At 46.9% G+C, this 71606-nt stretch overlaps 3 protein-coding genes across 5 annotated transcripts; all 3 read right to left on the bottom strand.

The window, feature by feature from the left end:
- Window positions 1-39064: 39064 nt before the first annotated feature.
- On the bottom strand, window positions 39065-40166 carry LOC109746472 (uncharacterized). Its single transcript, XM_020305597.3, has 2 exons — window positions 39873-40166; window positions 39065-39785 (listed from the first exon to the last, which is right to left on the bottom strand). The coding sequence occupies exons 1-2, from the start codon at window positions 40041-40043 to the stop codon at window positions 39228-39230; spliced, it is 729 nt and encodes a 242-aa protein (XP_020161186.1). The 5' UTR covers window positions 40044-40166; the 3' UTR covers window positions 39065-39227.
- A 653-nt stretch (window positions 40167-40819) lies between these two features.
- LOC109746473 (nuclear pore complex protein NUP214) lies at window positions 40820-58437 on the bottom strand. 2 transcript variants are annotated; one of them, XM_073507961.1, is made up of 27 exons: window positions 57980-58437; window positions 57671-57888; window positions 57123-57282; window positions 56424-56570; window positions 55596-55720; window positions 54261-54370; window positions 53841-53983; window positions 53600-53762; window positions 53297-53469; window positions 52404-53170; window positions 51773-51925; window positions 51610-51667; window positions 50594-50727; window positions 50398-50522; window positions 49639-49957; window positions 49205-49412; window positions 47129-49102; window positions 45047-45093; window positions 44760-44849; window positions 44489-44573; window positions 43989-44062; window positions 42545-42776; window positions 42375-42451; window positions 42223-42280; window positions 42039-42126; window positions 41888-41957; window positions 40820-41532 (listed from the first exon to the last, which is right to left on the bottom strand). In XM_073507961.1, exons 1-27 carry the CDS (start codon window positions 58188-58190, stop codon window positions 41035-41037), a joined length of 6507 nt encoding a protein of 2168 aa, XP_073364062.1. In that variant the 5' UTR covers window positions 58191-58437; the 3' UTR covers window positions 40820-41034. The 2 variants fall into 2 exon arrangements, with proteins under 2 accessions (XP_073364062.1, XP_020161187.1); XM_020305598.4 differs by lacking the exons at window positions 40820-41532; window positions 41888-41957; window positions 42039-42126; ... (4 more) ...; window positions 44489-44573; window positions 44760-44849 and having other exon boundaries at window positions 45003-45497.
- A 3700-nt stretch (window positions 58438-62137) lies between these two features.
- On the bottom strand, window positions 62138-64855 carry LOC109746468 (probable pectinesterase 53). Of its 2 annotated transcripts, XM_020305593.4 has the most exons (5): window positions 64354-64851; window positions 63806-63998; window positions 63524-63730; window positions 62801-63036; window positions 62138-62705 (listed from the first exon to the last, which is right to left on the bottom strand). In XM_020305593.4, exons 1-5 carry the CDS (start codon window positions 64719-64721, stop codon window positions 62558-62560), a joined length of 1152 nt encoding a protein of 383 aa, XP_020161182.1. In that variant the 5' UTR covers window positions 64722-64851; the 3' UTR covers window positions 62138-62557. The 2 variants fall into 2 exon arrangements, with proteins under 2 accessions (XP_020161182.1, XP_020161181.1); XM_020305592.4 differs by having other exon boundaries at window positions 63524-63998; window positions 64354-64855.
- Between the last annotated feature and the right edge of the window lie 6751 nt (window positions 64856-71606).

Genomic DNA, 71606 nt, shown 5'->3' with positions numbered 1-71606 from the left:
GCAAACCCAAGCTCTTTGAGGATCCACCCAAGCAAACCAGAGGCAACGCAACCTGAGCGCGCGTAAGATTTGTTGAGGTCAGCCATGTTAGCACCTTGAGGTTGGTATGGAAGCATAAAATTTTCCAATCCACATTGCATTGGCCACCTGAGACGTAGTCGATCCATGCCAATAGGAAATCCCTCTAGATATTGGTGATACCAACGTTGGCTTCCGGGGGCACGTCAAGTGCGGTCATATGATAAATGGCCAGGGAAGATAGGACAAATTTGAGCAGCGTCGATCGCTCCACTACGTTGATGTTCCTACCTCGCCAGGGGGGCTTGTTGGCCACTTTGTCCATCAAATATTGAAAATTAGACTTTTTTAGATTGTGGGTTGAGAGGGGAAGAGGTAGCGCAAGGGAAAACCAGAACGGATAGCGAGAAAACCATGCATAATATCATCCAAGTCGAGGTCGTGACAATGGATGGGACTGATAATGCTTTTTTAGGATTTGCATCCAGCCCCATGACAACCCACCCCCCCCCCCCCGAAATTTGCCAAAATAACAGACCATTTCTCAGTATCCTCTTTGATGGGGCGACGAAGATAGATGCGTCGTTGGTGTAAAAAGCAATGCATGGTGGTGACATGACCCCACAATCGACGGAGAAGGCCATGGTATGTGGCTTTGGCAAGCAATTGTTGCACACATTGATGGCGGTGACAAAGAGCAAAGGGCATAGGACATCCCCTTGCCGCAAGCCCCTCTCTAGCTTAATGGGAGAACTTGGAATACCATTCAGCAAGACGCGCGAGGAGGAGGTGGCCCAGAGGGCCACAACCCAGTTTCTGAATCTAGACGAGAAGCCATGGTGTTGCAACAAATCCAATAAATAGTCCCATCGGATTGAGTCAAAGGACTTCTTACCGTCAAGCTTGAGCAGCAAGGATGGCGTGTTGGCTTAGTGCAAGCGTCGCGCAAAGCCACAGACAAACATGAAGTTTTCGTGAATGCTTCTTGTCTTGATGAATGCGGTCTGAGACCGGAAGACCAACTCATTCATGAACGGTTGTTGGTGAATTGCCATGATCTTGGCAATAATTTTGGCAAAGGCATGAATGAGATTAATGGGGCGGAAGTCCGAGATATCCTCCGCATCGTCCTTCTCAGGAAGCAACACAATATTTGCCGGGTTCAACTAATGGAGATAAGCGGTGTGGAGACTCGAAAAGAAGTTAATGGCACTCATGTTGTAGACCTTGATGATCTCCCAACATGACTTGAAGAAAGCACTAGTGAATCCGTCGGGGCTCGTGGCCTTGTCGCTCGGGAGCTGAGAGATAGCACCAAGCACCTCGGCCTCAATAAAATTGTCTCCAGCCTGGAGAGATGGCATTCATTGAAATCGAGGGCCCGGTTGAAATCTCGGATCTCTCTCGGCCCCTTATGTAAAATTTCCTTGAAGTGATTGTGAGCCACACGGTTTTTTCTTCATGAGAAGTGACTCACCCAGGGGCAACCTTGAGCCTATGTATGTTTCTTTTCCTTTGGGTTCTTTGGGAACCTTAATTGTGCTAACTGACTGATTAAGTGGTCTTGGGGCATGGCTTTCTTTGGGAAAATAATACACTATACCCCTGAGTTTGTATTACATTCTCATTGGTGAACCAATAATCTTTATTAAGAAGACTCCTCAGCCAGCTAATCTAGAGAAAGAAAGAGGAGATAGGCGAAGACCATGTAACGTTGTTGTTGTATAGAGAAAAGAATGTCCTTAATTGTGTTTTGTGGGTGCCCTCATGCTTAGTTCACTACTGACAGAACCCTTACACATCAGCTTTGCTTTTTGTTGGGCAAAAGGCCACCATTATTAAAGGTTAATCAACTAGCGAGGTTTGGACAAGTGCATTGCACCTTCGACATCTGTACGGTGTATGCCCTGAAAAATAGCCGTGAATCAATGGATGATCAACTTGGGCAAATTATCTATTTCTCGTCATTAGCAGTACACGATGAGATATCGAGTATACACCTGACGCAACAATTTAGTCCAAAGTAATGAGCTGACAGAGAAAAGTGTTTAATATATTTTTAATACTACCACTCGAATCTGATTTTCTTCAGGGCTAATATTAAAATTTGATACTCTCTGAACATTGTATAGAGGCTGCACCAATTAACTCGGATCGGAGGGAGTATTGTTTTTAAGAAAAGTGTTTAAGAAAATCAGAGTCTCCGATATCATGTTGAATTGTATGTACATAACATGCAGATGGCAACTATTTTGAATAGTAGCGTAATCCTCAAGTGTTGAATTTGATACCCTCTCGTCTCTCCGGTATCATGTTGATTTTGAGAATGGATATCATGTTGAATTGTACTCAGTTTGCCGAGAAACTTGAGCTAAAGCAAAAGGTTGGGTACATATTTAAACACGAAAAATCCAACTAACAAAATACACCTACGCCCATACCCAATCATTCGGTTCACTATACGTAGTAACACAAAATAGAATCAATTAGTAGCGAGCTAGATAGACCTTCACTGTACGTGGAGCACACTGTCCCAACCACTCGATCTCGTGATCGAGCCACCTCTGTTTTTTAGTCCCTGTCAGCTACTAGTATTTTTTTCTTAAATAATGGATGTCAGCTACTAGTAAAACAAACCGGGAGCAAACAACACTCTTCCACAACGAAATTAACAACAAGGTTGTTTGCAGCTTTAGGCATCACTGCATCAGTAGTGGACTTTCCACCAACTTACACGGCCGAAATGGCATCGCCAAGAGGCATATGCACGCACGCTTTGTACACTTTTGGCTTCATGTCGGGGGTAAGCTAATTCTTTAAGCCGTCACTTGCAACTTTATGACGTGTAATGATGTTTAGTTTAGAACATTCGAGCATAGATTGATGCTCTCGTACTAGCTATTACCACTAGGCTAAGTAATTTGTTGTCTAATTTAGGAATTAATTTGCATAGCCATTAGGAAATGACCGAAGCCACTAACTCATCGAGCAGCTAGCTAGCTAGCTAGCCACCCATCTCGTGCATCATCACGACAATGCAACTAGATGCAAGGACGCAATATATAATATATTGCCCATATATATAATACACATAAGTACATTTGTTTTCGCTGACGATGCTGAGCAATGAACGATGTTCCCAGAGATTTATCGAAAAAGAATTCCCACATGTACCATCATCATCGGTACCATATCATATTATAATTTATATCTCGTCTCATCTTTGCACCTTGTGTTCGGAGGACGACGTGTATGAAGACAAGGAGAGACGTCGCCGGGATCAGGTGAAAAGGCCGGAGCAAGGCGCGGACACGGCACGAGGCGGTGTCGCGGCATGCATGCACGCACCGGTGGGTTGCCCCGGCCCGGCGTCGTCCTCGTGGTCGTGGGATCAAATCAACAAGTGGGCAGCGCGCCGCGCCCGGCCGGAAAACTCCCCTGCTCACCGGGGCACCGTCTGCGCCCCAAAAGGCATGCAAACCGGCGACCAACCCCCCCGTGTCATGTCTCGACCCGGAGAATTTATTTACTAACGAGGGGGGCAGAGGAGGAAGAGACAAGATGCCAGAGGGGCTGCCTGTTCCCCACAGGCACATCTATATAAAAGTATTTTAAAGATGACGATGATGATCATCGGAATATACATGACAAAACGTAGAATTCGGTTGCTTTGCTTGGTAGTACGTACATACATACACACCTAGCTAGAGCGTAAGTACATACGCATTCTAGGCATGCAGCTCTTGGATATGGATAGCGTACGTACTTGCCAAACCGGTCGCGGTCAGCAAATGCTGCTTGGCCTAATCCGCGTTGCGCCCATGCATAGAGTACGCCCTCTTTTTGTTGCTTCACTACGAAGGATAGAGCTTTAGGTGGCAGGATTGCAGGTCTTGGAACTCGGACTTGGGAGGGAGTACGAAGGTGTGTCGGCTCGAATCATCATCGATCAGTACTACTTTACTACTACCAGTGTTGTGCACGGTGTGAACCGGATGAGCTGCTCAACGGATTGGTACAGCGACAGTCCGTACAGACAGCGCGCGCGCGCGCTCGCTCGGGGCTGTGGCAAAGATTTTCCCGCGCGCGCATGCACGCATCACGTACGCATCCACCGCTGCTAGATCACTTCGATCGCCATCAGCAGAAGCCAGGTGAAACGAACGAACGGGCCGGCCCAGCAGCTCGATTCCGTTACGCTGTCACTGGTTCCATCCAGTTCATCACCGCATGTGCCGTGTTGCATAACCGTCGGCGTGGCGCTGTGGCTGACCAGCCGACCTGTCGTCCTGCGCCCTCTCCTCAGCTGATCGATCGATCACCTCGAAACACTGGTTACTAGTATTACACTACGCTCACAGTTACACGCTTGGAGTCCATGGGGAACAAAAGCTGCGGTGGAGATCTAGAAGCAGGGAAAGCGGTCGAGAGGGAAGGTTTGGTTGGGGTTGGCGAGGATAAGACCGCTGGCTGGCTGGCTGGTCTCTAGCAACTAGCCTAGCTTGGCTAGGAAAAGGATGGTGGAAGCCCAGCGGCAATGAACGATCAAGAAGCATGGATGGTGTCGACCGGCCGGCCGCGGGGTCCGCCATGGCCATGCAATGCCAATGCATGCATGCATGCACCGCCAGCCTCCTCTCCTCCAGGTATCTAGCTAGCCGGGCTAGATAGCCCTTGGGGTGTCTCCGGACCGAGGAACACGCCGTGGTCCACCGCGACGTACTACCACCAGTAGCATGGATTAATCCGGGCGAGCACCGATGGCCCGTGCGTGGAGAATCTTTCATTCTTTTTTTATTTCTCCTAGCTTTTATTTGGCACTCGCGCACGAGTCGATATATATAATTCGGGCGTACGTTCATCAGTGTTGCTGCCGTTCATACGTCTTTCTGTTTTTGGCTGCAGTTTTTCCTATGGTCTTCTACTACTTGTGGTCTGTACTTTATACTCAACAAACTTAAGGCAATTCGAGGTGGTGTTGATGTAGAAAAAGTGCGGCGATGCACGTGTTGGTGTCGGACAGTGCGGCTCAGCTATCTCTGGCGCCACGTGTTTCCGTTTCACTCTCGTGATTTGGTCAAAGCTCCGCGAGTGGAACAGTCAACTGTCAACTTTGGAGAGGAGGGGTTTAAACGGCGCACGTCTATATGGACTGCTTATTGCGAGACAGGCGGCTGTCTCTGCGTAGCGCGAGCCTAAGGCCTTGTACGATGCAACGTGTTTAAGTGATGTTTAGAGAAATAAATAAGTGTTCTTTTTTGCAGCAGTGCTTATTTGTAGAATATAGACATTTAATTAGACGACTCTTGTGTAGAAATAAACATTGTGCTTCAGAAAAATCGGTTTATTTTTTAAACACCTCGCTAAGCATCTAGCATTGTGCAATTCCTAATAGGTCAAGCCCAGCTAACGCCAACAACTTCTACAGTATGTATCTATGTTCTTCCTTCGTTTCTAAATATAAGCCTTTTTAGAAATTTCAATACGGACTACATACGAATGTATATAGGCATATTTCAGAGTGTAGGGTCACTCATTTTGCTCCGTACATAGTCCATATGGAAATCTCTAAAAGGGCTTATATTTAGGAACGGAGGGAGTATGTATTTTTCCGGTTTTGTTTCCTACTTTTTCTTTCCCTTTATATTTTTTTAAATGCCTAAATATGTTTTTTAAGTTTCTTTCTTCTTAATATTTCTGAAATGAAACATATTTTGCTTAAATTTTCAAAAGGTTCGTCATGCATTTTAAAAATGGTCATGCAGCGTACAAACTTTGCTCGCTAATTTTCAGAAAATGTTCGTACTATTTGAAAAATGTTCGTGACATCTACAAAAATGTTGGCACGTTTAAAAAAAATCTTCACAGCATTTAAAGACCACTAAAATTTCCATCACAATCAGCAAGAGATCAATCTGTCTCTCACTATGAGAGATATAGGGGAGCTTCTTTTCTCGCTTCAAGTGAGAAGAAAGAAGCGCTCTCCTATGGTGCCTCCGTAATGGGCCGGCCCAGCACGAAGGACACTGTCTTATTTTTTATTACTTTGTCTCAAAAAAAATATTCTTTATAGCTTCCATTTATATTTCTAAACTAGAAAATATTTTATATTTTAAATTTCATCCATACATTCAAAAAATATTCATGTCGTTTTAAAAAATGTTCTTGAAATACTTGAAAAAAAATTATACCATTGAAACAATCTTCACAACACTTCAAAAATATTCACATGTTTCAAATAATTGCTTGTGCCATTTTAAATAATGTTTATACAATGTATATTTTTTATATAATTCATAAAAAAAATGTTCATCGTGTATTTGAAAAACCGTCAGCACGTATTTGAAAATATATGAAAAATGTTCAATGTGTATAAAACAAATATTCCATATGTATATGAAAGATGTAGAGTGTGTACTGAAAAAATAAGACATGTATTGAAAACAACCCGGTAAAGAAACACTGAAGAGCAAAAATCAGAAGAAAATGATAAAAACTAATATAGACTTTTAAAACCGGTCCGAACTGGTCATAGAAGTTTCCTAAACCTGGTCCCCCAGGAACCCATATTGGGTCGGCCCATTCGGCGATCGCCTATAGCGAGACGGTACTCCATCTCGCAGTAGGCGAGATATAGCTTTCACGGTTAAAGCGCACAGCTTGGGGCCAAGCCGACGTTGTCCAAGTCTACTGATACCCGTCTTTGGCCCGAGGCCGTGTGCTGGATGTGAACTGAATGAAACGGTGGCTTCCTACGAAGCTCATGTAATGCAAATCAATTTTGAACTGTCACGTGCTCAATTAACCTTTCCTAGTATCTTGGTCCCCAGAAGTATATAGTTGCAGGATCCTAGAGCTAAGGGCGTGTTTGGTCGCTTGCATACCCTCCAGTTAGGCCCTGGGTATACAATTTTGATTTTTTTTAAATTATTATTATTATTTTAATAAATCTGAAAAATATATAATCTAATTCAAAAAAATCAGAAGTATGGCCCCGTCGGCCGTCCTTAGGCCGAAGAGGTAGTCTTCGGTCAACCTTAGGCTGAAGAGGCCTTTTCTGCTTTGTTTTGACCGAAGAGAGGACGGGCTGGGCCGAAGAGCTGTATTCGGCCGTGTGTACACCGAAGAGGTGGTCTTCGGCTTCGTCTAGGCCGAAGAGTACCCGGTAAACATCGTGGCCTCCAGAAATCAGCTAGGATTTACTTTTAAAAAGTCATTGGTTGGCTTAGTTTACGTGCTAAAGCAAAAATAGAGTGCTGCTCCGTGTTGTCACCATCAACTTTTGAAGAATTATCTGCCCTAACCGGAACAATAAAAATAGGTGTCAGTGCTAAAGCATGTGCGGCTGGTCCGTTTTGTTCAATATCGTGATTATTTAGTAAAGATAGAATAGACTAGGGTTTGTTTTAGCTTGTCTTGTACTTCAAGATGATCGAGCAATAGATTGTCGTTGGGTCGCCCCAACGGCCCGCGGTCCACCGTCGCCCTGAGACTGTCCGCTTCAAGCCATCCTCGTGGCTGCACCGACCCTCCGTTGCCGATGCGTCACCCCATCGAGGCATAGCGAGCATGGCAGGCGATCCCTACCGCCGTCCTGAGGTTTTCCCCGATGTCATCCCAACCCATGCGTTTCCTGTTTGGTTGCATGTGAGCACTCTTGAGCCTGCATAGCACAAAACTTAAAGCACCGCTCAGCCAAGCCCACGGGGAACAATCAAATCAGCCATTTTCACTCAGCCACGAGCTCTTAGCATGCAAGGAGGGGAAAGGCGGCCTAGAGCTCGTGCAAGAGGGGAGATGGCGCGATCTCGCGCTCATCCTTGAAACAATGGTGGGAAAAATTGGGTCACCTCCCGTCGATTCCCTCGCCCTATTTAGCCCTCTCCGGCTCCCGCCCGAGCTCTCGCCACCATCTTTCCCCCCTTCAAGCTCTCCATCCCGGGATGCTTCTTCACCAACGAGTAGATAAGCAGCAGCATCTTCTTCGGTCAACGATGGTGATCCTTCTTCCTTCTCTTCTCCAATTTGTTCCCTTCCTCCTCCTTGCTCCTTTGATCGATGTAACTTCGATCACTCTCTACTCTTTGGACCTTAGATCTGTGAGCATGTAGTAGAGTAAATCTGTAGGTAGTATGGTAGGTTATGTAACTATTGCTCCATGATGTTGTGTAAGGATGTGGCACATCAGATGTTAGTGGTGCCATGGTAGGTTTTGCTTGCCGACATTGATGATTGTCATGTCGTTGTGGTAGATGTACATGTTTTCCATGTCGGTTGCAATGCTACTATGGTAGATGTGGTACTATGTTGAGTTTGTTTATTAGACCATATATAGTATGGAAGTATGCTAGTATGGTTCATGTGGCAGTGTGTTGAGCTTCATGATCAGTCCATGTGTAGTATGCATTATCTTTGTTTAGTGGTCCTGATGTTAACCATTTTAGTACATGACCACAAAATTCCTTAGTCGGGCCATTGTTCTATACGAGAACCAGATCTTTCTCTCTTATTTTGAGGACTCTTAGTTGATGCCTTCTGATTCAGACGTGTTTGAGGGGCATGTGCACCCATCTTTAGTGGTGGTGATGCCTGCGGCAGCTATTAAAGTTGGAAAGGCACAGATGAGGGGTCAATGAAGGGGAACACAACACTACAAAAAAAAGACACATCCGTGACATTTTGGGCCGAACGAAAATTTTTTCTGTCATACTTATGACACTTCTATGACGATAATTGTGACAAAACCCGGTATCATCATAGATGTGGTGGGGTCCTACTTCTATGACAAAAAATAATGATAGAAAATGGGCTTTTTGTTCTGGGCGGGCCGGAGACGCAGCTGCATGACATTCTTTGGGTCGTCCATGACGGAAAAAATCGTGGTAGAAGCGAGGGCGCGGAAAATATCGGGGAGTTCCCGGTTAGGGTGGGTGGTCGGGGGCCGATGCGCGTTTCTCTCGTACACGTACGCGCGTGAGTGCGAGGCGTTGGGCTCTAATTGAACCCGAGCGAGGCGTTGGGCTCTAACTGAACCCGAGCGATTGCACTGCAGGCTACGCGTTACACTGAACCCGAGCGATCGATCGATCCCTTGCTGTTAACTGAACCCGAGTGATTCCTTCGCTACTGCTGCTAACTGAAGCCGATCGATACTGCCTCTGGATGAACAGTGAGTGTTGTTGGGGGGTTTGGATGAACAGTTCCCGGTGGGGGATTGGATGAACAGGACCCCGTGGTGTTGCCGCTGGATGAACAGGACCCCGATCGATCGAGCCGGTTGGGCGTGGATGAATAGGACCCCGTGGAGGGAAGGTTGAACAGTAGCCGGTGGAGGGCTGGTTCAACAGTAGCCGGTGGAGGGCTGGTTGAACAGTAGCCCATGGAGGGGTGGTTGAACAGGACCCCGTGGAGAGGGCTGGTTGAACAGTAGCCGGTGGAGGAGCGCGCGGTGGAGGTTGGATGAACAGGATCCCATGGATGAACAGTCACAGGTGGAGGTTGGAGGAGGTCGACGGTGGATGAACAGTAGCCTATGGAGGCTGGAGGAGGTCGACGGTGAAGATGAATAGTATCCCGTGGAGTCCCGTTTTGCGGTACGCTACACCCCTCCCGATGAACAAGACCCCCGTTTCGACCGTAGCGCTCCAACACAAGTCCGTTTTCTCCGTTTTGCGGTACGCCCCACCCCTCCCGGTCAACAGGAACCCATTTTGACCGTAGGAGGTCCAACAGAAGTCCGTTTCCTCCGTTTTGCGGTACGCCAGACCCCTCTCGATGAACAGGATCCCGTTTCGACCGTGGCCGGTCGAACACAAGGCCATTTCCTCCGTTCTGCGGTACGCCATGCCTCGTTTCCATCGGCTGTTCCATCCAAGCCGGTTGGCTCCCGATGAACACGACGACGCATTCCGTTCCGACCCAGCCGGTTGGCTCCCCATGAACACGACGACGACGCAGTTTCTCCGTTCCGACCCAGCGATGTACACGAGCCCTGGCCGTACGTATGCGCGAGTAGGCGTTCGAGACCCCGCCGGTATCTACGTACGTGGCCATATTTACTTTCTTGCACCCTGGCCGATGTACGTACATGTACATGCTACGTGCGCGCCTCTACTATGACACGTGCGCGCCTCTACTACGACACGTGCCCTTCCTTACACGGCCATGGTTCATCGCTGCAGCCTGCAGACAGACCGATCGTATGTACGTACACGTTCGTGACCAGAATGACAACGCTACGTACGCTTCGACCGGGTGGGGCCCAACTGTCAGGCACTTCCTTGCGTGCGAATATGTAGCTGGTGGGCCCCAGCAGTCAGGGGGCGAATCGTTTTTTTTGCCCGTAATATGGACGCACTTCCTTGCATGCGAAGATGTAGCTGGTGGGTCCCAGCAGTCAAGGGGCGAATCATTTTTTTTGCCCGTAATATCGACGCACTTCCTTGCGTGCGAAGATGTAGCTGGTGGGTCCCAGCAGTCAGGGGGAAACGTTTTTTCATGAAATACGATGGCCCGTCCGGTGGGTCCCTGCTGTCAGGTGGAGGAATAATTATTTTCCGCGTAATAAGGAGGCACTTCCTTGCTGCGGCCGTGGACCCAGCTGTAAGCCTCTCCACGTACAGTACTCTTCTGATGGAAGTCGGTCGTTGACCACATTGACCACGCCGCACCGAGAGCACCAAGGCGGTGGACGACGGCGAGGCCTAGGAAGGGGACGACACGGAGCCGAGGAAGACGCGGCAGTGGATGCCCATGCGGAGAGGAGTACGAGGGTTCACTGGTTCGGCTGCGGTGTAAGGATGCCGTCGTCGCAGGGCCTGGCCAGCGGTGGGAGTTGTAGGGGGAGGTGAGGCCTCCGCGGCAGCACAGCCGGCCATGGGAGGCAGGAGCAGGCGGCATGACCGGCGCTGCTTTGGGCAGCTGAAGCAAGAAGACTAGAGGTTGAAGAATCACAACGGCCGTTGGATGGACATCGTACGGTCACTGCAGCTAGAATCGTTTATATTAACTAAGTTGACAAAGCCTTTGGTACGCGTCAACTTAGTAGGCCGTCAACTTAGTAGGCCCATAGTTCAGCCTCCGAAACGGTGCGCCCTAGATGTTAGGGGGAGGAATCATTTTTTGGGCGGCTGAAGCTAAAATATCCGAGATTGAAGAAGAAGCACGACATCCGTTGGATGGACATCCAACGGACGCTGCTGCTAGAACCGTGTGTTGACTATAAGTTGACCAAGCCTTGCATACGCGTCAACTTAGTTGGCCCACAAGTGTGTGGCAGAGAACTTATAGCCCATTTGCGATTTGTAAGAATGCACCGCCCATTTTTGAATTCTAATGGAGTTTACTACAACCCATTTACAGTTTGTTAAAATTACAGCCCATTTTCTAGCTAAGACAACGATTAATAATTTCAACCAACCGTTCAAAACAGAATTCAATAAAATTTCCCACATTTTGATAGGATCCGAAATATTTTTGTCCCGAAATTTCTAGTCAGATTAAATACAATTTCAATATAAATTTGTATTACGTAAAAATCCAAAGAAACATTGCGCGTGCAACAATTAATGAAATTAAAATTTTCAAAATCTAAAAGTAATATTTTATAAACTAATTACGTGTTTGGTGCATTTTTATACTTACGGCCCAGTTTTTATAATTACATCTCATTTATTATTTCTTAAAGCCCATTTTCTTGTTAAGCCTAATGCATCCCTCCTAGGAAAGATTTGCAGCCCAGCGGCGGAGAATAACAAGTTGCATTGCTGATGTTGAAAAAAAAGGCCTGTGTAGTGCAGTACAACCTTACATGGCTACTCAGCCCACATTCAGCGATGCCGGAAAGGCCCAAACAAGGCTTCTATACAACTTTTTGAAGTCACTGAGCTCAATTAATAACTTAAGAAACAAGTTAGAGTACAGTGGAACCTAATTAAAAGTTGTCACGAGCGAAGAAATAATTCAACGGGTCCCACTTGTGCGTGTGTGTGCATGTGTGTGTGTGTGTGAGAGAGAGAGAGAGAGAGAGAGACCCATTGGTCGATGCTCGTAAATACATCTTTCAGCCATATGCATTGATGATGCTCAGTAAAAACTTATATAGTTGACACAATCATATAGAACATCATAGCACACTGAACTTGCATACAAAAATTTCACGCAGACGGCACAATCAGGGGGGAAGCAGTGGATCGCTACGGGTAGGGCTATGTTGAAACCAACGAACTCGTACATAACAGTTCATCGTCTTTATCAATGACGGGGAAATATCTTGAATGTTGTGCAAAGAAAATAGATAGACAACACAATATATAAGTTCTGCTAGAACATTAAGTTGACGTACAACCCTTTCTAAAAAAAGTTCAGGTAAAAAAATAGAACAGGTCATCTGACAAGATTCAGTTGTTACCTCAAATTCGAGCACATCTAGGCAGCCAGCCCTGCCTCTTCTCCCAAAGAAGCAGTGGCCTCCGCCGCGCGATGGAGTAGGCCCTGTGCCATCCATCATTCCGAGCAACACAGGGAAAGTCTGACGTTGACTCCTATAATGGACGTCGTCGATGGACCCGGGCACCAGCGACGGCAGCAGGACTTCGATTGATGGATTGACCACTTCTTTGACATGCACGAACACTCGATACAGGTACATCCCTAACGTGGTCCACGACAGCCTTGGTGGTGACGAATAGTACAACCCCAGTTCCTGCACCGGTATCTCAACACCAATCACCTTTGGTATGGTGGACGGCTTCTTCATCCATGCCATAACCGTCAGAGCCCAGCTGTCTGGAGGAACAAAAATACTTACGAGCTCACCTCCAAGGTCGTTGATAAATTCATTCATGGACTCGTTGTTCCAAGCACATCGAGGCATGCCGTGGAAGGTAAGCTTTGTTAAAAACTCAAGCTCAGAGGGCACCGAGCCCCATCCTGGGTGCCACCCATCAAAGCTCACCAGCGCGCCATCGCAGAACAAACGCCGGGAAGATTCGAACACACGACTGCAGTCGAAAGTTGTCCGGAACCTGACGAAGAAATCAGCCGGTGGCGGACAGACTTCGACGAGCAAGTCACTTATTTGGATGCCGTGCGCAATGCCAAGAGCTTTGACAAGGTCGTCCGGTGAGACGGGAGGCTGGTCGCCGTTGATGGTTACCATCAGCACTTTGTCGGCAAACTGGTCGTCAAGCGCCGCCATGCCACTGTTGAGCGACAGCACGCAGCGCCCAAAGGCGGGACGGACCTCAGGATCTCCGGCTCGGAGATCCGCGTTGGCCGGCGACATGATAGTGCGCTTGAGTACAGGGAGTACAGGAGGGGGATTTGGGGGAACTGGAGTAGGAATCGAGATTCCAGAGGTGGGGGAGGGGCGGTTGATTGGGGATGAAAAGGTAGCATGAATTTCGAACACGCGCCAATATGCTCTCGGCGCGCAAGCGCACGAAAACACCGGTGGCGCCCACATGTCGGCCTAAGAGTCCCTATTCTTTCTTTTTTTGAAAGCCCGACCTTTGTTTTTTGAGGATCTTTTGAGAGCCCGGCCTGAGAGTCATAATTGACCTATTTGGCATTGCGTTACTACTCGGCCCATATTCAACGACACCTCACTGGCCCAAACAAGTGTACATCATCGAAAAGACACTGAGCTCAAATTATAACTTGAAAAAAGGAGATATACTCTGAACACTGGAGAATGGTGATGCCCTCATTTAGCCCACTAGCAGTTCAAGACAATAAACAGTTCGAAACAACGATATATACAACATTCAAACACTAACTAGTGACTACTACTGACATAAACAACAAGACATGATAGTTCATAAGAAGTCTTGCTACACCACCAAAACGTACCATCTGCAGCGCTCAGACTCTCGTGATCCAGACGAGAATGACATTCTAAATAGAGGCAACTATTACATAGTAAGAGTGACATAGACGAGGATGACCAAATGACAAGGAATATGCATAACAAAAGAGAGAACTACCCATCCAGAACAAGCATCAAAGACAACAAGTCATTCGAAGAGGGATGATCCAACACCATCATAATTTGCAGCCCCGGTTCAACCACCAGTGATCCGGAGACACCAGTACTCCACCCTTTCGACGCAACAGCCCAATTACCTATCAACCTGAAGGCTTAAACCACATCACTACCAGTCGTACTCAACACATCCAAGGATCAAAGTTAATCCAGATGCCTTTGTCATTATCACCTTCTTTTGGCTGCAGGCTGTATCGTTGACAATCAGGGGAGTTTGCTCCCGAACTCCTAGGGCTCGCCATGTAGACACAATTTTCCATAGCAAACAGAGCCTCTCTGCCATCAAGGTTTTTGCCAACGGTGATCTCCTGGTTAATCGGATAATTGAGTCCGAGAAACAGAGAGTATGAACCAAGGCTGTTTACTCGCCTCCAACTCAAAAATCCTACAGACCCCAACAAGCTGGTATCCTGCTCATAGACGTAACAGCCACTGTCCGGATACTCACGTATTTCACGGTGCTTGCATACAGTGGGGTTTTTGCAATATAACTTTTCCAGCTCATGTGTCCGAATGATCATCAGTCTTTTGCCGTCCTCTGATCGAGCGAGGAACCAGTTGTGCTTCCCTATTTTTGGCAAAGGTGGTGTGATTACAAAGGGCAGTAACTGTAGGGACACTGCATCATATCAAAAAGGACAGGCATTGTTAATGTAAGATCAACATTGTTCAGAGTATGAGTAGGATAATGCAAGAAACAACATTGATATGTCCCTGTTGGAACTGGGAGGAAAATATAGGGCAATGTATACTGGGTTCGAAAATATAGAAGTGCCATGCATGGTTATACTCATGTTATCTCACAATCGATTCTTCACAGGAAACTACCATGTCATGCATGTTATGTAATCATGTTCTGTCCTCACAAACAAATTCTTCAAGGAAACTAACAGACCATGCATTGTTATATACTCATGTTTTGTGGGCAAAATTTTTGTGAGCATATTATTCTAGCTATTGATTGCTGAAGGGCGAACATAGGTATGTACACATGGTAAGCATTACAGGATTTCACTACTTCAGAATATAGAGTTCTCCATATGCACATTTACTTCCCTAATGTATGGTTAGATGAAATCAACAGTGTGATGCATGTTTCTACATCATGAAAATGAGGAAACTAACATGGCCATTGATACACACTCATATTTAGTAGTATATAGATTACTATGAAATAAGGAGAATATCAATATCTTCCTAACAGTTTGATTATTCAAGGGTACAAATTGGCTGTAATGACATGGTCACAATCGCATGAATTAACTCATTCCAAATATAGTTGATTTACGGCGTCTCTAATACATTGCCATAGTTCTACTCAAATTCTGCTCAAACAGGGATATGTCAATCATCACAAAAAGTTCAAACAGTGTCATGGCGTCATCATTAACATTAGACGGAAACGACTTACACGCGCCGTCCCAGCAATACGTGGTGCCATCTACTTTGTCGATCGTGTAGATGATGCCATTGTGTTCAATAGCATCAAAGAAGTGTGTATCAGCTTTGACAACGATCCACTGCGAGCTGAGCTATCTCCAGCTAAAGAAGGCATCGGCGGAAAGATAGGCGAGTCCCTTGTCGAACAACGCAATTAGCTTGAAGTCTGTGTAATCCGCATGTCGTGTGGGCACTTGGCATATTACAATCTTCTGCAAAACAAGGTGCATCCAACTGACAACGTAATCTAGATGGCTTGGACCGCGAAGGTAAAACTCTATATCATCCAACGGAGGAAAGATAATCTCATGGGAGGTCTGGAAGTTCACGAGCACCAACTTTTCCCCGTCTTCTCTGACGGCAGCCATCCAGTGGGAGTTCATGCCGACCCAGTACATACCTGCAAGAAGTTTTGGGCGATGGTGATCGGATCGAAGTCGAGGGAAATGATGTACGGCGACCCACTACATACCTGCAAAGAAGTTTCGGCTGATGGAGGTCGGATTGAAGTCGAGGGGCATCATGTACGCCTCTGTATCATGGTAAGCAAATCTCGCAAGACCAGATAGCAGCAAGCAGGGTGTCTTGAAAAGCTTAGGCCTCGCTTCGACGATGGCCGTGTGCATGCCCCTCGAGCATGCAGCCAGCCGCAGGGCGATCAACATATCCATACACGAACAACAGAGGTCGAGGACGTCACTGGGGAGATTGCTCCAATCGCGGCTCATATGGATGCTGCGCGGTTCGCGTTCGGCCATGGTGGAGTTTGGAAGGTGGGGTTTTGGGGGGCTTGATTTACGAGGGAGAAGGCTTTCGGTGCTGGAGCGGCTAGCGAGGGAATAGTGGTACTGGGGGAGGCGAGCGAGGCGAGGGTACGCGGGGGCACAGTGAGATGATGAAGAGTGACCTCAGGATCTCCGGCGAGACAGAGATGGAGATGGAGTGGTGCTAGGGGAGAGGGAGACGAGGCGAGGCATGCTATACAGCAGCGGTGACAGTGACTGCACAGTGCACAAGGTGAGGCTGACTTTGGTAACCCGGACACGCCACCTGGACTGATGTCACCTCAGGCGCAGGGTCTTGTAACTTCACTGTGAGGACCGGATGAATAATAGTATTTTGACCATCAAGTGTACCACAGTTGTACTACTAGTAGTAGTAGGAGTAGTAGGAACATGAGTAGTACTCCGGTGCTAGCATGCCTCTGGGTTCACTTCATCCTCCAGGTATCATCCATATTGCGAGCAGAACCAAATTCTCGTGAATCCGGAAGCGCGAAGAAGGACTTTTATTTTTTGAGGATAACCGCATATTCCTTAACTAGAGAATGTTGTGTCTCCCACGCACGCGCCAATGTCCATCCGAACCAGCTATGAAACATTTTTTATCCGTTTGCATAGGTCCCACCTGTCAGGAGGGGTGCAAAAATAAAAAGGAATCATAAAATGTCTCGCCACGGTGATTCGAAAGAGTGACCTCAACTAGCCAGTGGCACATGTAGCGCTGGAAGGATGGGCACGTACAGGGACAGGCCCCACTCCTCAGTCTACCCATGTAGCCTTTTCGTTTAGTCTACCTAGCCATCTAATCAACTGCCTGCAGGCCACTTCTCCCATTTACTTCTCCATCGGGAACCGATTTTCCTCGGCTTCTTCACTACTCCTTGATCTTCATTTGCATCCAAACCACACTGCATTCACATTGTTTTAACCTCTTCACATCCTCCTGGAGTAATTCCGAAGCCCCTATAAATAATCATCTTCTTCAGTTAGACTAGCCATCTAATCCTAATTCTCCAAACCATAGCCCTCCGGTCCAACGGTTCCAAATGGCGAAAGAGATCGAGATGCTGGTTTTTAGCATCCAACATGCCCTCGTCGAAGGCTCGTTGAGCATAGTTGCCACAGTCACCGACCACCCAAGGGTTGTTCGGAAGTGGATCAACAATGTATCCAACTCCCTCCAAAAGGTGGAGATGAATGTCATCGGTCTCGACGCAGAGTACACGGAGCGTGCCACTGGGAAGATCCAACGCGCTGCCGTCCTTTAGATGTGCCTCGAAGATGATGTTTTGGTGTACCACATCATACACGCGCCCTCCATACCAGGTGAGCTTCATGATTTCTTGTCTCAGGAGGACATATACTTCTGTGGGGCAGCCATCGCAGGGGACAAACAGAAGTTGGAGCCGTACAACCTTGATTTGAAAAGCATCACTGACGTACAAACCAAAATGAAAATTCCTATAGAAGATTGTGATAAACCGACACCATCCCTATTCGACGTAGCAAATTTTGTGCTCGGAACAAATCTTCAGAAGGGTGACGAGACGCTGGCATTAAGGCCGTCTGGATGGGAGAATTATCCCTTGACGTACGAGCAGATAAAATATGCTGCCCTCGATGCCCGTGTGAGTTTCGAGATAGCTGCAAGGTCCAGAGAGCTTGTTGCGAGGCCGTCTCCCACAGAAGAAGAAGAAGAAGAAGAAGAAGAAGAAGAAGAAGAAGAAGGAGAAGAAGAAGGAGAAGAAGAAGGAGAAGAAGAAGGAGAAGAAGAAGGAGAAGAAGAAGGAGAAGGAGAAGAAGGAGAAGAAGAAGAAGAAGAAGAAGAAGAAGATGCTGCACCAGCAGCAGGGCATTATGGATGGATGAACTATTTCCTCTCTTGTAAAAAAAATTATTCCCTCTCTATGTATATTGATATAGATGGACTATTTCGATGGTGTGCATGTCTTTGGAACAAGTAGTAGCGTGGGTCCGCTTGACTATAAGGAACTATTTATCCGCCTAGCTTTCTCTACTACTCCTTCCAGTGATCGGTATGCAATGCATGTGTCCGTAGACATGACAGCTTGTCCATGGAAGTTCAACTATGGCGACCATCACGTTTCATCCACTGCCAATCGCGATTCCCACGACGCCGCTGCAACCCACGGCACCACGTCCCCCGACGTGCGCCTCACCCCTCTCGGCCGCACCGCCCCTCTGCCTTTGTGTGCATGAAATGTGGGCCAACTGAAATGCGGCGAGCATCAAGTTTCTACCATAGCCACACGCGATTCCCACGACGCCGCTCGAACCCATGACACCACACGTCCCCCGACCTGCGGCTCACCCCTCTCGGCCCCACTGCCCCTCTGCCTTCGGGAGCATTACATGTGGACCAGCCACCTATCGGGTCCACATGTTATTGACTCAAAGGCAGGTGTCATAAGGCGCTGAAGCTCAGACCCGAGGGCCCCGAGAGGTAAATGTAACTCCTGCACCAGGCCTTGTGGTGCTACCGCTGCACGAACTCATGGCAAACTCGAGATTTGTTTCTTTACTATACATGCACGCAACGGTTTAATGGACATTGTAATCTCAACATGTGATGGGGAGCTCTAAATTTGAATTTGAAACTTATAAAACAAAAAAATTCAAAACAAATAAACTGGGAGAGGGAGTATACCGTTGGATGTGTCCCATACGAAACAAGTCCCCTGGTTTGTCACCGTGAAGATGCGGTTAGAAAGGAGCACAGTGTCTTCGTACTCGTACTGCAACAAATCGGCTGCAGACAGCATCGTCCACCTTTGACCGCCATGTGCAAGGTTCGTGCTATCTTCTTCAATCTCACCGTGGTTCCATCGTACCAATTCAGGCGGTGACCCGTTGCATGGCTGATCCCAATGCTGGACAAAGGTTTTACGGGAACGGTGTCACCGTTGTAAATGTTGTGCAAATTGATGTTGGTACCCTCCCGTACATATGCAAGCCAATCTCCACTTGCACCGAGCCTAACCTGTGAAACAGTGGGCAGGGGGAGAATTAGGAAATGGACACGGAAGTAGTCTTTAGAATGCATTTACTACGTGATCAAACTCATCTTACCTGCTCATCGGACAAAATCCGAGTGCCCCTCAACGTCGGCATCTCAAGGGGCGTCAACTTGCAACTATGGCCACGCCGCGCTGGAGAGATCCCCATGGAAACATCCTCGTGTGTTGCATAGAACAGCAAGATGCATTTGTATGAATAGTTTATCTTGTGAGAGAAAAGGATGAACGAGGGAAGGCCTTATTTGCAAATGTGGAGAGGGGTGTAGGTTTCTTTTTGCAAAATTGCCATAGTTTTCTTCCTATCCATCAGATATAAATCGGACAGCCTATAAAAAAGCAGAGTTGGTGATGATGGTGTGGCTGCCATCCTGCAATATGGGTCGTCCGATCTATATCTAACGGATAGGAAGGAAACTATGACAATTTACCCGCACTCCTCTCCACATTTGCAGATAAGGCCTTCCTTCGTTCATCCTTTTCTCCCACAAGATCTTGATGTTCCGTGCAACGCACGGGCATCTTGCTAGTATAAGAGGGGTGTGGGTATTTTTTGCAAAATTGCCATAGTTTCCTTCCTATCCGTCAGATATAAATCGGACGGCCTATACTACAGGATGGCAGGCACACCATCAACAACAACTCTGTTTTTTATAAGAGTAGAGTAGAGATAGAGATAGAGACTACTACTACCAATGTGTTGGCCCGTGCGTTGCAATGGGTCCAAAGTAGTAGAATAATACTTGTTCACGGGCTTGAAATATAAACACTCTAGTTTTGATATACATATATCAGTAAAAGTAAATCATGCTTCACTCCAAATATATTCCTCGGGCTGTTTTGATGGTTTGAAGATAACAGGTTTTAAAAAATTTGGAGCTGTTTTTTTTAACATTTTGCAGCGTGGCACGGCATCTGGTGCACCTAATCGTCTGGAAAAAAATTGAGTTTGGGCCGGTGGCACACCCTGCGGCAAGATGCCCGTGTGGCCTTCTTCTATAACTAGCAAGATGCACGTGCATTGCAGGGAACATCAAGATGCATTTTTTTACAAAACACCTGTTGTGATTGACCCTTGCAGGAGTAATCCCATGTGTAAAAAGTAATGATATCTCGAGAATTTTATCAGAAAAATGGTATCTTTGGAACAAGTTTTCTCTACTACTGCTCCTTGCAGTGAGCGGTATGCAATGCATGTGTCAGCAGACATGACAGCTTGTCCATGGAAGTTGAACCACGACGACCATCACGTTTCTTGTTTCTACCACTGCCACACCCACATGCGATTCCCATGACGCCGCTCCAACCCACGGCACGACGTCCCCCGACGTGCGCCTCATCCCTCTCGGCCCCACCGCTCCTCTGCCTTTGTGTGCATGACATGCGGGCCAGCTGAACTGCGGCGACCATCAACTTTCTACCACAGCCACACCCGATTGGACGCGTTTTGCCTGCTCCAATCCGTACTCCCGCACCATCGAATTTTCATTCAGCGGCTGTGACACATTTCGTCCCGGGCATCAATCCTCAATTGGAGTACTTCTGTACTACAGGTAGTACCCGCCGGTGTGGCCATCTACGCCTCGTAACGCCTCGACGCCCAGCTGTGGCACCCTCGCCACGGCCACGCCACCACCGGCCGGTTCATCTCGAACGAGTGAGTCACAAACCATGCCACCACCATGAGAATGACATGTGGGTCAGCCGCATTTAAGGTCTGCATGTCATTGAATCATAGGCCGGTGCACTAAGCCACTGAAGCTCGGTCCCATGGGCCCCGAGAGGGAAATGTAACTCCTGCGGCAGGCCTTGTGGTGCTCCCGCAGTACGAGCTCGTGCCAAACCCGGATGAGATTTGATAACCAACTAGTAAGCTACACGTGCATTGCACGCATGAGATTTGGTAACCAAATCTCTACTCTCTATATCTATATCTATATCTATATCTATACTCTTATAAAAAACAGAGTTGGTGATGATGGTGTGCCTGCCATCCTGCAATATAGGCCGTCCAATTTATATCTGACGGATGGGAAGGAAACTATGGCAATTTTGCAAAAAGATGCCCACACCCCTCTCCACATTTGCAAATAAGGCCTTCTCTTGTTCATCCTTTTATCCCACAACATAAACTACTCATACAAATGCATCTTGATTTTCCGTGCAACGCATGGGCATCTTGCTAGTTATGAATAAATAACACTCTATCAATGAGCCCCATCAAACACCAAATTTCTTGGCTTCCGTGCTACATCTAGATCTTCCCCTCGTTTCTGTTTTCCAACCCAGCGGCGGGCGGGGTGTGGTTTGCCAATGGTCGGTTTGCTCAACGGCGGTCCCACATGAAAGTGAAAATGCTAGGCAACACGCCTTCCCTAGCTATGTGGCGTGCCGGACGGGCCGTGGAGTACTCCCGATTCCCGGGCGTGTGGGGGTGCGACACGAACGCGGCAGGCCTTTTCCTTTTACTGGCAACGTGCCCGTGCGTTGCGATGGATCCAAAGTAGTAGAATAGTAGTACTTGTTCACAAACTTGAAAGAAATCACTCTTGTTTTGATATACTCCTAATATGTTACTTTTCACTCAAAATATATTTCTCAGGCTGTTTTGATGAGGTTGGGGGATGTGGTTGCTTTCAAGATACTAACGGGTTTTCTGCAAATTGGAGCAGAGAAGTGGGCTATTGTTGCAAAAATGCCACAACTTGCCTCACAGTCGTTAGATGCAGATCTAATGGTCAGAAACGACGGATGACAGACACACCACCATCACCAACTGAGTCTTTTATAGGAGTAGGAGTAGAGAAAAATGTATAAATTGTAACATTTGGTTCTGCTCCTTGGCACGATCGATAGATAGAAATAACGATTGGAAACGCTAGGGCAGGGCTATTTCCGCCAGATAAGCAGGGTACGTAATAGCTAGGTTGGCGCATCGTTGATTTGGTCACATGCGGTCCGACATGTTCTAGTGTTTCTAGCAAGATGCCCGTGCGTTGCACGTAGTTGATGGAAAAGGTAAGCACAACTTATAAATTGACGGATGGAGTACTAGTTACAATGATGCATATAATTAAGCAAAGGGATCGCACATGTCGGTATTGACAGGAACAAGAATGCAATAGCACAATAAGAATTAAGGCCACGATGATGCGATCGCAGTGGTGGTTACAGGAGGCAAGAAGAAAGATGCATCCATCAACGTACGACCTCCTCCTCCTCAACTTAGTGCGTCGGGCCACCGACCGGCGGCTAAGGAGCGGCGGCTTTTGTGGCGAGGTCAAGGTGCTTCTCAAAAAAGGCATCCAAGTCTTCCAGCCGGTTGAGGAAGGCCAACATCGTAGCGTCCTCAATGGCCTTGTAGATACCTATGTACACAATTTGCTCGTACATGTGGATGTGTAGGTCGACGAATTCTTGCAGGGCGAGGCGCCCCGCGGCGAGCGCGACCTCCAGGTGGACATTCTTCATGGCGTCGGCGGGCAGTCGCAGGGCCACCAGTGCTTGAAAGAGGTTCTGGCCATGGAGGCCAATTAGGGTGGCAGGCAATGAGGAGCCCAGGCGCGCGGGCTGGAGGAGTACGGCGATGTCGTCCCCGAGCTTCTTGAGGATGGTGAACTTGTTGGTGGTGGCAACGATCATCTGGTCCAACTAAGAGTCGTAGTTGGCGTCGACGGCGGCCATCCACCAGCCGGTCGCGAACACCGTCTGGAGACGATCCTCGGCGCCATGCCGCAGGCCGGCGTCATGGACCATCTGGCACAGCCTCTTTCCGCTCGCGTGCATCGCCGCCATGGGTCTGGAGTGAGCACTTTTGCGCTTAGTGTAGGTGCTTAGGCAAATGCTTAGGTGCGTACGATGTGGTAGATGCATTGGAATGGAGGGGCGCCTTTATATGAGTGCAAACTGCGTTGCATTCACATCGTGCAGCCTCTTTTCCCAGTCCTCCTCCCATTACTTCCCTCATGCATGCACGATGCTAATTGAAGGAGGATGCATCATTGGTCGTTCAACATTTCGGGAATCGCTACCCCTCCCTCGTCTGCATTAAAGCCGTATCAGGAACTGCACCGCCCGCTGTCAAATCGAATAGTACTGCACCGCCCGCTGCACGCCCGGCTGAACACGCCTCCTCGCCTTCATCAAACCCCTCCGTTAAACCCGCATGCAAACCGAGAAACCTACTCTGGCCACACGTCCGTTCATGAGCGGGCCGGAATTAAACGCAACATCGGCCGAGCTCCTCCCGTCCGCCCTCAGTTTAAACTAGGACAGACGCCGGCCAAGCTCCTACCGTCCGCCCTCTATTACGAGGCCAGACAGACATCGGGCAAGAATCGCACCCCTCCGCCGCTCCCACATCTCCTCCTTCACCATTTTCTCCACTCTTCCGATGGCTTCCCAGGAGCCGTTCTCCGGCATACTACCCGACTGGGTGGCCTGCCGAGCCCTCCGGATACGGGCGAGGCCGCTCGGTGCTTCATCAACCTCGCTTGGCCCGACGGAGCCAGTTGCCGCCCCAATCCGGCGTGTGGTTCAGCAACTCGCCGCTCCAGTTCAGCTCGATGAGGAGCGGCAAGTTGCTCCACGCCGGCACGGCGGCGAGCACGCCGGTACGGGCGTCATCGCTGCCGCGTCGTACCGTGCCACCGTGTCTGCGGTGGCCGCGCCTCCCGTGTCTGTGGGCGCGCCTCCCGTGCTTGCGGCAACGCCATGCAGGCAGAGTCAGAAGCCGGGTGTGTGGAGAGCGATGAGTCGGTGGCCAGCTTCTCCGTGTCCACCGCCATCATCGAGGAGAAGTAGAACACGGGAGGCCGCCGCCACTTGGGTCCCAAAGGCCACCGCCGAGGCGACGACTACACATTCAGGTGGTTTCTTTGCTGCTTCGTCTCTTCCGAGGACCTTCGTCGACCCCGCAAGTGTCTGCCGGACATGAGGAAGACAATGGGTTCCGCGGGCGGCCATTTAGATTAGGTACTCCCTCTCCTGCTGGCGGGAAATATTTGTTCTAAGAATGGATAAATTGGATGTGTCTCTAACTAAAATAAGTCTAGATACATCCATTTCTAGGACAAGTATTTCTGGATGGAGGGAGTATTAATTATACCAAGAGAGCCGGATTAGCACCGCTTAGTTCATGTAAATGTAATGAAATCCATCATGTTTATATGAAGATCCGGCTTTTTTATACGAAATCCTGCATGCTTATATGAAAACAGACCGTGTTTGCACGAATTTCATCCGGTTGGTTAGAGTTGTGAAAATGTATGCCGCTGGCGTTTGATGTCGTCCTCCGCGGAAGGAAGCGGGAGGAAATTTGTCGGCTGCCGTTGGAGATGCTCTTATGCTGGAAATAATAGAGTCACATCCAATCCATTTGAGTTCATTGCATGTATGATTCTCCCTCTATAAAAAGTTAATTGCATGTACAATGTACACGTGACTTGCAGGGTGGCTACAGCTTCGTACAGAAAGTTAAAAAGAAACAAGTCCATCCTTAATCTTGTATTCTAAGTAATCTGTGGGTTCCACTGTCAGTACAGTAGCGAAAGAAGTATATATAAAATAAGTAATATATAATATAAAATTTTAAAGTTAAAGTCAGAATTCGAACTCAGGTCATCGCGTTGCGAGCATCCGGCGCTAACCAGCCTAGCACATTTTTGTTGTAGACCATGCTGGAGATATATCTCCATGTCTACTCTTATACTCCATCTGTTCCTAAATATTTGTCTTTTTCAGACTTCAAATGGAGTACCACATACGAATGTGTATGTGTTGGAAATATGCCCTAGAGGCAATAATAAAATGGTTATTATTATATTTCCTTGTTCATGATAATTGTCTATTGTTCATGCTATAATTGTGTTATCCGGAAATCGTAATACATGTGTGAATACATAGACCACAACGTGTCCCTAGTAAGCCTCTAGTTGACTAGCTCGTTGATCAACAGATAGTGATGGTTTCCTGACTATGGACATTGGATGTCATTGATAACGGGATCACATCATTAGGAGAATGATGTGATGGACAAGACCCAATCCTAATCATAGCGCAAAGATCGTGTAGTTCATTTGCTAGAGCTTTTCCAATGTCAAGTATCTTTTCCTTAGACCATGAGATCATGTAACTCCCGGATGCCGTAGGAGTGCTTTGGGTGTACCAAACGTCACAACGTAACTGGGTGACTATAAAGGTACACTACAGGTATCTCTGAAAGTGTCTGTTGGGTTGACACGGATCGAGACTTGGATTTGTCACTCCGTATGACGGAGAGGTATCTCTGGGCCCACTCGGTAATGCATCATCATAATGAGCTCAATGTGACTAAGGAGTTAGCCACGGTATCATGCATTACGGTACGAGTAAAGAGACTTGCCGGTAACGAGATTGAACAAGGTATTGGGATACCGACGATCGAATCTCGGGCAAGTAACATACCGATTGACAAAGGGAATTGCATACGGGATTGATTGAATCCTCGACATCGTGGTTCATCCGATGAGATCATCGTGGAACATGTGGGAGCCAACATGGGTATCCAGATCCCGCTGTTGGTTATTGACCGGAGAGTCGTCTCGGTCATGTCTGCATGTCTCCCGAACCCGTAGGGTCTACACACTTAAGGTTCGGTGACGCTAGGGTTGTAGAGATATTAGTATGCGGTAACCCGAAAGTTGTTCGGAGTCCCGGATGAGATCCCGGACGTCACGAGGAGTTCCGGAATGGTCCGGAGGTGAAGAATTATATATAGGAAGTCCAGTTTCGGCCACCGGGAAAGTTTCGGGGGTTATCGGTATTGTACCGGGACCACCGGAAGGGTCCCAGGGGTCCACCGGGTGGGGCCACCTATCCCGGAGGGCCCCATGGGCTGAAGTGGGAGGGGAACCAGCCCCTGGTGGGCTGGTGCGCCCCCCTGGGCCTCCCCCTGCGCCTAGGGTTGGAAACCCTAGGGGTGGGGGCGCCCCCCACTTGGCTTGGGGGGGAAGCCACCCCTTGGCCGCCGCCCCCCTTGGAGATCTGATCTCCCAGGGCCGGCGCCCCCCCCCCCCCAGGGACCCTATATATAGTGGGGGGAGGGAGGGCAGCAGTACCCTAGCCCCTGGCGCCTCCCTCTCCCTCCCGTGACACCTCTCCCTCCCGCTTGCGCTTGGCGAAGCCCTGCCGGGATCCCGCTACTTCCACCACCACGCCGTCGTGCTGCTGGATCTCCATCAACCTCTCCTTCCCCCTTGCTGTATCAAGAAGGAGGAGACGTCGCTGCTCCGTACGTGTGTTGAACGCGGAGGTGCCGTCCGTTCGGCACTCGGTCATCGGTGATTTGGATCACGGCGAGTACGAATCCATCAACCCCGTTCACTTGAATGCTTCCGCTCGCGATCTACAAGGGTATGTAGATGCACTCCTCTCTCTCGTTGCTAGATGACTCCATAGATAGATCTTGGTGATGCGTAGAAAATTTTAAAATTCTGCTACGATCCCCAACGGTGGCATCATGAGCTAGGTCTATGCGTAGTTTCTATGGACGAGTAGAACACAAAGCAGTTGTGGGCGTAGATGTTGTCAATCTTCTTGCCACTACTAGTCTTATCTTGTTTCGGCGGCATCGTGGGATGAAGCGGCCCGGACCGACCTTACACGTACGCTTACATGAGACAGGTTCCACCGACTGACATGCACTAGTTGCATAAGGTGGCTAGCGGGTGTCTGTCTCTCCCACTTTAGTCGGAACGGATTCGATGAAAAGGGTCCTTATGAAGGGTAAATAGAAATTGGCATATCACGTTGTGGTTTTGGCGTAGGTAAGAAACGTTCTTGCTAAGAAACCTATAGCAGCCACGTAAAAACTTGCAACAACAATTAGAGGACGTCTAACTTGTTTTTGCAGCATATGCCTTGTGATGTGATATGGCCAAAAAGGATGTGATGAATGAAATATATGTGATGTATGAGATTGATCATGTTCTTGTAATAGGAATCACGACTTGCATGTCGATGAGTATGACAACCGGCAGGAGCCTTAGGAGTTGTCTTTATTTATTTTTTGTATGACATGCGTGTCATTGAATAACGCCATGTAAATTACTTTAATTTATTGCTAAACGCGTTAGCCATAGAAGTAGAAGTAATCGTTGGCGTGACAACTTCATGAAGACACGGTGATGGAGATCATGATGATGGAGATCATGGTGTCATGCCGGTGACGAAGATGATCATGGCGCCCCGAAGATGGAGATCAAAGGAGCGAAATGATATTGGCCATATCATGTCACTATTTGATTGCATGTGATGTTTATCATGTTTTACATCTTATTTGCTTAGATCGACGGTAGTAAGTAAGATGATCCCTTATAATAATTTCAAGAAAGTGTTCCCCCTAACTGTGCACCGTTGCGAAGGTTCGTTGTTTCGAAGCACCACGTGATGATCGGGTGTGATAGATTCTAACGTTCGCATACAACGGGTGTTGACGAGCCTAGCATGTACAGACATGGCCTCGGAACACACGCAATACACTTAGGTTGACTTGACGAGCCTAGCATGTACAGACATGGCCTCGGAACACGGAAGACCCAAAGGTCGAGCATGAGTCGTATAGAAGATACGATCAACATGAAGATGTTCACCGATGATGACTAGTCCGTCTCACGTGATGATCGGACACGGCCTAGTTGACTCGGATCATGTTTCACTTAGATGACTAGAGGGATGTCTATCTGAGTGGGAGTTCATTGAATAATTTGATTAGATGAACTTAATTGTCATGAACTTAGTCTAAAATCTTTACAATATGTCTTGTAGATCAAATGGCCCATGTTGCCCTTAACTTCAATGCGTTCCTAGAGAAAACCAAGCTGAAAGATGATGGCAGCAACTATACGGACTGGGTCCGGAACCTGAGGATCATCCTCATAGCTGCCAAGAAAGATTATGTCCTAGAAGCACCGCTAGGTGAAGCACCAATCCCAGAGAACCAAGACGTTAGGAATGCTTGGCAGCAGCGTGCTGATGATTACTCCCTCGTTCAGTGCGGCATGCTTTACAGCTTAGAACCGGGGCTCCAAAAGCGTTTTGAGCAACACGGAGCATATGAGATGTTCGAAGAGCTGAAAATGGTTTTCCAAGCTCATGCCCGGGTTGAGAGATATGAAGTCTCCGACAAGTTCTTCAGTTGTAAGATGGAGGAAAACAGTTCTGTCAGTGAACACATACTCAGAATGTCTGGGTTACACAACCGCTTGACTCAGCTGGGAGTTAATCTCCCGGATGACGCGGTCATTGACAGAATCCTTCAGTCGCTTCCACCGAGCTACAAGAGCTTTGTGATGAACTTCAATATGCAGGGGATGGAAAAGACCATTCCTGAGGTATATTCAATGCTGAAATCAGCGGAGGTGGAGATCAAAAAGGAACATCAAGTGTTGATGGTGAATAAAACCACTAAGTTCAAGAAAGGCAAGGGTAAGAAAAACTTCAAGGACGGCAAGGGAGTTGCCGCGCCCGGTAAGCCAGTTGCCGGGAAGAAGCCAAAGAATGGACCCAAGCCTGAGACTGAGTGCTTTTATTGCAAGGGAAGTGGTCACTGGAAGCGGAACTGCCCCAAATACTTAGCGGACAAGAAGGCCGGCAACACCAAAGGTATATGTGATATACATGTAATTGATGGGTACCTTACCAGTACTCGTAGTAGCTCCTGGGTATTTGATACCGGTACGGTTGCTCATATTTGTAACTCAAAACAGGAGCTGCGGAATAAGCGGAGACTGGCGAAGGACGAGGTGACGATGCGCGTCGGGAATGGTTCCAAGGTCGATGTGATCGCCGTCGGCACGCTACCTCTACATTTACCTACGGGATTAGTTTTAAACCTCAATAGTTGTTATTTAGTGCCAGCTTTGAGCATGAGCATTTTATCGGGATCTCGTTTAATTCGAGATGGCTACTCATTTAAATCCGAGAATAATGGTTGTTCTATTTATATGAGAGATATGTTTTATGGTCATGCCCCGCTGGTCAATGGTTTATTCTTAATGAATCTCGAACGTGATGTTACACATATTCATAGTGTGAATACCAAAAGATGTAAAGTTGATAACGATAGTCCCACATACTTGTGGCACTGCTGTCTTGGTCACATTGGTGTCAAGTGCATGAAGAAGCTCCATGCAGATGGACTTTTGGAGTCTCTTGATTACGAATCATTTGACACGTGCGAACCATGCCTCATGGGTAAGATGACCAAGACTCCGTTCTCCGGAACAATGGAGCGAGCAACCAACTTATTGGAAATCATACATACCGATGTGTGCGGTCCAATGAGTGTTGAGGCTCGCGGTGGCTATCGTTATGTTCTCACTCTCACTGATGACTTGAGTAGATATGGGTATGTCTACCTAATGAAACACAAGTCTGAGACCTTTGAAAAGTTCAAGGAATTTCAGAGTGAGGTTGAGAATCAACGTGACAGGAAAATAAAGTTCTTACGATCAGATCGTGGAGGGGAATATTTGAGTCACGAATTTGGCACACACTTAAGGAAATGTGGAATAGTTTCACAACTCACGCCGCCTGGAACACCTCAGCGAAATGGTGTGTCCGAACGTCGTAATTGCACTCTATTGGATATGGTGCGATCTATGATGTCTCTTACCGATCTACCGCTCTCATTTTGGGGCTATGCTTTAGAGATTGCCGCATTCACTTTAAATAGGGCTCCGTCGAAATCCGTTGAGACGACACCGTATGAATTATGGTTTGGGAAGAGACCTAAGCTGTCGTTTCTAAAAGTTTGGGGATGCGATGCTTATGTCAAGAAACTTCAACCTGAAAAGCTCGAACCCAAATCGGAAAAATGCGTCTTCATAGGATACCCTAAGGAAACCATTGGGTATACCTTCTACCTCAGATCCGAAGGCAAGATCTTCGTTGCCAAGAACGGGTCCTTTCTGGAGAAAGAGTTTCTCTCGAAAGAAATAAGTGGGAGGAAAGTGGAACTTGATGAGGTGATAGTCACCCCTTCCGAACCGAAAAGTAGCGCAGCGCGGGAAGATGTTCCTGTGGTGCCTACACCGACTGGGGAGGAAGTTAATGATGATGATCATGAAGCTTCGGATCAAGTTACTGCTGAACTTCGTAGGTCCACAAGGACACGTTCCGCACCAGAGTGGTACGGCAACCCTGTCCTAGAAATCATGTTGTTAGACAACGGTGAACCTTCGAACTATGAAGAAGCAATGGCGGGCCCAGATTCCGACAAATGGCTAGAAACCATGAAATCCGAGATAGGATCCATGTATGAAAACGAAGTATGGACTTTGACTGACTTGCCCGATGATCGGCGAGCCATAGAAAATAAATGGATCTTTAAGAAGAAGACAGACGCGGATGGTAATGTGACCATCTATAAGGCTCGACTTGTCGCTAAGGGTTATCGACAAGTTCAAGGGGTTGACTATGATGAGACTTTCTCACCCGTAGCGAAGCTGAAGTCCGTCCGAATCATGTTAGCAATTGTCGCATTCTATGATTATGAGATATGGCAAATGGACGTCAAAACGGCATTCCTTAACGGCTTTCTTAAGGAAGAATTGTATATGATGCAGCCGGAAGGTTTTGTCGATCCTAAGAATGCTGACAAAGTATGCAAGCTCCAGCGCTCAATCTATGGGCTGGTGCAAGCATCTCGGAGTTGGAACATTCGCTTTGATGAGATGATCAAAGCGTTTGGGTTTACACAGACTTATGGAGAAGCCTGTGTTTACAAGAAAGTGAGTGGGAGCTCTATAGCATTTCTCTTATTATATGTGGATGACATACTTTTGATGGGAAATGATATAGAATTCTTGGAAAGTATAAAGGCCTACTTGAATAAGTGTTTTTCAATGAAGGACCTTGGAGAAGCTGTTTATATATTAGGCATCAAGATCTATAGAGATAGATCAAGACGCCTCATTGGTCTTTCACAAAGTACGTACCTTGACAAGATATTGAAGAAGTTCAATATGGATCAGTCCAAGAAGGGGTTCTTGCCTGTATTGCAAGGTGTGCAATTGAGCACGGCTCAATGCCCGACCACGGCAGAAGATAGAGAAAAGATGAGTGTCGTCCCCTATGCCTCGGCCATAGGGTCTATTATGTATGCCATGCTGTGTACCAGACCTGATGTAAACCTTGCTGTAAGTTTGGTAGGAAGGTACCAAAGTAATCCCGGCATGGAACACTGGACAGCGGTCAAGAACATCCTGAAGTACCTGAAAAGGACTAAGGATATGTTTCTCGTATATGGAGGTGACGAAGAGCTCGTCGTAAAGGGTTACGTCGATGCTAGCTTCGACACAGATCTGGATGACTCTAAGTCACAAACCGGATACGTGTATATTTTGAATGGTGGGGCGGTCAGCTGGTGCGGTTGCAAGCAAAGCGTTGTGGCGGGATCTACGTGTAAAGCAGAGTATATGGCGGCCTCAGAGGCAGCACAAGAAGCAATCTGGATGAAGGAGTTCATTACCGACCTAGGGGTGATTCCCAATGCATCGGGCCCGATGACTCTCTTCTGTGACAACACTGGAGCTATTGCCCTTGCCAAGGAGCCCAGGTTTCACAGGAAGACCAGGCATATCAAGCGTCGCTTCAACTCCATTCGTGAAAGTGTTCAAAATGGAGACATAGATATTTGTAAAGTACATACGGACCTGAATGTAGCAGATCCGTTGACTAAACCTCTCCCTAGAGCAAAACATGATCAACACCAGAACTCTATGGGTGTTCGATTCATCACAATGTAACTAGATTATTGACTCTAGTGCAAGTGGGAGACTGTTGGAAATATGCCCTAGAGGCAATAATAAAATGGTTATTATTATATTTCCTTGTTCATGATTATTGTCTATTGTTCATGCTATAATTGTGTTATCCGAAAATCGTAATACATGTGTGAATACATAGACCACAACGTGTCCCTAGTAAGCCTCTAGTTGACTAGCTCGTTGATCAACAGATAGTCATGGTTTCCTGACTATGGACATTGGATGTCATTGATAACGGGATCACATCATTAGGAGAATGATGTGATGGACAAGACCCAATCCTAAGCATAGCGCAAAGATCGTGTAGTTCGTTTGCTAGAGCTTTTCCAATGTCAAGTATCTTTTCCTTAGACCATGAGATCGTGTAACTCCCGGATGCCGTAGGAGTGCTTTGGGTGTACCAAACGTCACAACGTAACTGGGTGACTATAAAGGTACACTACAGGTATCTCTGAAAGTGTCTGTTGGGTTGACACGGATCGAGACTTGGATTTGTCACTCCGTATGATGGAGAGGTATCTCTGGGCCCACTCGGTAATGCATCATCATAATGAGCTCAATGTGACTAAGGAGTTAGCCACGGGATCATGCATTACGGTACGAGTAAAGAGACTTGCCGGTAACGAGATTGAACAAGGTATTGGGATACCGACGATCGAGTCTCGGGCAAGTAACATACCGATTGACAAAGGGAATTGCATACGGGATTGATTGAATCCTCGACATCGTGGTTCATCCGATGATATCATCGTGGAACATGTGGGAGCCAACATGGGTATCCAGATCCCGCTGTTGGTTATTGACCGGAGAGTCGTCTCGGTCATGTCTGCATGTCTCCCGTACCCGTAGGGTCTACACACTTAAGGTTCGGTGATGCTAGGGTTGTAGAGATATTAGTATGCGGTAACCCGAAAGTTGTTAGGAGTCCCGGATGAGATCCCGGACGTCACGAGGAGTTCCGGAATGGTCCGGAGGTGAAGAATTATATATAGGAAGTCCAGTTTCGGCCACCGGGAAAGTTTCGGGGGTTATCGGTATTGTACCGGGACCACCGGAAGGGTCCCGGGGGTCCACCGGGTGGGTCCACCTATCCCGGAGGGCCCCATGGGCTGAAGTGGGAGGGGAACCAGCCCCTGGTGGGCTGGTGCGCCCCCCCCCTTGGGCCTCCCCCTGCGCCTAGGGTTGGAAACCCTAGGGGTGGGGGCGCCCCCCACTTGGCTTGGGGGGGAAGCCACCCCTTGGCCGCCGCCCCCCTTGGAGATCTGATCTCCCAGGGCCGGCGCCCCCCCAGGGACCCTATATATAGTGGGGGCGAGGGAGGGCAGCAGTACCCTAGCCCCTGGCGCCTCCCTCTCCCTCCCGTGACACCTCTCCCTCCCGCTTGCGCTTGGCGAAGCCCTGCCGGGATCCCGCTACTTCCACCACCACGCCGTCGTGCTGCTGGATCTCCATCAACCTCTCCTTCCCCCTTGCTGGATCAAGAAGGAGGAGACGTCGCTGCTCCGTACGTGTGTTGAACGCGGAGGTGCCGTCCGTTCGGCACTCGGTCATCAGTGATTTGGATCACGGCGAGTACGACTCCATCAACCCCGTTCACTTGAACGCTTCCGCTCGCGATCTACAAGGGTATGTAGATGCACTCCTCTCTCTCGTTGCTAGATGACTCCATAGATAGATCTTGGTGATGCGTAGAAAATTTTAAAATTCTGCTACGATCCCCAACAGTATGTAGACATATTTTAGAGTGTAGATTCACTCATTTTGCACCGTATGTAGTCACTTGTTGAAATCTCTAAAAAGTCAAATATTTAGGAACGGAGGGAGTAGAAAACAGAGTTGATGATGATGGTGTGCGTGCCATCCTGCAATATAGGCCGTCGGATTTATATCTAACGGATAGGAAGGAAACTATCACAATTTTGCAAAAAGATACCCACATCCCTCTCCACGTTTGCAAATAAGGCCTTTCCTCGTTCATCCTTTTCTCTACTCTTACTAGCCATGTGCCCGTGCGTTGCAACGGATCCAAAATAGAATAATACATGTTCACAAACTTGAAAGAGAAACACTCTTGTTTGGTGTATATATCACTAAAAATATACTCGTATTAGGTTTCACTCAAAATATATTCCTTGTGGCTGTTTTGATGAGGTGGGGGAGGAATGTGGTTGGTTTCAAGATACTAAGGGGTTTCTGCAAATTGGAGCAGAGAGGTGGGGTCTTGTTGCAGAAATGCCACGACTTACATCATAGTCGTTAGATGCAGATCTGATGGTCAGAAATGACGGATGGCAGACACACCATCATCACCAACTGAGTCTTTTATAGGAGTTAGAGATAAAAAAAATAGAGTTGGTGATGATGGTGTGCCTGCCATCCTGCAATATAGGCCGTCTGATTTATATCTGACGGATAGGAAGGAAACTATGGCAATTTTGCAAAAAGATACCCACACCCCTCTCCACATTTGCAAATAAGGCCTTCACTCGTTCATCCTTTTCTCTCACAAGATAAACTACTCATATAAATGCATCTTGATGTTCCGTGCAACGCATGGGCATCTTGCTAGTCTCTCACAAGATAAACTACTCATACAAATGCATCTTGATGTTCCGTGCAACGCACGGGCATCTAGCTAGTTTCTTTTAAAATAGTTACTGCGATAATTGGGTTGAAGTGATATATTATATGTCTGCCCCGAATGATTTCAAATTCACTAGTAGTAACAAAGAAAAGGTTGTCTTGTTAATTAACAGAAAACAGGGTGAACACTATCACATGAGGTCGGTGAACAAGGCACATTGGGTTCAGTGTCATCGTCACTACAGCTGTGCACGCGCGAGAAGTCTACATATCGAGGGGGCTACAGAGAAAAAGACGTATCTCGTGTGTTTGAGCAAGGCACAAAGACACAATGTTTGAGAGAAAAACCGATTGAGAGATTAAGATCAGATCGAGTTGTCACCCTTTTGCTGTCATTGTTGGGGTTGGGGGGTGGGGAAGGGGAGGGAGAGAAAGACGTATCGAGAGTGTGCGCGGTAGGCACAGAGGCACAACTAGCGAGTGTGTGTGTGTGTATCTGTGTGTGTTTGAAAGAGGAGTAGAGAGATTACTATCAAGATCGAGGTGCCACCCTACTCCTTCGGTGTCGGGTAGTGTGTGCGTGTGTGTGTGTGTGTTTGAGAGAGAAGCCAGTCGATAGATTAGTATCAAGATTGAGGTATCACCCTACTCCTTCGGTGTCGGGAAGTATGTGTGTGGGGATGGGTGGGTGGGGGGGCAGTGACACTTACATATCTCTACTCTTATAAAAAACAGAGTTGGTGATGATGGTGTTCCTGCCATCCTGCAATATAGGCCATCTGATTTATATCTGACGGATAGGAAGGAAACTATGGCAATTTTGCAAAAAGATACCCACTGGTAACTCTTGTATTTGGGCTAATCCTTGGTGTAAAGATTGGGAGAATATTCATGTTCACCTCAAGTCTAATGTGGAAGGTCCTTCTCCTAGTATTATTAGGGGCCTTTGGAAGCCCAATTCTGAAGTTTGGGATGAAGAGAAGAGAAGTGCTTATTTTGATCATTCCTTAAGAATAGCATTTTGAATATTCCTATTATCAATGCTAACCTTGAGGATACTATGTATTGGACTCACACGCCCAATGTTGATTGTACAACAAAAAGTGCAAAGCTCTTATGCAGGAAATCTAAGATAGCTCTATAGGGAGAAAAGGTTCTCATTCGGATCAGGAAGCTCATATCCTCAACCAGATTTGGAAATGTAAAAACATAGCTCCTAGAGTTAAAACTTTTGCATGGAGATTCATTAGGAGAGTTGTGGCATCAGGCTTAAGAGCTTCCAGATATTATAAACATATTAAAAAGGAATGTTGTAGATGTGGTCAAATAGAATCTGATTTACATCTCTTCTTTCTAATTTTTCAAGATATGTTTGGTATACATATGGCTTAAGCAGTGGCGGAACTAGACAGAAATTTGGGGGGGGGAGGGGGGAGAGACAAAAAGGTTTTGTAGTGAGCAACTGCTACTGAGAAAACAAATTTATAATGTGTATAGTCCAATTTAATCAACAAACTGACCAACTGCCACCGAGAGAGAGAAAAAGTAGTGCCATCACCAAAAAATCCCAAATTATATCAAACCACACAAGGAAGCAACAAAAGAAAAACCAATTTGACTCATATTGTATAGCAATATTGATGTATACGCAACGCACGCTTAGCATTAGAGACTTTAGACTTGTGTCGCGGCGGCGGTTGGTTGAGATAAGCACACCACATTAGCTTTTTTTAGGGGAACATTCGGACTTTATTACTGAGCTGCATTGTGCATTGTGCATGATAGGCCTACTTCCAAGCTGAGCTGCAGCTTTCACGGGCCACTATTACTACCTAATGAAGAAAAATCATTTTGGCTGGGGGGGGGCGCTCAGGCCTTAACGTAGCTCTGCCGTTGGGCTTAAGAATTGATATGTTGAAAACCTTTTCTTATTCCAGTTGATATCATTCAAATGATCTTGAATGCCCAACACCCAGATCTTAAGTTAGAAACTGTTTTCACTATTCGATGGAACATATGGAAAGCAAGAAATGATATTCTCTTTAATAAGAAAAAATGGAGCAATATGCAAGTCATCCATGCCACAGAGGCTTGCTTATTGCAGGTTTAATGAGGGGAAAGACAAAGAAAATAAAAATCTTGATGACAACTCCAGTAGCGCTCCAAGTACAATTTTGCCTATCCTAAATGCAGGTTTTCTACCTATGTTGATGTAGCATACAACCCGCTGATGGCGGCCGATGAAGCAACACTTGGGAGTTTTCCTTTGGAGTGAGCAAACGGGACATTCAATGTTCATTCGGGCCTGTTCTGATCTCCTCCACTTCTCTAAAACTTCTCTGATTCAGCTTCTAAACTTGGCTTCTCACTTCACCTGGCGCTTGGAAATCGTTCGGCAGCAAAAGAGCTTCTCGAGCGCTCGCAAGTCGCTCCAGCAGGGTTTCAGCCCAGCTAGTGGGCCTGCGGGCCTGCTCGTCCCAGCTCAGGCTGGCTGGGAACAGCCCATTGCGGGGCAAAGTGCAGCCCACAGGCGTACATAGGGATAGAGAAAGGATGGCTAGGCTGATTTCTATCCTTTTTTTTCGAGGAGCAATTTCCTGCGATTTTGTGGCTGTACAGAGAGCTATTCAGAGAGCTTTTTTTATAACTGTAGTGTTCAAAATATAGCACAAATGTATTTCTATCCTTATCCATTTTTAGAACTGTAGTGTTCAAAGTACAGCACAAAAATATTTTTCATAAGATCACAAATATTCCCAGTTAAGACAAGTTATAATAAAGATGAATGACTCGTTTTGTCATGTGTCATACAACAAAAGCTTTAAGAACATACTGTGTCAATTTGCATATAAAGTTTGCAAATCAAAATGGTCACACATCTAGAGACATGAACATGCATGATTACTTCACCAACTTAGAGCAATGGCGGTAGCTAGTTCGTGTCTAAACAAATCCATGTTAGGACCACTTTCCGCCGGTGTTGAAACATCCGATGCATTTGGAGGAATGACATACTTCTTGTATCTCTCCGGAATAGTTGGAACATAATCCGGATCCCTCTCACACCGAAGAAAATGAAGATCCTCTTTGTCATGGAGACGGACGTAGTTGTGTAGTGTCATGGTAGCCGCAATAATCATTTTTTGTGTGCTAATCGAGTAGTTTGGCATCTTGAGCAAGATTTGCCATTTCATCTTCCACACACCAAAGGTTCTCTCTATGGTATTCCGCTTGGAGGAGTGGATCCGGTTGAACTTCTCTACAGGAGTAGTTGGAGGTGCACCTCTCTGGAAGTCGGGGACGTGATAGCGTTCTCCTTTGTACGGTGCTAGATAGCCATCCCGATTAGGATAACCGGCATCTACAAGGTAATACTTGCCTACACAAAGTAACAACAAACATGATTGTGAGTTCAAGGATATGTTACATAAGTTGCAATAACAAGAAATACTAACCCTTCGGAGGATGTGGGAATGTGGCCTTGTCATTTTCAATTGCATGGAATAGCACACTTGTATCATGCATAGAACCCGGTTGTCCAATTGAAGCGTAGGTGAAATGCATATCAAAGTCACATACTGCCATCACATTTTGTGTTATTGCACCGGTTCTTCCTATGTACCTTATTTTTCAATGTCCTTCTGGAATAGAGGCCCTAATATGTGTCCCATCTATTGCACCAATGCAATCTTTGAGATGAGGGTAAGCCCTTTTGTCACGCTTAATCCTATCATGGGCGATGTGAAAATTTGGGTCTTGAGGCCTAATGTAGTGGGATGACATCTTGACCACACATTGTAGAACCTCATGGAACTTACGGTGCACTGTATCTGCTCCATGTTTGAAACGGTTTTGGGTTCTCCTGTTTGATTCACAACCCCCCAATGTCCACAAGAACATAGCAAGAGACTCATAAGTGGTAACAAAGCATGTTTCTTTGAGGCCATACTCCGCCACCAACTTGTCATGAAGATCAAAGAACACATTTGCATTCATTCTCAACATTGTGTACGTCTCTCCGGGTGTACCAATAGTCTCTCGCAACCATTCAAATCCAGTCAACCTAGATGTCCTAGGATCGGCCTTCATGACCCAACTTTTACAATACCTCCCAACTATGGATGACACACCTGAATAAAGCATGATCATATCATGTTGATATTGAAGAACCATAGCTTTCTTTCTTTCATAATTATTGTCATCATCACTTTCACTATCCGAAGACATCTGCAAATAAACAACCGTCAACATATGAAACACAAGTTAGCACCAATTGGATCAAGAACATGAACATAAAAGATGGTTCCACAATGCATTCATAAAAAGCAAATAGTAGGTTCAACAACATGGACATAAAAGATGGTTCCGCAAAATGCATTCATAAATAGCTCATAATAGGTTCAACAACATAAAAGATTGTTCAACATAAATGATGAAATGGTACCAAGCACTAGTTTCAAGTTCAACATAAAAGATAACCGGCCATCACACATAGATGGAATGGTAGACATGTAAACTATTTCCCATACTTCAAGTCATACTTCCTACGCAACCAACTCTTCCGGGACTCAAGAGGAATGTAAAGAAACATCTCCCTTTGAGCCCTCTTCACAAACAACTCGCTAGCCATGAAGAACTCATCGGTACCGACTGTTGCACCACAAGCAATGACTTCATCCATGACCGAGTTCACACAGTTTGCCTCATCTTGCTTCATGAAAGACTGAAATGAAGAGTGAGAAGCCTCGGCAATGTCACCAATTCTTGTAACTTGGTCACACATCACTTGTGCGATCTTTGGTTTCTTGTTCTTCTCCGGAATGATGATCCCAAGCCTCACTTTAGATGAAGTAGGTGTTGCTTGAGATGCTTCTTCTCCGGTATCATCCAAATCAAGATCTTCGATGTCATCAACATTGATGGCGGCTTTCACCGCCGCACTAGTGGGGGGAGGTATGCCAGAAGAGGGATTCCAATGGTCAGTACCATCACTTGTGAAATCTCCAAATATAACCCGCAAGTTTTCCTCATTAGCAAGTCCTTTCTTCTTGAACTTGCCACAACCTTTAATGTCCTGTGATAAAACAAAGAAAACACATTATTAGTAAAGAAAATGGCACGGAGGAATTAAGATATGCGATACATCAGCAGGAGAACTCACAATTTTAGCCTTTTTCCACCACTCATCATCTTGTGACACGGTGTTGTTCACATAGTCCCATCCGGCTCCGGTCTCCCGGAACTTGAGTTTCTTGAATAGGCTGAAATCACCTTTAAGCTTGTCCCATTTGTTTTTCAATTGCGTATATGTGTAGTCCAGCCCAGTTCTCATCTTAAATTGCTTTCCACACTCATCAAACGCATTTGGTGTCAGATAATTGCCTGGCCTATTTCCGGCTTTCACTTGCTCAGCAAACAACTCGGAGATAATCCGAGTGTTTTCAACACTCCATTCAGCGGCTCACTTCATCACATATAAAGGAGTAAACTTATAAAAAATGCACATTCAGCAGCAGCTACAACCACAAACGTTCATTCTGTCTTGCAGGCAGAAGCTCTTGGATTACTTCTGGCGGCTACAGTTGTCAAGGCGCTGAAGTGGAACAAAGCTTCTTTTCTATTTGATTGGTGGTGTTCTGTAGCGCATTTCACCGTCTTGTCAACACGGGTATAGGCTCCATGTCTAATTTAGCTAGACGAGTTGAGCTTGTTAGACTAGCCACAATGGGTAGTAACATAGACTAGTAACATGCATGTTACTAGTCTATGTTACTACCTCTATAGTCGGGAGTAACATATGTGTGGTAACATGCAACACTTCATTTATTAGGCTATAGACTCATTTTGCCTTGATATGTGTGATGTTACTCATACTACTAGTAACTAGTTATGTTACCACTTTTCTCCATTTCTACATTTATTGCTTGCCACATCATCTATTTTATCTAGATATGTGTGATGTTACTACCTATGTTACTCTCACTGTGGATAGTCTTATATCAGTTTTTCTGTTATTTTTTCTTATTAACTGATCATTTTTTTCCTACTTGATAAAGAGGTGGAGCTCCTACATTTGCTGTAGAGAAAAAAAGAAGGCATACACAAGCATGACACAAGAGTCATCGTGACAGAAAAATGACTATTTCACCGAGTCACAGCTGCAGCATACAGACTGTGAGACATTACAGGAGGGCACCACGTGTCAATCTTGTCCTGCCGTTCTGGTTTTCCATGCACGGATGCACCTGCTTCTGAAACTCTGCATGATCATGTTTCGCTTCCGCCATGCACGGCATGCATGCATCTCAATTAGCTCCTCTCACTCAGTTCCAGCCTGATCCGTTCAGGTCAAGCCTCTCGCCGCCGTCCGGCCGCCGCCTGCTGCTCGCGGCGACGACGCCGATGCTGAGGTCCAGCTCCGCCGCCGTCCCGAACGCCGCGCCACCGCTGCACCCGTCCCTCCTGACCTCACGCCGCCCCTCAGGCTTGCCGAGAAACAGGTAGCACTCCCCATCCTCCTCGCGGCTCGCGCTCGCCGAAGTTTCGAACGGCGCGCCGCAGCCTCTCCGGGTGGCAGAGGCGGAGAGACCCATGGAGAGGATGTCCTCGGACGCGGTCAGGCAGCTGTCGTCGGCCGAACCGTCGTTCTGGAGCAGGCCTCGTCTCACCGACGAGGCTAGCTCCGGCAGCCGCTGCGTGGGCTCCGCCGCTTCGAGGCCGGCGACGACGTGCTGCTTCCCGAGCGCCTCCTGCGCCTTCTCCAGCACGGAGTGCAGGTACTTCCCCTGGGCTTCGATCCGGAGCTGCAGGTGCCTTTGTACCTTCAAAGATCAACCCGTCATCCACCGTCACTCGTAACGTCAGACATTGTAGCTCGTTTATCAGATTCAGAAACAGCAACGAGAAAGAAAAATGTGGCTCAGGACACTGAAATGAAATGAGCACTCCTGAGTCCTGAGTACAGGGCAGCATTTCAGACCAGCGTATATAAAAGCACAAGACTACCATTTGCTTCCAAGATTTGGTTGAGACAAAGTTACAGGTGACATGGATAACAAAATCTAATCATGTTGAATGAAGATAGTAATATATTCTTACTGCACTACTGACAGTGATAAACTGTAGGTTCCATAGTTACTGAAGGAGATTGAGACTGCGCTGTTTATTTTAGCGTACCTCTATTTGCTCATGCAGTCGTCTCTGGACCTCAATTTGCATTTGGAGAGCGTCGTTTATGTGCATAGACCTAACCAAGACATGCCAAATTTTATTAAATAAAATTAGGATACAAGTCGAGCATATGTAGCAAACCCAAATTACTTCTTACCTGCTAGTGTTCGTCTCTCTGTTCAGGTGATCAGCTGGTGATCCACGCCCTTCACATGCTTTATCTGTCGCTGTGCCGAAGCCATAAACTAGAAAGAAAATTTGAAAGCAGGGCTAATTATACATCATCTATTTGATACTAATTAGCAAATAACTTGCCTCAGAGCCATATATGATTTACTCACCATTTTTTGCATGGACGGCATTAGCTTGCGCTTGGAGATTCTTGCTAAGTCTGAATTTCTATGAGGAAACAGTTAACCAGCTAAGTTCATTGCTCAACCACATGCATCATGCTAGATAAACAATAGCTAAATAACAACTCTGTAACATGTACCTGGAGATGGCTCTTGAGATGGTACAGAGTTAGTCCCGGGATTCCCATGACCCTCATGATCGCCTTCGGCGTAGCTTCTGCGATAGTATCAGTAATGTAGCCATCAGAAGGAGATTCACCTATGCATTTCTGCTATGAACAAAAAATAAAAATTTCGCTCATTTACTTACTGTCAGGCCCTCCTAGCTTCTTCACCGCATCCGCAAAACGCTCGTGCAGCTCAGGAGTCCACTTGAGCCGAGGCTTCGCATCCGTCGACAGGATGAGCCCCGCATCTCCTCCTCCTCCTGCTCCTGCCCCTCCTTGGCCTTTCATGAAGAACTTATTCTCCGGGGACAAGCTAGGCCTCGAGGACATGTGCTGCCTGTGATCGTGGAACTGCTGCTGCTGCTGGTGATACATCTGCCATCAAATCAAACAAGAACACAAGTCAGGACAAGTCGACCAAATGTTTTCTCTTCCTTGGGGGTGCAACTCTTTTACGTACCTGCTCAGGCTCCGTCATGTACTGGCAATGCTCTGCCTGCATGCTGCACATTCCTGGCCGGCCGGCCGACAGACAAGATCCCTGCTGCAGCTTTACCACCGGCGCCGCTATTTCTAGTAACCAAAGAAAGACTCGGACCACGGCCGGCCTTCCGGAAGTGAGACAACCTTGGCCTATGAAACCCAACAACTGCCTCCCGTGCGATCTAACGCGGGGTCTCGACTTATAAGGGCAGAGGTAGATGGACGGATGGATGAGGCAGGCAGGGAGGGAGGGAGGGAATCTCGAATCGTTGGAGCAAGCTCAACACTCAAAGCGCGAGGACCCTATATTCGCAGGAGCTGAAAAGAGATATGATCCTTATTCCTTCCGAGGGTACCCACCCCCTCTCCCCTCCCCTGGCCGATCTTTCTTCCTTTGCAGCTACAACAACAAGTTAACAACCTCTCTCTGAGCATGCATAGATCATACATTTGCACCTGCTTTGGCCGGAAGTTACGTACGTGGCGCTGGACTGAGAAGGGCTGGCGAAAGCCCGAAAGCGAAGCGCGATCTTTTCCTTTTGAGGGAGCACCTCATTCTCTTCTCATGGCGACTTTTGCGTTGCCTGGGTGAGAACTTGCAGGCCGCTCTCTGCTCTTAGATTCCTCGAGTCGTTGTATGTATTGCATGAGAACTTGCGGGCCTCTTTGGATAGATTCCTTGAGTGCTCGGAACCGATTCCGGTGTCATTTCCGGGCCTCTCTAGGTCCCCAAACGAGAGGGCGGCCACATTTGTGGTCAATCAGCATTGGTTGGTTGGCTGGCATTCCATGCGATCGATCCGCAATGATCACCTGCGTCGCCGCGCGGGTTCACTGCATGTGTGTGTCGAGGAACAGGAGGAATATCAGTCGGGGGAGCGCAGGGGTTGAGGAGGGGCCGGCCATCGATCTTTTGACTGCGGGGGGGCATCCAGAAGGAGAATTTGGGCATGAGTGCAGCATGCAAAAGAGGGCTAAAGCGGAGGCGCCCGTTCTTGGATGCCTTCTCGGGAGTGAGGAGTCCGCACAAAGGCAAGGAATGTGGAATAATAGCGGAATAAGCATTGAGTTCCCCCGCGGTGTCTCCTCTGGCAAGTTTGGCACCTCCCAAAGGAACGCTGGGTGTGAGCTTTGAAGCCGACGCCGCAGCTTCACTGTTGGTTGGCTTGGCTCTACTTCTGCATGTGGCATGCAAAGTACAGTAGTAATGCTAATGATGATGAACTGGTTGGTTTATGCCGCTTTGGCATTTTTACCCATGCGAAAACTACATGAGATTTTGGTTGCGGCTGCGGCTGCGGCTACTAGATGCGGTGGGGCTTGCAGGGAAAGCTTGACCATGCAAAAAGCAAAGGGGGTGGGTGATGCCGCGGAGCAGTATTTTCTCTCTTCTTTTAAAAGCCGGCGCCTTCCTCTTTGGGTTCCATTGCATTATGCTTCCCTGCTGCTATTGCTGCTGCTACGTGGATCGATTAAATCTGCTCTAAGCTGTTGAGGGAATCGATCAGCAGCGGCTGTCACTGCGACCAGGAACAGATCATCACCTAATTATACTGAGGTATGAGCCACGGGTCCACGTCCACGTCCTCATGATATGCTTGTACCTGTGGGCGTCCCTGTAATTGAGTGAGGCGTACGTGCGTGCATATGTTCTGTTCCAAGCACCTGCCGGATTCCTTCCGCATTAAGCTGTCAACAAATATGACCAATCGGTTATCACAAGGAGGAACTAAAACCATGCATATATTCCTCCGGCATCGGTTCGCGGGCCAAAAGAGAGAAGGAAACTATAGTATGGCGCGCCAAGACATGGAATAAACTCCTTCCAGCCGTAGCTTTTCCCCTTCTTATATTTGCACAAAGATAGGCGAATACCTTAGGCCGTTGCTTGTTAACAAGTGCTTGGCATCGTATGCTTTTGTTTTTCATCCCTGTGTAAGCACCTGGCAGCCTCAGCGACCAGTTCTGTAAAAGCAACAAGGAATATAAGGTGTTGAATACTGAATTTGCAACCGATGTCAGCAGTGAACCGAGCTACGTAGAGAAAAAAGGACGGGGCAGCCGTTTCCTCTTTTGATGGTGTACACAAAAGTAAACAGGGGCGAAATACACTGGTCATTTTTCTTTCTAGGAAAATATGGTCGAGTGCTTCTCTTTCGCACTCTCTCAAGATATCTTTTGCTGACAAGGTACCCGGCAATGGCGAGACCTGGCATCAGCGTAGATGAATGCATCATGAACCACAACAATATGCTGTTCCCACCTAAAACATTGTTGTTGCCACGAATACTCGTCTTTCGGAACGATGACTAAATGCTGTAGTGTTGTACTGAATATGGGACAGGCGAATATTGGAGCTCCATCTTAGCAACATCAGCTTTCGCACAAATGTTGTCATCCAGCATGTCAAAAAAGGTTTTTGATTTACATACAAGAGCAAAAGCCGTTTGAACATTTCTGGACAGTACTTGGGGGTGCCTGGAGACAAAGTGCACTATTTTCTCATCTGCGTCAAAAAATCCGCCGGGGGTCTTCCAGGCCCTGCAGCGCCACTCCCACCAAATGATGAGAAACCAGTAGACCCTTGGTTATTACTGCCAAAAGCTCCAAAACCTTCAAGATCAACCAAATTATGTTAGTCCTAAAAAATTGCAGACAACAAAGTTGGTATAAGATCAAGCTATAAGTAAAACTCGTCATTTAGTCACAAACCCCCAGAAGGCCAAACTGATTATAAGTTGTTACTCTGTTATGTCAACTAAAACGATTATCTCAAAAATAATCTTGTGGGACAACAAGCCTACATTTGGAAATACAGATGAAAACACCAATACTCAAGTAATAATTGATTGGCGATGTTTTTTACAAAACGGTCAATAGCTAAGTACTCCCTCCGTCCAAAAATAAGTGTCTCAACTTTAGTACTCCCTCCGTTTCTTTTTACTCCGCATATAAGATTTGGTCAAAGTCAAACTGCACAAAGTTTGACCAAATTTACATAAAAAAATATGAACATCTACAATACTAAAACTATATAGTATGAACATACGTTTCATGGTGCATCTGATAATATTGATGTCATATTGTGAATGTTTATATTTTTTAATATAAAGTTAGTCAAACTCTACAAAGCTTAACTTTGACCAAACCTTATATGCGGACTAAAAAGAAACGGAGGGAGTACAAAGTTGTACTAAAGTTAATACTAAGTTGAGACATTTATTTTGGGACGGAGGGAGTAATTAATAACATACTGAAACTGATTATTTGTTCAGTTTAGTAATCACGGCTGTGCAGAAAGATAAGAGTATCTTAAATACTTAGGCTACTCCTAAACCCAAGACCAGATAACTTTTACAAGGAAAATAAAGAAAAAATGCACTTGTTTTGGGAGTATATTCTAAACACAGCCCCAACTAAATAAAGCAACCTTATCAAAACCTGATTATTGCTATTCCTGACAAGAAAGCCAAACCTCTATTTTTTTCATATGCCAAAAGCATTATGCGTTGGTGTTCTTTCCAGAAGAAACAAGCACTATTCTACAGTTTAACTTCAAAGAATATTTAGTACATGTCAGATTTAATATATTTCACTCACAGAAAATCAAACATCTACTATACTTAATTGTCATTGTCATTCAATCAGCTAGCTCAAATCACTGCTAAATAGAGGCCATTGTGGCCTTGTAAAAGGCCAATAACAAGGTAAAGGTAAGCCATACACTGCTGTTAAATTCAATTCAAAGGTTTAAACTAATAGGAAAGGTCGTTTATATAGTTTACTGGATGTTAAACATTTACCACTGCCATTTAATAGCAGGAATTTATGTTCCTATAGAATGGAACGTCAGACATGAGGCATTTAACAAAGCATACTTCAGTCAGATCTCCCTCTTTCTGCTGCTACCGTGTACTATTGCTGCGAGTTTCATTATGTGTATAAGATGTACAGGGTGCTTGTTTTATACTGCAAAAAAAATATGTATATAATTATCTGGATTGGAAGTAGTTAAATCGTGGAGAAGGATGTGTATAAGGTTAGGTGACAGTTCCATTCTTTAACCATTAGTTAGAACTTTGGCTCAAATAGTTAATAAACAGTTGGATAACTAGTTAGCATTTTAGAGACATGTCTTGACAAGGAAATATGTACCCAGCACATCAAATCATGAACATATAGATATAGGCCAAAGTATATAAGTATGTGCATCCAAAATAGAGCAAAAATTCTAGAGATCTCACCACCTCCGAAGCCACCTCCCTGGGCCGCACCTCCAAAACCACCACCCTGGGCCGCACCTCCAAAACCACCACCCTGGGCTGCACCTCCAAAACCACCAGAAGATGAAGCTGCGGCAGCAAAACCACCACCGCTTTTGGAGGCAAGAGAAGCAAACCCTCCACCGGTAGCAGCAGCAGCAAACCCTCCACCAACAGAAGTAGCAGCTGCAGAGAAACCCCCACCTGCTGCAGCACCAGCAAATCCAGAATTACTGGAAGGTGCAGAAGCAAAAGCCCCAGAAGAGGAACTAGCAAATCCACCAAAGCCTCCTCCTAGCTGGCGTGATTGTCCAAAAGAACCCAGAACAGATCCAAGCGCCTGCTGAGCACCAAGCTGTGCAGGCTGCCCGAATCCTGACTGCTGCCCACCCCCAATTTGTGCAGGCTGCCCAAATCCTGACTGTTGCGCAGCTCCAACTTGTGCCGGCTGGCCAAATCCTGACTGAATTTGTGCTGGCTGCCCAAAACCTGCCTGCTGACCAGCTCCAATTTGTGCAGACTGCCCAAATCCCGACTGCTGCCCTGATCCAACCTGTGCAGACTGTCCAAATCCACCAAGCCCACTTGAGAATGCACTAGAAAATGTACTTGAGCTACTTGATTGAGATGGCTGTGCTGGCTGAGATGAAGGAATACTCAGTGATGCTGGACGGAAAAGCTGTCCTGGGCTGGTGGTCAAAGTAAACGGTGAGCTTGAACTTTTACTCTCAGACGTACCAAATGCGCTCCCAAAAGGATTGGATTTTTTAGGACTTGAAGAAGGTGCGGACCCAAGACCAAACCCACTAAGGGCTCCCAAGTTTAGATCTGCACTTGCAGAAGGACGCTCCTCATCCATTTCATCTTCATCTGATGAGAGATTGCTTGGTCCTGCATCTTTTCTTGTGGAAGTGACAACAGCAGATTCTGTTGCCCCTGGCACAACTTTAGGCACAGGAATGGATGGAGGATTAGAAGATAAGCTGCTATTGGTCACCGGAAGCAATGCAGTTTTGCTTTCACTTGTAGGTACGCCTGTTAAAGTAGCACTTACAGAGACTGTGGTTCCAGTTACCTCTGGTGTCACCACTTCAGGTTTAGATGCATTTTTATTCAAGTCAGGTAATGACTCCTTAACAGGTGTTGGTATAGATGGCAGGGAACAAGACACGGTACCTTCAGGTACTGTTGGGTGAGTTTTTGGTGCTGACTCCTGTGGTGGGAGTGTGGAAGAAACCGTTGGAGATGAAACATCAGAAGTCTTTGCAGCTGATGCTTGCATGGTTGATAAGAGCGATGCAGCTGAAGAGGAAGCACCTGACATTATAGGAAATGAAGATGACTGTGATGTTGGTGAAAATGCCACCTGGGGTGAAGCTTTGGCTGAGTTCTGCATAGTATCACTGACTCCACTAACTTGGAAAGTCTTCCCATGCAACACAACAGGCTTAGAAGGTTCAGAAGACAAAGATGGTTTATTAACACCTGTATTCTGTGGAGAAATGCCAAACCCTTTCATGCTTCCAAAAGATGGTACGTCCTGGTCACTGTATCTATTCTTCGTAGTCAAGGTAAATCCAGCTCCAGAATCCCCAGACAAAGTTTTGACAGGCATCGGGCTCGACACTGAAGGTGACATATCTGGCCGTGTATTGGCGTTAGTTTTAGGAGCTATATTGGTTTTGAAGGTCAGAGTATTTGACTTAGGCACGGTATGCATTGCGCCTAAAGATGCAACATTAGGTGTGCTGGTCCTATCCCTCGCATCCTTCTGTGTGTAACTGAATGATGCCGGTGAAGATGGTGTCAACTTTGAAGACTGATCAGCACTTTTCATTCGCCCTGATAAGTCAAGATGCTTTTGCTCTGAACCCTGAGATGACCCAGCTGGTTCCTTTACCCATTTGAACAAAGAGTTGCCCTGGGGTCCTGACGGTTTTGTTTTCTCATCCAGCACTGTAAAAGACAAGCAGAATGTCATATGTTGTAACAGTGTCTATAATCAGGACCTCCTTGAAATACCCATGTATCTATCAATGCCTACGGCCAATAACTTACCTTCAATTGGAGAACGAACCCTGCTAGTATATGATTCGACTATTGATGAACTGGGGCTACCACCAAAAGTTTCCTGGGAGATAGCTGCCATTTGAGAATCAAACATTTTCTTGTTTGACCTGAATGGGAGATCACTGCTAATCTTGAGGCGTTGTTGCTGCGCTATTCTCTTTACAGTAGTTTTCTGAGGCTCCAAACTAGCCAAACTCTATCGGAAAAAAAAATGGAACTCATGTTAGATCTGCTTCCAGTCAACCACGTAGAACACAAAAGAAAAGAGGTATAGAGCAAACATATGCCAAGAGAAAACATCTTTGCAAATCACATGATTTGCAGGATGGGGGTTAATGGGAGTTGGGAACTGAAGATCAACATCTTCTTTGCAAATCACATGCATATTAGATACAAATGCAAATTTTGGTCTGGGAGTTTACCATATCCAGTGACTCTCTCCTCCTTCGTGCAGTCTCAGGTTCAGCACTCTTGGAAGGTCCCAGCATGCCCTTTGTGTGCTCTTTCGTGGATGGAAACCTTTGAATTAACTTGGAAGGGGTACCGCCTGAAAATTTGGCTGCATCTGCCATATGGGCTAGACCAATTGATTCAAACAACTCTTTGGTCACTGCCCCTCGCTTCTTAGAAGGAGAACTTATATTTAGTGCAGATATCTGCTTTGAAAGGCATTCAGATAGTTGCTCTGCTGCTGCTAATTGCGAATTCAGTGCATTGTACACGCTGGATAACTGTGTCTGACTGTCAAGTAAATACTGGAAATCAGGTAAGAAGCTCACAAAAATGGATGGAATTGGAAAATGACTCAATACAAAAAGTGGTACAGAAGACAGGCATGGTTATAACACAGCAAATTTACCAAATTCGCAGAACAGTATTCTGAATTAATTACACTGTATTTCTACCACTAAGGTCACACCACAACCAACACTGTCAGGTACGTTAAAATGAGAAGCAATTTCAACAAGTTAATAAAGGTCACACATGCAAGCAAAAACCCATCCCTTTTATGACAAGAGGGATTTACAGATCTCTCCGAACATGCTAGCAAAATGATTGATTTAATTTTGGACCAAAATCACAATAGCAGCTGTTTGAATATTGTTCCACGTTTGTCATCCATTTGATGTTAATATCAACAAAATGCATTGGGATACTCTACCGAGATAGTAGGTGAATACCTAGACCGTGACTTGTTGGAATAAACAGCTCTACGACTTGAAGCAACTCTTCCAGTTTCACCAAATTTGTTCATCTCCAGATTATTGAAGTGCCTCTCCAGCTCTACCAGCTGATTTGTCAAATTCTATATGATAATAAAAGGAAAAGCCATTAGTTCATTAATATTTCAAAAGCACTTGAATTAGACAGTAGTACCTGATTAGCTTTGAGAATATTTTGCCTCTTTGCCTCAAATTCTGGACTCAAATTCTGGCGGTTCCATATATCCCAGTACTGAGTATCTGAAGACTGAGTGAGAATTCCCTTCATATAAGCTTGCCTAGCAGAAACTGAGGAGAAACAGAAAATAAGGTCATTCAATGCATAGGTCAAATGTTTATTTGGACATTTTTCCTCGCCCAGAAAAAAGCTTGGGCGCAAGTGGATTAACTGTTTATCTCTCCAGAGTGCAGACACTATGTTTTCCATGTCAAGGGATTGACAGAACTTCAAAACTACCAGTAATAACTTGGAAAATTCTCATAGATCAGCTGGTAAACTTAAGGTGCATTGCCTAGGAAATTTTATAAGTGATGCCATGATTTTGATAAGCAGCGCAACAGTGTTAATATTTCAACTTAATAGAAGCTTGTTAAAGCAGACGGCCACACAGCACTCAGATACTGGTATAGTGGATTCAATGAGAAACCTTTGGTAAACTCTCTGCAGATTTATCTTGTTAGACACACCAGATGCATCAGATATCTGCTCAGATGCAACACACGGAACCCCCAGTTTGTACCCTGACCTAACAGCCATAGTGAAATTGTATAGTGTGGACTCTTTTTATGTCTAAACAATAATATTTCGAAGGGGGGCTCAAAATTCTAAAATGTGTAGGATGCATGTGTTAGGGGAATTGTGAAGTAAGCAAAGTTATGAGCATCAATAGATGAGAGATACAATATATCAACATTTTTTCAAAAAAAGAAAGTACGGTTCAGTAACTTCTCTGCCAAAAAAGAACATGGCACCAAACCAAGTGCATGGGGATGTCAGGTAACTATAGATTACAAAGGCGCTGGTCTATAGCATATCGAAAGATTTGAATGATGATTAAATTATTTCTTCCAGGTATATATTAATCACTAACGACATTATGACAGTGCATTTGTTCTAGTTTAAGGAGAAGTGTTCCTATTGTTCTATTTCCAGGTATAAACAGGAAGTACCTTGGAACATCTTATTTCGAAGATCTTCAGCTTTTGAACATTGTTCCTCTACTTTGTTCTGGAGTTCACAATAAGACATGTTAAGTAATAATTTTGAACAGGCAGTACTGCAAATAATGTCTGAAACCCCCAAGAAAAGTCCAGATGAAAATAAATAAATTACCTTGAAGACCTGCAATAGTTCCAAGAGGTTTTGCAGATCACCCTCAAGAACTGAAAGAGGACGCTGCTGCAAGGTCATGCAAGCATCTCTGAAACCACCATCTTTTTCTATGTATGACAGGAGGGTATCTAACTCCTCGGTCATATCATTTATCTGTTTAATGAAAGGGCAAAACTTATTGGTCAAAATAGAGAAGATGCAACACATGCATTCTGGCAGTTAAGTGCTCAGTGAGGTAGCAAACTGTAAAGTAGATCCAAATCCAATATTTAAATTATTTAATACATTGGAGGATAACATGTTTACTATAGTCACGAGAGGAATATGGTCCTAGCATGAAACAATTGAAGAATAGAATAAAACAAAAAAAAATCAGGTCTCTGGACTGGTGCAAAAGAATGTTCTATTTAAGGTTGAACGAGATAAACATATGCAAGAAACTCAATCAATAGAATCCTAATGGAGATATGCATATCAAAGGAAATGCACTGAAAAAGTTAGACAAGGTGAACGCATTTAGGAAACTCAATCAATAGGATACTTATGATAGATATGTATATCACGATGAGTCAGATAAGATGACACAGCAAGGCTTAATAGTAAACATTATACTAAAACAGCTTGATCTTACACTGTAAATCTTCTTAGATAGATCTTGTTGGGTATCAAACATTGTGCCCAACTTGAAATTTTTTGAATCCGCTGACATATGGTTCCTGTTGTTGGGTGATTTGCCAATGATTTGTTGTGGCAGAGGTGATCCACGGGAGACAGGAGGTACTTCAAGATTTCCTGCCCCAAACCCAGCAGATGAAGCTCCAACTGGTTTATTTGGAGAAATCGACAATGATGGCACAGAACTTAAGCCAGCTGAGGAACCAAGAACTTTCCTCTCAGTAGTGTAGCTGGTTTGCGCTGGGTAGCTTCCAAAACTACTAGCCCCATCCCTTTCTGCAGTCTTAACTGGAACAGATCCATCTGAGCTGAACACTGATGATTTAAAACTAAGGCTACCACCACTTTTTGTAGCGTTCTGAGACCCCCCAAATGCTCCCAGTGGTTTGGCTGAATCGAAGCCACCTTTACCAAGTTGGCTGCTTACAAAACTGCCGCTGGTGTTCGGTTGCCATGAAGAAACTGGTTCACTAGATCCCTTGCTTCCTGTTGAATTTAGACCAACATTATTACCTGTTGAAAAGCTGAAAGGCATTCCAGGTTTCATGTTGCCTGTTGGTGCTGAGCTAGAGGGAGGTGCAAATGGGGAAGCCGTGTTCACTTGCTTGGTATCCAATGGCTTCTTATCAGAAGAGATAAGCAATGAACTGCCAGCAGCTATGTCCTTGCTATTTGAAATTGGGAAACTGCTCTTTGCGTCTCCTGATCCATGCTGATCTTTCTCTGCAAGAATAAAAGAAATAGCAGAATTCTTTAAGTTTCCAACACTGGTAAGAAATATAGAAAACAGCCCAGCAGAGGTCGAGATGCAAGATAGTAACTCCTGAGTCCTGAGTAGCTATCTCTTACCTGCTGGTGCGCTAGATGCCCCAGGTCCTGCGAGCAGACTCTTGGCCATTGAGCTTGTAACACTTGGAGTCAGATCCTTATTAGACGCAGTTGCAGGAGAAATTTGTTTATTCACATTACTATCCTCAATGGTAGACAGACTTGTTTGAGGTAAATCGGACGGGTCAGAAATCCTAAATTAGAACAGTGTCAAAACAAGGAAAATATTCAAAACAAAATGTCAGTATATAGGAAATGCAGTACAAAAGTAAACAGTCTTTTCATCTAACTATGGCACTGCCAAGTTTCAACAAAAAAACCTACCTGGCAAGATAGTAAATAATTAGTTTCCCTTCACTAGTCAAATAAAGTAGAAGATGTTGAGGGGCAACCTCCTTCTGTTCAGGTCCAACCAGTACTGTGATCTTCTGAAATAACGAAACATTCTCCACACCAAACCCCAATATAACATTGTCATCACCATTTTCTGAAAGCCAAAAGGAGTATATTGTTTTCAAAACAATGAATAGGGTATGTTATTGTGGTTTTCTGAGTTATGTCATACCTTGCAGATCAATCCTAGGACTATATTTATCCTCCACCATTTCGAGGTATACCACAGTTCTTTCCTCATCAGTTTTCGACGGCCATTTCAAAAGAGAAATGTGGTCATCGGTGCTCTTTTTATTTGTAACAACCAGGAGATCCCTGTCAAATTACACAAATATATCAGACATGACAACAGTAACAAGAGACAAATCCATCTGCAAATACCCTTTTCAAATATTCTATCTATCTGTATGGTACTATGGTGCACTCTGTTAAATAATTCTTCCCGGCGTATAGGCTTCCCCTACAGTATTTATCAGAAAAAAGGTTCTTTCCAACACCACCATGCACACAAAGTACATGAAATAAACAATAGCTAGATTATAGATTATAGAGGTATTATTGAATAAAGAATGTTGAGTCCGGTTTTGCATACCAGCGATGCAGATAGCCCAATAGCAGATTTGGTCCAACTCCAGATGGTAAAATATCATCCATGATACCTCCGAAAACATCATAGCTAAAAACAACTGGCTTGCTTGAGCTCTATAAGGCATTAAGAAAGCAATAACATTACTTCAGCCAGTCAGTACGGAAATTCAGAAGTCAAAGGGAGCACAAACTAGAATATCTTAGTAAATATGTTTTGTTACACAATACAAAAGGGTCACCGCATATAGCTGAGTTTTCCTTCCTAAGTTAAATATAATACTCCATTACCAGCACGTGATCATATCCATTACAGAACCTAATAGGCAATAGCCCAATACATCTTAATTTTAGCATATACTCCCTCCGTCCTAAAATAAGTGTCTCAAGCTTAGTACAACTTTGTACTAAAGTTAGTACAAAGTTGAGACACTTATTTTGGGACGGAGGGAGCATGTGGCATTCCTACATCTTTTCAGGATAAATTTATGCAGAACCAAGTATCAGTTCAGTAATTTTGGATAGACATACATGCAAGTAGTTTACTAATGGACTCTGCTCCCAAGGAGTTACAAGTGACAACTGCCACTTCAAAAGATTAGTCTTCATGACGAATAATCTACAAGTCAGTGACAATATTGATATTATTACCACATCCAACAAGCCTGAGATCTCTTTGGCAGCGGGCACAGTATGGCTCAAGGGGTGCTTTCGTTCCTAGATTTCAGCATAATTTGCCAACATGTGCAGAGTGAAAACACCATTTTTCACACTCAGACAACCAACAATAAAATGAAAATCAAGACTATCATTCAGATAATGGTGATACATCTGATTCATTAAGACAAGGCTTTGATCAATTATTACTCCAATAATATGTGGTTTCTGTCATAGAAAATTTCAATCATTACTAGCACTTTTGAATGCGAATCTAATGGGATCACTTTTCTGTCATATAAATTGTGTTTTGAAGGATAATACCATAGGTATTTGATTTACATTTCTTAAATACATACAACTACCGACCACACTTAGTCTCGTGTGCATAAATATGTTTTAAAATAAATATTTGCCAAACTGGGGTAGCTTTACCCAAGAATGTTCCTAGAAAGAACATTTAGCAAATGACACATTTACCAAAGAAACACCACAGAACAAAATGTGAATCAAAAGAGGAGAAGCAGACAGAACTAGAAGAACAATTCACCTCGAACAATGTAGCTTTACCCAAGAATGTTCCCAGAAAGAACATTTAGCAAATGACACATTCACCAAAGAAACACCACACAACAAAACGTGAATCAAAAGAGGAGAAGCAGCCAGAACTAGAAGAGCAATTCACCTCAAAAAATGTATCTCCTCCACTTCTTATAACTTGGACCAGATAACCCTCTTCATTGCTTTCTTCATTCAATCGAACACAACCGACAACAATGCTATCATCGCGAACCCACCCGATGGAATCCACTGATGAAATTTTGAACATATAATATCAACAAAGAATCATGGTAACATCTACTACTAAACATGATTTGATGTATTGAATGGTGTATCTGCAAGGACAAGAGTAAAATAATACTAAATCGATGAATCTAATTATTGGAGAAGTAAAGTGTGCACCACAAAGATCATGTAAATGAATGTTGAAACCAAACTTCCCTATATTGTTCCCTAATATCATCTCAAAATTTCCTACGGAACTTTGCATCTTTATCAATGGTTCTTCGATATATAATTTCAAAAGATGGCTATGATACAAATTTTAGCCTGTGGTGCACTTCACAAAGATTTTTTACACCATGTTGTTCATCCTGCAATGTGATCATATTTGTGAGCTGTGTGTTGCTCGCTCATTTTGCACCTAAAAAGAACCATGCTTACTAGCACGATCTACTACAGATCAAAAATCAATTTACAAGGAAAAGAATATATCGTGAGTCAACGACCAAACAAGCTAACTCTCAGGGTAGCAACATAATCATATTTATGAAACTGCATTATGTTAGTGCCGCAATCAGCCACGAGGCCATCAGGCATAACTGCATATCCTTATAGAACTGGGGAAGGGGTGACTGTGTATACAGAAAATAACAGCAAGAAAATTGGAGCAACCCAACAATTCAATATATACCTGAGACATATACCAAAAACCAAAATGGAGACTCATTACCTTTGATGTCAGTGCCCTCTGAATCACTATCAGGCCACGACTGAAACAAGAGGGCCATGCAACATGTTTCCTTCAAATCTGGCGATAATATCCTGAGTGAATTCTTTCTTGCCACAGCAATATGGTTCCCGTCCTTGGAACAGTCAACTACATATATTTCAGAAAGATGGCAAACTTCAGCACAACCAAGACAATGATGAGTAACTTCAATTACAACACAAAAAGAAATGTCTTAGCAAGTTCTGAAGGACAACACATATCAGCCCCAAAAGTGAGCCGGTGCCTGAAGATGGATGCTGCGCTGCACCCAAGACACATACTACATTTTGTACCAGCATTATTGTCATACAGCCCTCTACCAATACTAATCAGGTTGATTTTGTAAAGCCTAAGCGTTACAAAGAATAATACCGTTTTCTTTTTTTTTGGGGGGGTACCCAACAGGAGTGGTACATATTATAGCACTATTACATTAATTTCTTGTTGTATTGATCCTCAATAATGTACCAGTCGAACAATTGACATGCTCTATGATATAAGTACTCATATGTCAAAATCAGTGGATTATTAAAAGCTAATCATTTGCTTTTCTAACAAACCAACTGAAAGGTATCCTAGAGCATGATTTCTGGTCATATGGTAGAAGTTACATAAGTTGAAGAATGTTAACCCAGGAAAAGGGTAGGAAAAGAGACAAACCAGCATCAACATTTTCCATTATATCCTTCAGGCCTTGCCCCAAACTCCCATGAGATAGCAATCCACCATTCGAGAGTACAATATAGGCATTATCTAGCCATTTGAAATCTTTGACAGTGCCAGATCGTCCCATGCTACATGATGATGACGGCTTGATATCCTGTAGAGCAAAATTATTAGACAACGGTAATCATGGAAAAGGCAGCTACTGTTGAAAACAGTAAACTACGATTTATTATACAGCAACCCAGACCATATCCAGCACCAGGATCAACAAGCACTCAACCAGTAAAACTGGTCATTGCCAGGAATCGCCAAAGCATTAAAAAACTGATAAACACCGTCAATGCCATTAGCTCATTAGTCATTACTACCAGCTTGTTCTTACACAGATATCTAACTGGGAACAAGCTGCAGGAAAAATGCACTGCAACAGAACAGATAATCCCATTCTAATATTCTACTGTGGTATTGTCCTGTTACGCTGCCCTGGACTGACATTGCATTGTTCACACGATTTTGTGGGGAACTGGAAAAGATGGCCCAACCTTATCAGTGAGCAAGGAAGTAGCCGAGAAGAACTGGATCTCACTGCCCGTGCAGGCAGCTAGCACAGACTGGTCGCGGGAGAGCGCTAGGAGAGTGACGCCGGGGAGGGGCACGTCGGTGACGCAGCAGTCCTGGGCGCAGCGGGTGCTCGCCTTGCCCTTCTCCCTGGCCTCCTTGCTGGCCTCGATCAACGCCTTCGTCCTCGCGGCGATAAACCCTGGAAGCAGAGAGCCGGAAACCCTAGGCGGTGAGGCCGACAGGAATGAAGAGGCGGACGCTTGGCGGATGGCGATTCGGGGCAAGCTTACCGTTGGGGTGAGCGAGGAAGACGGCGGCGTGGCGGTCGGAGACGGCGAGCGGGCGCGCGGGAGGGGACTGGAGGTCGAAGAGGGGGAGCGGGGCAGAGGCGGGGGGTAGGACGGGGATGGGGTCGCCGACGAGGCGGAAGACGAAGTCGGTGGTGCCGTCCATCTCGCCCTCGACCTCGTCGGAGAGGTCCAGCTCGCGGGGCGCCGCCATGGCCGGCGGTGGCCTAGGGTTCTGGGGAGGAAGTTGGGAGGGGGGGCAGGCGTCACAGGAGCGGGCGGATGATTTTGCGCCGCGGCGAGGCAGCAGCGACGGGGGCTTTCGAAATTTGGAGTTGCCCGAAGATTTAGGAAGAGGTTAGCGTGGTTTGTAAGCTGGCCAGTCAGCAGCGGGACGGGGACGGCGGGGAGCGGAGGGTTCCCGGCGGCGAATGACGGTGGTGGTAGCCTGGAGTGGCCGTGGGCCACAAAACAATGGACCTTTTTGACGGCTTCGGTCTTGGGCTACGGCAGAGCTGTGGTTTTTTGGGCCCTTGCTCTCATCAGCTTGAACATGGCAAAGTATTATTCGCTGCTGGCCGGCCCAATTAGGTCAGGTGCGATATTATTTATTTTGTTGATTATTTTCGTTTTCTTTCTTCTTTCTTCTTTCTTTCATTTTCCATTCACTTCCATATTTTGGTTTAAGTTTTGAATTTCTTTATACAACAAATACATGAAAAAGATAGCCCTGAACATTTACCTTTAAGCAAGTGAATTAAAGTTAATGATATTTAAAAATACATGAACATTTCCAATGAATATTAGTATAACAAGTAGTTTTTCATGTTCGTATAACATGATTAATGATTCAACAGAAACATTTTCACGGACAGCATTAACTTTTCATTTGATACACACGAAAAAACATGACAAAGTGTAATTTTTAATGAAATAAACAAATAATATTTCTTATTGGGCGACAGGACAAGCCAATGTTGACCGTGGGAGGTGGGGAGCGTTGGTGGGGGCTAGTGTCGCCGGGGGCTCATTGGGAAAATTTCATGTGATCCGATCGACTGGAGACGTCTACGTCGACAAAGGGGAGGGGCATATATCAAATTTGATGAGGCGTATGATATGGCAGATTTTTTTTGTGGGAAGATGCAGATGTGGATGTAGGAGGGAAAATTTCATGTGGATGTAGATGTGGATGCAGATGTGGATGTAGATGTGGATGCAGATGTGGATGCAGATGTGGATGTAGGAAGATCCATGTTGATCGTATCTACTATACGACTCATGTTCGACCTTTCGGTCTCTTGTGTTCCGAGGCCATGTCTGTACATGCTAGGCTCGTCAAGTCAACCTAAGTGTTTCGCACGTGTAAATCTGGCTTACACCCGTTGTATGCGAACGTTAGAATCTATCACACCCAATCATCACGTGGTGCTTCGAAACAACGATTCTTCGCAACGGTGCACAGTTAGGGGGAACACATTCTTGAAAATTTAGAGAGGGATCATCTTATTTATGGTACCGTCGTTCTAAGCTAATAAGATGTAAACATGATAGACATCACATGCAAATCATAAAGTGACATGATATAGCCAATATCATCTTGCGCCTTTTGATCTCCATCTTCGAGGCGCGGCATGATCACCTTCGTCACCGGCATGACACCATGATCTCCATCATCATGATCTCCATCATCGTGTCTTCATGAAGTTGTCTCGCCAACTATTACTTCTACTACTATGGCTAACGGTTAGCAATAAAGTAAAGTAATTACATGGCGTTTTCATTGACACGCATACAATAAATTAAGACAACTCCTATGGCTCCTGCCGGTTGTCATACTCATCGACATGCAAGTCGTGATTCCTATTACAAGAACATGATCAATCTCATACATCACATATATCATTCATCACATCCTTTTGGCCATATCACATCACATAGCATACCCTGCAAAAACAAATTAGACGTCCTCTAATTGTTGTTGCATATTTTACGTGGCTGCTATGGGTTTCTAGCAAGAACGTTTCTTACCTACGCAAAAGCCACAACGGTGATATGCCAATTGCTATTTATCCTTCATAAGGACCCTCTTCATCGAATCCGATCCGACTAAAGTGGGAGAGACGGACACCCGCTAGCCACCTTATGCATCAAGTGCATGTCAGTCGGTGGAACCTGTCTCACGTAAGTGTACCTGTAAGGTCGGTCTGGGCCGCTTCATCCCACAATGCCGCCGAATCAAGATAAGACTAGTAACGGCAAGCAAATTGAACAAATCATCGCCCACAACTATTTTGTGTTCTACTCGTGCATAGAATCTACGCATAGACCTAGCTCATGATGCCACTGTTGGGGAACGTAGCAGAAATTCAAAATTTTATACGCATCACCAAGATCAATCTATGGAATAACTAGCAACGAGAGAGGGGGGAGTGCATCTTCATACCCTTGAAGATCGCGATGCGGAAGCGTTGCAAGAACGCGGTCGATGGAGTCCTACACGAAGCGATTCAGATCGCGGCTGAATCCGATCTAAGCACCGAACTACGGTGCCTCCGCGTTCAACACACATGCAGCCCGGTGACGTCTCTCATGCCTTGATCCAGCAAGGAGAGAGGGAGAGGTTGGGGAAGACTCCGTTCAGCAGCAGCACAACGACATGGTGGTGATGGAAGAGCGTGGCACTCCAGCAGGGCTTCGCCAAGCACTGCGAGAGACGAGGAGGGAGAGGGGTAGGGCTGCGCCAAGAGAGAGGGAGACTCGTGTCTTTGGTTGCCCCAAAACCCCCACTATATATAGGGGAAGGGGAGGGGCTGCGCCCCCATCTAGGGTTCCCCCCTAGGGGTGGCGGCCAGCCCTAGATGCTTCTGAGGGGCGGCCAGAGGGGGAGAGAGGGGGGCCGCACCCTAGGTGGGCCTTAGGCCCATATGAGCCTAGGGTTTTCCCCCTTCCCCTTCCCTGCGCCTTGGGCCTCTTGTGGGAGGCGCACCAGCCCACCTAGGGGCTGGTCCCTTCCCACACTTGGCCCACGCAGGCCTCCGGGGTTGGTGGCCCCTCTCGGTGGACCCCCGGAACCCTCCGGTGGTCCCGGTACATTACCGGTGACGCCCGAAACTCTTCCGGTGGCCAAAACCTCACTTCCTATATATTATTCTTTGCCTCCGGACCATTTCGGAACTCCTCGTGACGTCCGGGATCTCATCCGGGACTCCGAACAACATTCGGTAACCACGTACATCTATTCCATATAACCCTAGCGTCATCGAACCTTAAGTGTGTAGACCCTACGGGTTCGGGAACCATGCAGACATGACCGAGACGTTCTCCGGCCAATAACCAACAGCGGGATCTGGATACCCATGTTGGCTCCCACATGTTCCACGATGATCTCATCGGATGAACCACGATGTCGGGGATTCAATCAATCCCGTATACAATTCCCTTTGTCAATCGGTATGTTACTTGCCCGAGATTCGATCGTCGGTATCCCAATACCTCGTTCAATCTCGTTACCGGCAAGTCACTTTACTCGTTCCGTAATGCATGATCCCGCGACTAACTATTTAGTCACATTGAGCTCATTATGATTATGCATTACCGAGTGGGTCCAGAGATACCTCTCCGTCATACGGAGTGACAAATCCCAGTCTTGATTCGTGCCAACCCAACAGACACTTTCGGAGATACCTGTAGTGTACCTTTATAGCCACCCAGTTACGTTGTGACGTTTGGTACACCCAAAGCATTCCTACGGTATCCGGGAGTTGCACAATCTCATGGTCTAAGGAAATGATACTTGACATTAGAAAAGCTCTTAGCAAACGAACTACACGACCTTGTGCTATGCTTAGGATTGGGTCTTGTCCATCACATCATGGTCAGGAAACCATAACCATCTATTGATCAACGAGCTAGTCAACTAGAGGCTGACTAGGGACATGTTGTGGTCTATGTATTCACACATGTATTACGGTTTCCAGTTAATACAATTATAGCATGAACAATAGACAAGTGTCATGAACAAGAAAATACAATAATAACCATTTTATTATTACCTTTAGGGCATATTTCCAACAAATGTGACGGCTAAATCTTTCAGAAGTGCTCATAGGGTGCGCATGCGTGCATTTATAAAGATGAATATATGAGCGTCTGCGTCTGTACCATTTTCAAAAAAATTGCTCTAACCAAGTCATCCATGATTACTTTGTACTCGTAACCACTTCGCCTGGTACCACAGTCTACAGTGACACTGACACGTTAACAACATTGGTCAATTAGATTGTCAGGGGCACTTATCTTCTAATCTTGTTCATGAGCAACGGATTAGCCTAATACTATTCGGGTACTTGCTCCGAAAATACGGATTATCATGCCTTCCCTGCATTTCCAGCGAGGGCCCGAGCGAGGACCGTGCTGCACGGACCCTGTCCGGGTTGAAAAAACGCACTCCCCGCCCAAAAGAAGACTGCAAAAGAATCTGTATAAATTCACCCACTTTGTCTTTCCACTCCCTCTTCTTTACATGACGACGTGTGTGCCGCCCGTGTGTGCGTGTTACTACATGGAACGCGACCCCGGTCAGATCCTGATCCACTCGGTGCCGTCGATGAAGCTGAGGGAGATGAAGGGCTTGGCCTCCTCGTCGGTGAGCTCCCGCGACCACGACACCCTGCCGGAGTAGCTCGCGCCGGGGCCCGTGCACTTGTACTGCCCGTAGAACACCGTCCTGCACCACCATCATCATCATCATCCACCGTCAGAAAACGGAAGAGGGGAGAGGACGGAGACGGTGGAAAAGAAAGAAAGAGTGAAAGAGCGTACAGCTCGCGGCTGGGGTCGCCCCAGTTGTACCAGCCGCGCGGGACGATGATGTCGTCCATGTAGGTGTAGGCGAAGACGACGCGGGAGAAGGTGCCCCAGGCCCGGCCCAGGTAGAGCGCCCCCGACCCCGTCACCCTGCAGCCGACGAACGAGAACCCCGTGTCCTCCAGCATGCTCTGCCGGTTCTGCGCCGTCAGCGCCCCGTAGTCCCGCGCGATCGCGTGCACGTGGCAACCCTGCACGCACACCACAACACACACATTCATATGTATATTCCTTGTCACACGCTCATGAGCTGATGAGCATATCTGTATTTTTTTACGACTTCGACTGTTCGTGAACCCAGAAAAGCGAAACAGAAAACATGGGCACGAGACGAGACCGAAATATTTGACGTGTATCGAGCATGTGGGCGTAGGGCCGCCGGGGCGCCGGTCGCGGCGCCGGGGGCACAAACGGACAGCAGCAAGAGGCCGTGTGCATGCATGATTCAGCCGCTGCGACGAGTCGGTCGAAGACGCCAAGATTGCGACTGCAACCGGCCACGGAACAAAATCCTAGCATTGCGTGCCACAGGTGTTTGCCGGCTCTGTTTTTCTGCTGCTCGTGCATGCTCTGTTTTTCTCTCTCTGTTCAGCATGCGTAGTATTGCACCTCACTCACACATGGAGGGACCGGCAATGGAGCATCCAGGCATCGAGGAAGAGGAGAGCACGCACGTACCTCGTAGAGGGAGAGCGCGTTGCCGAAGATGAAGTCGATGGACCCCTCGATGTAGCAGTCCTTGTAGTAGTGGCGCCCCGACTGGTCGTAGAGCGTGTCCTGCGCGCCCAGGAACCGGCACCCCACGAACGCCGCGTTGTCCGCCGACACCCGCAGCGCCACCGCCTGCTTCCCAGTCGCCCCCGCCGGCGGCACCGGCGCCGTGTTCTGCCAACGCAAGCGTGTATTAGGACATGAAGCACCGAGCAGCGGGGACAGCGGCGGTGACGGAGAGTTACGTACCTTGAAGGTGATGTTCCTGGCGATGAAGTACTGCGCGTTCACGGCGAACGACGCCGAGCCGTACGTGCCGAGCGGGCGCCCCCTCGGCCCGGCGGGCGTGTCCGCGGTGTCGCCCCACTGCACGATCGTCTTGTCCGCGCCGGCGCCCTCCAGGGTGATGAACGCGCGCATCGACGATATCGTCACCTTCTCCCTGCGACCATGTTGTGGAAAGCCAGAATTCTAAGACGCGGCGAAAATCTTAGCCAAAATGCCACAGTAGTTCGAAGTTTTCAATAGTAAAAAATCAGTTTGAAGCATCAAGGGAAAATGTGATAATCTGAGTATCACTACAGCCAGTCAGGAGTGGGCTTCTGATCTTCGTGCGGCCTTTTCCCTGACGCCCACGATTCCAGGAAACGCTTCCTTCCTCCTCCCCGTGAACCTCTGATCATGGATCGATGGTTGGATGCAGACACGCATCTTCGGAGCTCGCCTCCAATGGAGGCAGCAAAGTAAACAGGGCTTGGCAACGGCAGAAGGGAGGAGGACAGGGGCAATGCACGTACGTGTAGGTGCCGGCGTTGACCTTGATGACGACGCGGACGAGGTTGATGGTCGGGAGCGAGTCGACGGCGGCCTGGACGGACGTGAAGTCGCCGGCCGCGGGGTCCTTGTCGACGACGAGCGAGTAGGACGGGAACGCGCGGGCGAGCGGCGCGTGGTGGAACGTGCTGTGCTTGAGGCCGCCCACGTAGCGCACCCACCGCATGAACAGCCGCTCCAGCTCCTCCGCGCGCGTCGCGTTCTCCGGGAACGGCCGCCCCGCCGCCCGCCCCGGCCGCACGCCCCGCGTGTGCCCGTCCACGCCCGACGCCACCGCGGCCACCGTGGCGACGCAGAGCAGGAGCCGGCCGGCGCGTGGCATGGGCGGCATCGGTTCGGGCGCGCGCCGACGCCACGCACGGCCGGTGGCTGGCAATGCCGGCGCGGTGGTGACTGGACGGACGATCGGGGAGCCGGAGCGGCGGGCGTGGCAAGGTCTGGTGCGTGGGGCAGGCGAAAAGGCTGGGGACGGGGATTTAAGGAGCTCGAATGATCGATCACGGGCGAGAAGAGAACACGAGGGGATTGTACGTGGAGTGAACTGACGCGGCACCACTCGGGCGGGTCACGGTTCACGAGCCGCCTAGTGAACTTGGCACTGCGTTGGTCGTTTGTGGCGCGTGTTCGCCGCTCTGGGGCCGCTCTGGCTGCTCTGGGTACGTAAAGTACGCGATGCACGCTACGTACGGTCCCGTGCTCTCGCGTATCGATCCCACGACGCTCTTCCTTCCGGACTTGCACGTGATCGTGACTTCTGCGCGCGCAAGTGCTATGCTTTGTTCGCGACCAAACATCCAGGTGATATGATTGCGGAAGTTCTAAACACTTTCCGAGAGATGTCTTTTAGACTCAGTTTAATTCGACCAAAATTAGCGGCATAGAACAATCTTCTCCCACACATTGCTAATGGTTTTTTTTTTGCCATAACCAAAACATTTACTTTTCTTTGGAGTAAGACCAACTTTTCCTTTAGTTTTTCTACCTACTAGTAGTATTGATCAATCCATTGGCTATGCTTTTTTTCAAAAATGATCAAGATTTATTATCAAAGTTCACCGAAAGTACAAAACATCTCAAATATAATAAAAATTACATCGAGCCGCCGACGCGCCGCTGCCGTCGCTCCCATACGGAGCCGGCTTGACCTTGTCGATTGCAACCGTGAAGTCTTCGTGCACGTGCCCCTAAGAGTATCTCCAGCCGTTGGCCCCCCAGGAGGCGCTAAAAATCGCCCTCTGGGGGCGCACCGGCGAAAACCGCGTGCTGGGGGCGTGATGCCCCCCAGTCGCGGCGCCCATGATTTATTTGAAAACCACAAACTAGGCGCAAATTCATCCAAACTTCGGCGAGTTCATACATATTTAAAATATTTTACAAAAAAGAAAAAACCGCTACTAGGCCCGCTGTCGCCCTCACCGCTCCTCGCCGCCCGACGCCCTTGAAGCTCTACATGCCGAGGAGCCTGTAGAACTGCGTGTAGTCACCGCCGCCGCCGCCGTCGTCGTCGTCGCCTCCTCCGCGGTCGCCGTCCCTGTTGCACCCCTCCCCAGGTTGGCGCGGCGGGTTGGACGGTCCGGGGGGCGTCCTCGTCCTCGTCGCTGTCGAGGATCACCACGCCGTGCTCGTCCTCGTGCCCACGCTTGCGGGCGGCTATCTCCTCCAGGGCTCGGCGCTGCCGGACCATCTCGTCGTTGAGGTAGTCGTCCCGCGCCCACTTTAGGGCCTCCTCGTCGGAGAAGCCGCGCCGGACTATGGCCTCGTACTCCGCGGGGAGGCCGGGCTCCGCCTTCGGCCTGACGAGGACGAGGCGGCCAGAGGTGGGGGAGGAGTCGACGATGCGGATGCCGGAGCTGCGGGTGCGGTGGCTGACCGGCGTGTCCTGGGGCTCCGGCTTGACGGGGCGGAGGCAGGGAGAGCCGGTCGAGCGGCCGGACGAGGAGGAGGACGCCCCCGGGTCCATGCGCCTCGGCGTCCACGAGCTCGCACGCCGGCGGGAGAAGGACGGGGGAGTGAGTACTCCAGCCTGGGCGTGTTGCCGCCCTCGATGTACTCGAGGACGGCCTCCAGCGTGCGGCCTGGCACGCCCCACCATCGACGGCGGTCTTCGGAGTTGAGCCTCCCGGAGGGCATGACGCCGTTGGTGGCCTCGAGCTGCTCGGCGTGGCAGCGGCGGAAGTAGGGCTCCCACAGCGGGCTGTCGGGGACGTACCGTGGGCCTTCCCTCGCCGCATGCGGCAGAGAGGCGTGGATACATGCGATCTTCGCACGCCGCGCCGCTCCGGTGGACGGTGGTGGCACCGGGACCCCGCCGGCGCTGATCCTCCACGCCCCGGGCACCCGCATGTCCGGCGGGACCGGGTACTCGGCTTCATAGAGGAGCCGAGTTTCGTCCTCGTGGAGGTGGCGGCGGCCGAAGTCGTTCGCCGCCGCGCCGTCGCCTGGGAAGTGCTCGGCCATGGTTGAGCTTGAACGGCGAGAGGAGAGGGAGGGACGGGGGAGGAACGGGGCGTCGGCGGTGGAGAGTCTATGCGTCACCGGCGCGCTGGGGGCGGCTTATATAGGAGGAGGCGCCGCACGTACGTGTGGCCGCCGTGTTACGCGTGGCGGACGAGGGACGCGCGTCGTCCGGTCTTCACTGCGCCGCCCGTGAGGCATCAATGGAGGAGGCTGACCGGCGCGGCAGCGCGCGGCAGCTTTGGCATTGATTCGCCGCGGGAACCGAGGCGATGAGGACGACGAAGCGGCGAGAAGAGCCGAGCCGTTGCCAAGGAGGGCCCGCCGACTTTCGCGCCAAAAATGATTCGGCCGGCGCCCCCAAGCGTCCCCCAGCGCGCCGGGTTCGGTCTGGGTCCGCCGGCGCTAATTTCGGCCCGAGCTGGCGAAAAAAGGGCCTTTGGAGGCGCGACTGGGCCGATTTTTCGGTGCCGGCGGCCGAAATATCACCTGGGGGGCCTTGTTGGGGGCGCGGTTGGAGATGCTCTAAGGACCAGCGCCCTGAAGCCGTAGTCGTCGTCGTTGAACCACTGAATAGATATGAAACACCTGACACCAAATCTCGCCACAACACGCGAAACCCTAACCTCCGTCCCAAGGAGATGGCAGGAATCTACGTCGGAGCTCCCTTGACTACGTACAGATTGACGAACTCAAGGAGGATCAAAACCCGGAAGATAAACTCCTTAACTCCAAAAAGAAGCACTGCCATCCGCCTGAGCGCCACATCTACGAGGACTAAAAAACACTAATCTAAACTACTAATCAAAACGGAGGCATCGAATTTCCCCTCCCCGCCACCGGCCGCCGAAGCGGCAAATAGAAGGAGACAAATCCATGGGATGGACGATGTAGTCTGGAGGAGAGATTTTACCCTAGCCGCCAAGGGATAGAGGAGACAGAAAAACCCTAGATAGGTTCTCTGTTGATCCAATCCATTGGCTACGCTGCCTAGGCAAAACCTCAGCCATCATTTTTGCTACCACTACCAATTTTTTGCTCGCAGACCAAACATACTCAGCACTCGGCGACATCGATTGAGATATTGGTGGAGCAACGTCTCAGTCATCTGTGAACGCTGCAAAGCTCTGCTCGTCTTCATGCCGGCCACCGCAGCCCGTGACCCCGCGGTTCCCGAAGCGGCCGGCCGATGGACCGCGCGCACTCCCTGGCACGTTTCGACAGACCAGACCTGCATGCTGCCGCCATTACATATGACGGCCAAGAACGACCGCTTTGCATGCCATTCGGAGCATGAGGACAACGGCGGTGCCCGCGCCCACCCACCGGCCGCGTGGACGGCGCAGTCGTCGTGTCGACCATGCATGCACAGCACAGCTAGCAGCGGCGCGCGTCGAGGATGCGCCGCCGTACGTGTGGGCAGCTGATCGGTGGCCATTCTTGCATGAGCCTGCACTGCATGCATGCGCTTACCCCAATTCTTCCTCCACCTAACGTACCGGATGCCGGCTAGCTAGCTTGATTGAATGCGAGGTTAACTAGGGTTTGGCACGCCGAAATGGCTTTGACGCCTTGCTGTGTTCCTGAACTTCCTGTACTTGCAATTCGTTAAGGCGTCGTTAATGTTAGGGATTTGGCTCGTGTTCGCGAACACTCTAGAACGGAAGGGGTCGAACCTTTACGTGATTCTTAAGCATCTGTTAAGGCATTGCCGTTTAATGAACCCCCCATTTTTTAACTTTGAACGAACGGGTCGTTTAATAAAGCTTTTATCTTGCGTACGTACTTGTGTTGGTTAAGGCGCGAGCAGGACGATTCACGTCCCATTGGTCCCAACCACATGAAATAAATCGCATCAACTCTCACACCAGCTCAACAGCCAGCCCCCGACTGACTGATCCGTGTAGTCATCGACCGTGCTGATTAGGGTAACCAAAGCTGTTTTTTGTCGGTTCATCGGCCCTGCTGAGGAGAGTAATCAAAGCCGCCGGTGGCTAACTGCCTTGTGGTCATCTGTCGACTGTCATCCAACCTCCAAGTAATTAACGGTATAGTGGTACTGCTGCAAATTTATCTATAGGGTCATGTGTGATTCCTGTACTGCGAATTTGTGCGGCGTGGAATCAACTGGAAGTTGCGGGCATTTTATCTCAGCGCGTCGTCAGTGATGTTTAATTGCGTGCAAAAGGAAGTGTTGAAGCTAGTGCGTCCTACAAATCATGAACGGTACCCCTAATTCTAATTCTTGTCGTGGTTTTAGTTCAAAAGTAAGGAATGGACGAGCATATTGCGAATGATTAAAGAAATCAGCACATAAGCGTGGATTTGTGGAGCCGAGATTTCTACATTGCAGCTTGTATGAGTAACTGGAACGCCGCATAAAGGGCTCGTGGAACTTCTGTCTCTATTGCATCAAGTCAAAGCACAGAACATAGTTCCAAATACAGGTTCTGGATCTTAATATATTTATTTATTTAGAAAATGAGGATTGCCCTTGCATCTGCATCTGACCGATGCATGCAACCATTTTATTAATTATTCACTAAGACATTATAAAGTAGTACATCAGGTAATCTGAAGCCACAATCTTACCAACATCTGTTGCTACTCCTATCCACTTGATGAAGAGGTGCCGATAGTCTGAACCTAATACCAAACAGACATCGCACAAATGCCTAACATCTAAAGCTTGAGGCCACAACCAAGCCACATACTGGGTTTGGGGCACAAACTGGTCCGACGCACTCTCATGCGTCGTCGCCGCCATCTTCCACCAATCAATCTTCAAAGCAGAAACCAACGCACCGACGTTGCCAGGCCTCTGTGCCATCGACGCCACCATGACGTCAGACAGAGTTCTCCTCCTGCGCGAATCCATCTCCACGCATCGGACGGCGAGTCTCCACTGCGCCACACCACCGAGATCTGCCGCCATCAATGTGCAAAATCCATTCGAAGACCTGCCAAAGTAATAGTTCAAACTTGCCATATCCTTGGGATACCTACAGGTCAGGTCTCTAGGGAGATATTAAGGCCACAAGATAAACAAACGTATGTTCTTGGATACCAGCAAAAACAAAATTAAATCTTCAACGACTAGTGTGAGTAGAAGGGTCAGAGAGCCAACAAGCTCCACAGCAGCTTTATCCCGCCATAAATCTGTTAGCCCCAATCCTCCAAGCGTGTGTCGCCTGAAGACTTCACTTGCGATCATCGCCACCATTCTTATGGCCCATTTCATTATTCTTCGTCTTTCTAGGGAAGGGGTCATGGACGAGCAGCGAGGTACCCATGAAACCTATTAGTAATATTTTTTTGTTATGAAAAAACCAAGAATGAAAAATAAACTAGACAAAAATCAGAAACAAAAAAAACCCACAAAAAAGGAACCCGGAAGCATGGTTGTGCTTTTTCACTTTCGGGGGAAACACAATTGTGCTTTTCCCTTTTCGACACGAAGCCCATTTTGTGCTTTTCCTTTTTTTTCATGAAGCACAATGGTGTTTTTTTCTTTTCGAGAGTCACGGTTATGTTCTGCGTCACAATTGTGTTTTTTTTCTTTTCAAGAAGCATAGCTGTATTATGCTGTATTTCTTACAACGGCACAACTTTGTTTTTTTGCCTTCTCTGAAAGCACAAGTTGTGCTTCATGCGAGAAAAATGCATTAAATTTTTTTTTTGAGAAAAAAACTCAGAGAAAGCCAAGCATAATTCGATAACTCAAAACCCAGGGAAAACCTTGAAAATGTCTGTAGAAAGAGAAAAAAACGTGCTCACGAGGGGTGCGCCCTGTGCGAGACACGTGGGGGCGGCTGGGTGTACCAAGCGACACGCTCTGAGGCTCTGAGCCAACCAAAAGTACCCGCTGAGTCCCCTCTCTCCCGAAGGGGTTCCCCTTAATTAGTTGCTCCCATGAAAGATTAACTAGATCTGAAATTATCTACTTTTTTTAAAAGTGCTGGACCTGATTCATCTCTTGAGTTTAAGGGCCGCTCGAAAGCGCAACCTTACATATCACGTGTGCACCGAGATGTGCACGAGCTCGCCTGCGCTGCTCCACTGGGCTAGGCCCAGTAGCATCAACTTTTTTTTTCCGGTGTGTTGTTTTTTCGGGAATCTGGTGTATGCTGCGTTTTAAGTCGGTTTCCAGTTTGGTCTTGCTTCTCCTTTAATTTATTTTTTATTTTTAGTCGTTTTGCTTCTCCTTTACTTTATTTTCTATTTTTAATTTTTTTACTTTTAATTTCCTTTTTCTTTTCTTTTTCCATTTTGTCCTTTTCAGAATGTTGCTATTTATGTTTTTTCTTTTCCTTTTGTTTTTCTCTTGTCCCCTTATTTTTGCATCTTGTATCTTAAAAAAATCTATTGTGCATTAAAAATTATTCGTTCTATATTAAAAATATACATTTTATATTTCAGAAAAATGTTCATTGTGTATTAAAAAATATTTATCATGTACTCAAAAAGTTTTTGGTGTGTTAAAAATATTCTTGGGTATTTAAAAGGTGTTCATAGTGTAGTAAAAATACTCACCATGTATTGAATAATGTTCATTTTATACATAAAAAATTCAGTGTGTATCTAGAAATGTTTATTTTGTATTAAAATATGTTTGAGGTGTATTAAAAATGCTCATCAGGTATTTCAAAATTGTTCATTGTGTAATAAAAATACTTTCCGTGTATTTAAAGTTTTCAAATTTTACTTAAAAATGTTTACTGCGTAATAAATTTTTATCATGTATTAACAAATGCTTATAGTT

This window comes from Aegilops tauschii, chromosome 2 (genome assembly GCF_002575655.3).
Source record: "Aegilops tauschii subsp. strangulata cultivar AL8/78 chromosome 2, Aet v6.0, whole genome shotgun sequence".
NCBI classification, from domain to species: Eukaryota; Viridiplantae; Streptophyta; class Magnoliopsida; order Poales; family Poaceae; genus Aegilops; species Aegilops tauschii.
This window is presented reverse-complemented; position numbering and strand designations above follow the sequence as displayed.

Bases quoted from the DNA above. Each gene is read 5' to 3' on its own strand.
- LOC109746472 (XM_020305597.3), bottom strand. From the start codon at position 40,043: ATGAGAACTGGGCTGGACTACACATATACGCAATTGAAAAACAAATGG. The intron at 39,786-39,872 runs GTGAGTTCTCCT...GTTTTATCACAG, and splicing joins GGTGGAAAAAGGCTAAAATT to GACATTAAAGGTTGTGGCAA.
- LOC109746473 (XM_073507961.1), bottom strand. From the start codon at position 58,190: ATGGCGGCGCCCCGCGAGCTGGACCTCTCCGACGAGGTCGAGGGCGAG. The intron at 49,103-49,204 runs GTAAGTTATTGG...TGTCTTTTACAG, and splicing joins GGTTCGTTCTCCAATTGAAG to TGCTGGATGAGAAAACAAAA. The intron at 42,452-42,544 runs GTAAGTAAATGA...ATACTATCGCAG, and splicing joins GAAGCTAGGAGGGCCTGACA to AAGCTACGCCGAAGGCGATC.
- LOC109746468 (XM_020305592.4), bottom strand. From the start codon at position 64,721: ATGCCGCCCATGCCACGCGCCGGCCGGCTCCTGCTCTGCGTCGCCACG. The intron at 63,999-64,353 runs GTACGTGCATTG...ACATGGTCGCAG, and splicing joins GTCAACGCCGGCACCTACAC to GGAGAAGGTGACGATATCGT. The intron at 62,706-62,800 runs GTACGCTCTTTC...ATGGTGGTGCAG, and splicing joins GGCGACCCCAGCCGCGAGCT to GACGGTGTTCTACGGGCAGT.